The sequence below is a fragment of the Wolffia australiana genome, chromosome 13 (genome assembly GCF_029677425.1).
Source record: "Wolffia australiana isolate 7733 chromosome 13, ASM2967742v1".
NCBI lineage: Eukaryota > Viridiplantae > Streptophyta > Magnoliopsida > Alismatales > Araceae > Wolffia > Wolffia australiana.
In genome coordinates, this window is record NC_135847.1 from 13,181,584 (window position 1) to 13,251,877 (window position 70,294).

The following is a 70,294-nucleotide window of genomic DNA, read 5'->3' on the forward strand; positions in this document are numbered from 1 at the left end:
ATATATGTTGATGATATTTTGATTATGTCTCCTGATATTAACAATATTATTGATATTGTGTATAAATTGCATAAAGAATTTTCAATACATGACTTAGGACCAGCAAAACATTTTCTTGGAATAGATTTAGTCCAACATCCGTATGGTTTTCTCCTTACTCAATCTAGATATCTTTTGTCTATAATCAAAAATCAAATATGGAAAATTCCAACCCAATGTCAGCACCTATTCCTCTGACTTTGACAACTAGGGTCGAAGACAAACAAAGAGATCCATCATGAGATACTTTATGCAGACAAATAATTGGAGGTCTCCAGTATCTTACACTTACAAGAACAGATATCACCTTTGTTGTAAACAAAGCATGCCAAAAGATGCATTTACCTGATTCTAGTGACTGGGGCTTTCTTAAACATTTACTTTGATATCTAAAAGGCAGTATTCTCCATGGATTACTTATTCATAAAAATTCTGATTTTAACATCAATGCATTTATTGATTCTGATTGGGCAGGTGATAGAGAAGATCGATGATCCACCAGAGGCTATCTGATTTATATTGGAAAGAACTTAGTTTCATGAAGCTCAAAGAAACAGTCTACTGTGGCCAGATCAAGTACCGAAGCAGAGTACAAATTAGTTGCAAATGCAACTGCTGAAATTTTATGGATTCAGTCGCTTCTTAAAGAACTCAAAATCAATTCTGAATCCGTACCGACATTGTGGTGTGACAATGTTGGTGCGGCATATCTGGCTTTCAATCCTGTGTTTCATGCTAGGATGAAACACATAGAAATTGATTATCACTTCGTTCGTGAACAAGTGGCAGCCAAAATCTCTAAGAGTTTAATTTGTAAATAGTTAGCTGACAACACTACCACGTGTTACAACATGGAGGGAGCAAAAACCAACACTACGCATGATTGCCCCACTTTGGGAATAAGACACAAGATATGCAGCAGGTTTTCTATGGAAGTTGTTACCCTACATGCAAAGGATATCATTCTTAAACATGGGGAAATCTATGTTGACCTCAGCGAACATTATGACTGACCTGACAGCAAACGCAGTCCTACCAATCAAGGACAAAGCTGAGACGGACACAATCATCGGAGAATGCTACACCAGCCATTGCATAAAGATTGGAGTCTTCAATTTCAAATTGACCAGCGTAGCTGTAACTCATGCTTCGAATGTGACCACCCATGAAGCAGATCAAACAATGTACTATAACTTTCACATCAATGAGCTTTTTATATAAAAAAAAATTAAGATAATTAGATGAATTGATAGATACATAGATAGTTAGTTTGTTTGATAGATAGATCCAGAGATAGAGAGAGATATGGACAGATAGATGGATGGATGGATAGATATGGATGGCTGGATGGACCGATGGACGCATGGATGGATATCGATGTAATTAGATAGATAGATAGATGGACAGATTTGAGGGGTTAATCTCAACAGGACTAATGGAACACCCTATCCTTAACACCCTCGCTTTTAGGCAGTCCGCTGACAATGTATATGTATCTCCTCAAGCCTCCTGCCCAGGTCACAACAATGTACGCCAACTTTAACATCAATAAAATACTTTTTTTCCCAAAAGAAGGATAGAAAGATTAATGGATAAATGGATTGATCACGTGATCCTTGCTATATATTATTAAGATGGGTTTAATAATGATCCGGATAATAATATAAAAGTCAACGGAGAGCTCTCAACTCCGCCCATGCCGTCGATCCTACCAAGACCCGTCTCTTTCCTGGCAGGAAGCCATTAAATGACCTCTTACAACATTCACCCAACCCGATCCCTCTTCTAGAATTCTACCTCTATTTTTTTACTTCTCACCCCCAAAATAATCTTTAAACCTTCATAAAACCAGTCGATAAATAAGATGAGAAGGTTTCTTCAATTAACATAGTTCATTCTCCATTCGCCGGCGGTCAACAAAAAGGGCCGGAGAATGCACGGCTTGGGGGATTCAACGCGCGGGGATCACATGAGAAACTCCGCAAAGCTAAACCAGGTCAGATGAGAAGAGTTGACCCGGCTTCCCCTCGTTCCTCATAAGATAAAGAGATGTAGAGAAATATTGCTGGAGAGAGAGATAGAGAGAGCAGATGAAGGCTGTTCTCCTGTTATGTTTCTGGATTGCTCTCCTACCTGTGCTTATCGCTGAAGCTGCACAATGTGAGAGTGAGAAAGATGGGCGAAGTATGAGCGAGAAGTTTAACTCGTTTGATTAATCTTTCTTGGTGTAGGTGAGAGTGGCCCCGCTAGGATCGATCCCTTGAATGGCTTCAACAAGTACAGAGGAGGATACAACCTCACTAACCTCCATTACTGGAGCGTAAGCCTCTCCTTCATCCCAGCTCTTCATTATCATCTTCTTTTTCTTCTTATTCTTATTCATCTTCTTCGTCTTGCTCAAGTCCGCAGCTTTCACCGGCGTGCATGGCTACGTACTCGCGGCAGTCTGGTTCATCGTCGGCCTCCTTCTTTCTTCTATTTTCCTCTGTTATGGGGAGAAGTTCCGGCGAGGGCGGTGGCGCGTTCTTTGGCTCCTCCCCCTCGCTGTCCTGCTCGTCCTCTTCGCCATGTAAGTGCTGTTAGAATTTGAGCGCTTCCCACGTCGCTAAAACCTACAGCTCACAGCAAGACCACTTCATATCTTCGTATCATTTACTCTGGATGTTGTTCTCCAACATTCAACCTCAATACTTCCCTCTGGCTAATACATGACCCATACACTGTGTGTTGTTTTTGGGATTCTAATCAGCAAGTATTTCTCTTCACGAGTTTTTCAAAACCTTTAAAAGCCTGGATAATCACGAGTCTCTAAGAACCTTCTTTCCAAACCTTTCAGAGCATGGATAATCATGAGACTTTAAGAACCTTGGCTCTAATACCAAATTTAAGATAATAGCAAGGAGGCTATTTCTCTTCTTAAAATTTAGACTCTTTATGGGATTAGAACTTGCAACCTTGGGCTCTGAGAACTTATCACAGTGATAAAAGCTATAGCTCATACAGCGAGGGGGTTATTTCTCGTCTTAACATTGATGGGTGTTCAGAGCTGCTTCGGGGTTGGCTATGGCGGGCAGCGCGGGGTTTCGGGCCAGCGCCGGCGCCGTGGAGGACAAGATCGGAGGCACAGCGAGGGACGCTTCGGGAACAATTTACAACGTGACGACGTCGGTGACGGCAATCCAAGGAGAAAGATACATCTCTGAAAGACTCGTGAACGCTTCTGCGAAGCTGGGCATCGACGCTTCTGCGCTTCAGAGAAAAGCCGAGAGGAATCTCCGGATGATCTCCCGTGGCCTTAAAATTCTGTGCGTGTATTCAATTATCTTCCTTCTGCAAGCTCACAAACTCTGCCGTGGACGATGTTTTGAGCTTCTGCTGATGTTTCAGGCACGCGAGTACCGTCACTCTCGCTTCTGTATGCCTTGTTTCAGCTCTCGGCCTTCTGGGTAGGTCAAAGAAACAAACTTTTTTTCAAGATTTTCATTGCTGGGATAATCTGACGGGGTTTTCTGGTTCAGGATCACGAGTCCTCGGTCTTCGACGGACGTTTATCCTGTAAGTCCCCAAAAAACTTGATCATAACATTAAGCTTTTGTGATTGGCTCTTAGACTGACTGTAGAGAGAAAGAGAAAGAGAGTTAGATAACCTGATGGTTAGATCAATGGGTAATCCTCACACAGTGTGATGGAGAGATAGGTAGATTGACATAGAGAGAGAATAAATTTTCTTATTTCGATTGATCATGACAGCCAGATCGTGATCTGATAGACACTATCAAACGACCCAACAGCGTTAGATCGTGATCCGATCGTTTGGCAGATCTGATTGATCAGATTGAGATTTCCCTCGATTGTGATTGATTGCGGAGCCCCAATGTTGATAGATTTGTAAAGATAGATAACGAGATAGAGATTCATTAAAAAGGTAGATCACACAGAATGCTACAGAAAGAGATAAAAAGTTATCCAGCAATCCAGCTCGATCATAATTCAAGTATTTCACAGAAAGACAGATTGTTACATCGTTAAAGAAAGGTAGATCACACTGAGTATTGTAGAAAGAGATCAAAATTTATCCGGTACTCCAGCCCGTCGAAAACTCGATCATAATTCAAGAATTTTACGTTTGCAGGCTCGTGTGCTTGAGCTGGGTGCTGATCTCCCTCTGCTGGGCAACTTCAGGACTCTACTTCTTCGTCGACAGGTAAGGCGCTACTCTCTGAATAGTCTCACTCTCAGCACAGAAAGATATGAAATTTGGTGGGGTTTGGTAGGTTCGCGGGGGATACGTGTCAAGCTCTGGAGGAGTATCAGAGAGACGCGCGGAACAGTAGTCTCGGAGAGCTTATTCCCTGCGAAGAGGAGCTTCCGGGGAGAGGGGCGCTGCGAGATGTCAGATCGGAGATTAGCGGTATCATCGACAAGGTTAATAAGAATATTTCTGTGTCGTTTGGAGCGGTTGGCGCCGTCTGCAACCCTTTCTCTCCACCGCCGGAGTTCATGTACCAGCCCCAGAGCTGCGCTTCCGGCGAGATCCGAGTCGGCGACATCCCCAAGGTTTGTGAAAGAGAGAGAGAGACAGAGAGAGAGCGAAGATGGTGGTGCATGCATGCGTAGATAGCAAGAGAGAGAAAGATAGATAAGGGGAGATTAGAGGGATAGATAGAAACGGGAAAAGATAATTCATAGATACAGAGATTATACAGTCATAAATCGCTAGATAGATGGATCGGTTGATAGAGCCAGCGAGAGATGTGTTATCGAAACGCACTTCCAGGAGCGTCAAGAAGAAAATAGATGAATAGATTGATAAATAGATAGAAACATATGAAGATAGATAGATATAGTAGATCTAGATTCATAGATAGAGAGATCGAGATAGATAGATATCCAAAATACATCGATAGAGAGATAGATAGATAGATAGATAGATAGATAGATAGATAGATAGATAGATATAGATAGATATAGATAGATAGATAGATAGATAGAGAGATCGATAGATAGATAGATAGATAGATACAATGGAAAGTTGACAGAAATCTGTCAGTATATTGGTTCATAGAGGGTTAGAGAGAGGCTACACAAACGAACCTGAAGACACGTGGATAGATGAATAGAAAGATAGGTAGGTCGGTCGGTCAATCTACAAAAAAAAAATGTCTATCTAAATATATTTCTTGATAGACAATAAATAAATAAAGATGGATGGATGGATGGATCGATAATGGGTATAGATAGATGGACGGAAGGATGGATGATACATGGATATTAGAAAAATGGATGGATTTATGGATAGCTGGATATATAGGCATGTAGATCTATGAATGGATAGATAATGGGTAGATAGATTGACACATGGATTTAGAGAGACGGGGAAAGAAATATCTGTAGAAAGGTAGATAGGTAAATATAAGGAAAAGCAGCGCCCGTGGATCTTTAAACGGTTTCGGATAGTCATGTGATGCTCAGAAATAAAGATCGATTGATTGCTAGAGAGTGTTGAGAGATTTATGGATTAGATGGATAATGAGCCTCGAGAAAGATTTTAGCTAGAGATCTAGAGACAGATAGATAGATAGTCAGAGAGATAGAAAGAGAGATAGAGATAAATAAACAGAGAGATATATATAGATAGAGAGAGCGAGAGAGCTCCGGACTTCCCACTTACGATCTGATGAACATCTAAAAAAACGACTGGTGCAGATTCTGGAGACGTACGCTTGCTCGGAAGGAGAAGCAGGGAATCGTTGCGAACAAGGAAAATTTATCTCCGCCTCGGACTTCCGTAGCACGCTGATCTTTACATCCTCGCTTCAGAACATCCTAAACTCTTTCCAGGCAGTGGAAAACCTCGCGAACTGCAGAATGATAAAGGAGGCCTTCTCTGATATTCTTAACGAGGAGTGCGGTCCGATGAAGAAGTGGGCTAGAACAGCGTGGGCCGCCATGACAGCGCTTGCGGTGGCTGCTTCGCTGCTTCTGTTTTCGCTGGCGCCCCTCTCCAACAATGATCGCCAGCGATCGTCTGCAGTGGACCCTCTATTCGCAGAGGAAGAAGGACAAGGCAAGGCGAAGATGGACGTGGATTGCTAACTCATTTTTTTTCTCTCACAGTTTTACAGCATTCTTGTTGATATTCTTTTTCACAGATAGAAATCAGGCCACGAATTCAGTGTGGCTAAAATTTTGATGTATACGGTGAAGCATAATGTTAATACTTAATTCATTTATCTAGTTGTTTCCAAGCAAAAAATTGGCTTCTCTTTCGAAATTATCAAGAGTTAAGAAAACTGCCAAAATAAATTACGGAAAACTCGGAAAAATACATTCCTAAATAGAGAGAGTTATTCCTAAATTACATTCCTAAATGCAATTTATTTTCTTTTCTTGAGCGCTTGTGGAACAAGGGATCTTGGTTTTTTTGTTTTAAGTATTTATTCAGAGAGAGGACAAAGAGAAGAGCAAGAAAGAAGTTAAATTGCATAGCATTAATTTTCAAAGGGTCAAAACAGTTGTACGAAAGAGAGTCTTGGACTCTCTTCTGCATGTTCGCATTGCATGGGAAGTTACTTTCTCATTTTAAGCCCTTCTCTTCTATTTCATCTGAAGATACAATAAGTGCCTCATCAAAAGTTAATTATCCCAATATGATCATTTGATGACCAAAGCCATCTAGCGGAGACCCGCGGGAGTGCGTTCTAGAGCTGAAGGATGGATGATGGCTCGTCATCCATTCGTTCAAAAAAACTGTGGGGTTTGACCTTGAAGGGGTCCCACATAATTTTAGTTCCCGCTAAATGGTTTTTCATCTCCCACTCATGTTCCTTGTTAAAAAGAACACTTTGAACACTATTTTTCTTAGAACGAGGGTTTCTTCTTTTGGGTTTTTCTTCCTTCTTCTTCATTGTTCTCTCCCACGAAGACCTGTGCTGCCAAGGAATGGCAGCAGGGATTCTATCCCAACATTTGGTATGAGAGCTTGAAGTCTTGTCCAAGGAGGAAGCAGGAGCAGATCCATGCCACGACGGGCTGGTGAATCTGTCTCGCAAGCTGGCGGGATGTCTTCAGCAGAAGGTGAGTCTGTTGGAACCTCTGTCGTGATGCCCAAGTCTCTGGTCGAGACTGGAGATGGTTTCCCCGTTCTCTCCAAGCAGAATTATTCTCTATGGGCTATGAGAATGCAAGTTCTGTTGGAGGCGAATGGCTTATGGGAAGCTATTGAGGCAGAGACGGTGACGAAGAAGAAGGATTGGCAACCATTGTCAGTTATCTATGTCACAATATCTGATGAGATATTGGCTCAGCTGGATAGCAAGCTGACGGCCAAGGAGACGCGGATGATGTTGAAGACAAAGAACTTGGGTGCTGCTCGTGTTCAGAAGGCTAGAGTGCATGCCTTCAAACGCAAGTTCTAGCTGCTCATCATGGGAGAAGATGAGCTTGTGTCTGTTTTTTTAGGGAATGTTATCCAAGTTTGTCACTCAACTAAGGACCATGGGAGAGAAGTTAGAAGAAGGAGACTTGGTGGCCAAGCTACTTCGAGCTACTCCGGCGAAATTCGACTCTATTACATCCTCTATTGAGCAATTTGGGGAGATGGAGTCAATGACATTGGAAGAAGCCGTGGGATCCCTCAAGATACATGAAGACAAAATGAAGGATTGTCAATCAAGAAGAGAGGAGCAAGTTCTGTTAGCCAGCGCTATCAGAAAGGGCAAGAAGAAAGACAAAGACGAAAACTCTCGTGGCCGTGGAAGTGGACGCGACAAAGGAAGAGGCCGTGGCCAAAGCAGCGACGGTAAAGGATGGAGCAAAGACGAGGACTACAGACCTCGAGATAATTCAAAAATTAAATGTTACAATTGTCAAAAATTTGGGCATTTTTCTTCTAAATGCAGCAGCGAGAAGAAAGAGGAGAAGGCAATTTGGCCAACGTCGAGGAGAAGGGCGAGTCGGCCTTGCTGATGACGCTGACAGAGCCTCCGGATCATGCACTACTCCAGGGGAGCGAGGGAGATCCTTTGATTCCTGATATGTGGTACCTCGATACAAGGGCCAGAAACCATATGACGGGCATGAGAAGTTTGGTTTATCAGCTAGAAGAAGCTCACCTTGGCAGTGTTCGCTTTGGCGATGGGTCGAAGGTGGATATTCAAGGCAAGGGAAGCATCACACTACAGTGTCAGAGTGGAGGAGAAATGACGCAGAGTAATGTTCTCTTTGTCCCTAAATTATGCTCTAACATTTTGAGTATTAGGCAGCTTGATGAACAAGGCTGCAAGACTGTGATGGAGCGTGGTCATTTTATCATATACGATCACCAGGGGAGAGCGTTGGCTCGTGTAAAGAAGACCAATGGTCATTTGTATATGTTGATGTTAAACACTATCAGAAGGTGTTTGGTTTTGGTTGATGATTATGCTCGAGTATGGCATGAACGCTATGGGCATCTCAACCACCAAGCATTGAAGTTGTTGGCTGATCGAGAGATGGTCGAAGGATTACCCTTTCTACTATCTCCAGACCAGTTATGTCGAAGTTGCATAGCATTTGAGAGCTCCATTTCCATCTTCATCAACATATAGAGCAAAAGCACCACTTGAGTTGTTGCACGTTGACTCATGTGGTCCAATCACTCCGTCGACATGGGGTGGTAATTCTTATTTTATGTTGATTGTTGATGATTATAGTCAACTCACTTATGTTTCCTTATTGAAGAAGAAGTCTGAAGCTCTTGGTGCTTTCACAAATTTTAAGGAGATCGCAGAAGGCGAGAAGAATGCGACGGTCAAAGTTCTCAGGACTGATCGAGGAGGAGAGTTTGCTTTAGCAAAGTTTTCAGCTTATTGTGATAAGCATGGGATAAAGAGACACTTGACGGCGCTATATTCTCCGCAGCAGAATGGTGTCATTGAGAGAAGGAATCAGACAATTATGTCCATGGTGCGATCTATATTGAATGGGAGAAGCCTTCCCAAGGAGCTATGGGGAGAGGCAGTGAGCACGGCCGCATACCTCATGAACCCCCGCTCCGACTAGAAGCCTAGAAGGAGCTACATCTTATGAAGCTTGGACGGGGTCAAAGCCTAAGGTTGCACACCTTAGAGTTTTTGGCTACCTAGCTCATGTGAAGTGCTAGGAGGGCACTTGAACAAGTTGGATGACCAAAGCAAGCCTATGGTCTTAATCGGTTATGAAATTGGATCTAAAGCTTAACTATGACCCTAACAGTGGAAATGTGCATTTGAGCAGAGACATCATCTTTGAAGAAGATGCAAAGTGGGACTGGATGTTCCTAAAGTGAAGAAGAGGCAATGTACCTCGCTCTCTCATGATTTTTTAATGTTAATTGACGATTGTGATGGTCAGGTGAATGAGACACCGATGTAGGAAGCTGATGTTGCATCACCTCCGCCTGAAGTAATCCCTGAACCATGGGAAGGAGATCATCTTCTCATTACTAAAGAGAGCTCGCCCAGGAGGTTCAGAGTTTTACGACGAGTTTATGAAGACACGGAGCAAGTACTCCTGGACCAAGAAGAGTGTTTGGTGATCGAGGGGGAGCCAAAAAATCTCCTAGAAGCTTCCAAGGAGGAGGTTTGGAGACCTGGCATGACGGAGGAGATGAACTCCATTAAGAAGAAACAGACATGGGAGGTGTGAATCCACCTAAAGGCTGCAAGATGATCGGCCTTAGGTGGATTTTCAAGCTCAAGAAGAACTCACAAGGAGAAGTGGTGAGACACAAGGCTAGAATGGTCGTGAAGTGCTACATCTAGAAGCTTGGAGTTGACTTCGAGGAGGCATTTGCTCTAGTGGCGAGAATTGACAGCATCCGAGTCTCGGTGGCTCTAGCAGCACAAGGAGGATGGGACTTGCATCACCTTGATGTCAAGTCAGCTTTTCTCAATGGAGAGATAAAGGAAGAAGTGTATGTGAAGCAACACAAGGGGTTCATAAAGAGGACAAAGAGCATATGGTTCTGAAGCTGAAGAAGGCCTTGTATGGCCTAAAACAAGCACCGCGAACGTGGTATACCAAGTTGGATAACTTCCTTATTTCTATTGGTTTTACCAGGAATGTCCAGGAGCACGTAGTCTACATGAAGATTGCAAATGATGTGTACTTGCTCGTGGGAATGTACATTCATGACTTGATCGTGACCGAGGCAGAGAGCTATCACATTGCGGCGTTCAAGGGCGAGATGATGGACATGTTCGAGATGAGCAACTTGGGATTTCTTAACTCTTACTTGGGCATAGAAGTTATTCAGTTAGATGGGCAGATCAAACTGAGCCAGAGAGGTTATGCAATGAAGATTCTAGAGCAGAGTGGGATGATGAATTGCAACCCAGTCCATGCGCCGCTTGAAGCATTACATAAATTTACAGTTGAAGGCTTGTAAGCTCTCGTTGACTCTACGGAGTACCAGAGTCTAATCGGTAGCCTAAGGTATTTAACTCATACCAGGCCTGACTTACATTATTCTGTGGGAATTCTAAGCAGGTATATGGAGACACTGATGGCTGAAGACATGAAGGCGGTGAAAGGCTCTTGAGGTATATCAAGGGAGCGTTAGACCTTGATTTATGTTATGAGAAAGCAGTTGGAGAAAAAGAGCTGGTTTGCAAATGGCTATTGTGATAGTGACCACGCTGGAGACCTTGATCATCATTAGAGCACCACTGGTATGACATTCTTCCTCGGGCCAAACCTGATAAGTCGGGCCTCACAAAAGCAAAAGATTGTGGCTCTCTCTTCTTGTGAAGCCAAGTATATATCCATGACTGTCGTGGCGTGTCAGGGAATTTGGTTGGCCCGGTTGATTGCAGAATTGAAAGGAGAAAGTCCAAAGCATGTGAGACAGATGGTCGACAACAAATCTGACAATGCCCTTGGCAATAATCTTGTCTAACATAATCGCTCGAAGCACATCGACACAAGGTTTCATTTTATCATGGAGTACATTGAAGAAGGTAAAGTTAATGTGCATCATGTCAGTTTAGAAGATCAGTTAGCTGACATATTCACGAAAGCTCTTGGACGGCTGAAGTTCGGGGAGCTATGGGTGAAGTTGGGAGTTTGAAGCATCTATGGAGAACAACGTCAAGATCAAGGGGGAGATTGTGGGGTTTGACCTTGAAGGGGTCCCACATGATTTTAGTTCCCGCTAAATGGTTTTTCATCTCCCACTCATGTTCCTTGTTAAAAGGAACACTTTGAACACTATTTTTATTAGAACGAGGGTTTCTTCTTCTGGGTTTTCTTCCTTCTTCTTCCTTTCTCTCTCCCACCAAGACCTGTGCTGCCAAGGAGTGGCATCAAGGATTCTATCCCAACAAAAATGCCATCCGTCATTGTCCAGAGCAAGGGACGGATGAGTGAACGGAGACCTGCAGCCAAGAAGGCTGCCAACGGCAGCAATCAACGGTGCGGGAAGGGCTGTGTCAGCAAGAGTGTGCCGTGGAGAAAGACTCTGAAGACCCTTTCATCAACTTTCAAGATTCCATGTTGCAGATGATAATGGAGAAGGAGATCTTTGCTTGGGACAACTTGCAAGATCTTCCTCAGAGGTTTTTCACTCTGAACGACCCATAAAAGCTTCTCGATTGTTCGAACGTGCAATTTTTATTGCTAGTACAAAGGCTTTTCTTGATACAGGTTTTCTTCAGAACTGGTTGAGCTCCATTTGGAAGAACCGCTGCTTCACATTCTTTTCATCCCTGGAAATTGAGGCTCAATGAACAATTTGGTGGTTATTTTATTTACAACTTTCTTTGCCATTGAGAGGTCCTGCGTATGACAACAGTGAGATAGATTTATAGAAGAAAGGTAGATGAGCAGTCAAAGAATGAAGAGGTAGAGAGAAAAAGAGTAGGAGCAGAGAGAATGATTGTATAAAGATTTATCTATAGGTGATCATTCATTCGTTAAGTAGTGTAAGTTAGACAAAGAGTTTAAATGGAGAGGGAGAGAAAAAGAGAAATGGGAATGAGAGAGATGGGAGACACCAAAGAAATAGAAAAGAGAGAAAAAGAGTAGAAGAGTGATATAAGAAAAATATCGTTAGGTAGAAAAAGATAAGGAGAAAAAACAATTGGAGAAAAGAGAAAAGCAAAAATAAGAGAGAGAAAAGAGAAAGATAAAGTGAGGTACAATCTGGCAAGGAAGATTTGGGTGCAGGAAATAGAAACAAAGAGAGGAAAAGAAATAAAACGCCAAAGGAGAGAAATAACCATGCAGGGGAGGGAGAAAAAATACGGAAGAGAGGAGTAAAGAAAGCATGTGAAAGTAAACTCAGTTGGGCATCTTCGAGGGGTTGTTTACGATGAAAGTAGTCAACAGAAGATAGATGATAGGGAAGGATAACATTCAATATGGAAAGCACGACAGAAACCGCAGAGAAAACTTATCGTTCGCAAAAATCAATGACTTACTCGCTCACTCATCACGGAAGAGGCTAATAGAAACCTCTTAAATAATTCTTGAGAAGAAGGTAAAAGTGAGTAGATAAATGGCTGTGGATTCTCTTTTTGTCCATCAATTCAGAGATAGAGAGGGAGAGAGAGAATCATTTTCAAATCCTAGCAAAGTGAAATCCCTGTAGAAAAGGACATAAATAATTTCTCGAAGACGCTTGATGTTCAGGCCTCACTTGTAGAAGGACGCTCCAATAACGGAAGTAAGTAGAGTTATATTTCAATTAAAAATATTGAAATTTTATCAAAAGATTAATTACTTTGTTCATATTTTCAGATGTAGATACATTGTTTTCATCACCGAGTGGGATTGTCGGGGTGTATCTAATAGTCTAACGCACACAACACCTCAATACTCTCTACGTCTAGACTCGCTCTTTGGATGTCACAAGCTTACCATGCATCTCGAATGGATTCCCTCTGTGACCTTGGTAACGTATCCATCACCGCAAAAATACCATCCATGTTGAATCGTCCACGACATCATTTAGGTGATCCGATATAGTCTTGATCACGACAAGCACCACAGTTGTGGTGACAACCTTTGAACTACTTATGAAGTTAATTGCCTTGAGAAATACCAATAATATATTGCAAAAATCCTCCAACATCATCCCCTCAAACTCTACGCTGTAATTATTTGCATTCATGGAGATGAGCACACGCGTCATGTGATCAAGGACGTCTCACTTATCTATGACACTACAAAGCATAGTGTAGGTTGAGTTCTGCCTTGTTGGACAATCTAGCAGTAGTTTGTTGTCGTTTGGCTTTGCAAGAAGCTTTCATATCTGCTTGTAGTTTGCCCTCTTTTGAGGAGAACGAGAGATAGCCTTTACCACTATACGAACTCAGGCCACTGCCTTCCCAAGAGATGTATTGCTACATCCATATGATGTGTCAATTCGATCTCTGACTTCATCAAACACAAATGAATCTACCTCCTTCGGGGTTGTACAAAGGATTTTTAAACCAGCCTGCATGATCAGGTTCAAGGCATGTGCCACACATGGCAAATGTTGATCACTACTAATTGTTCGATTCATAAATTTCAATCTTCTTGCCAAAAAGTGCATCATTGTGTTGTTGTTTGCAGCGTTGTCGGTGGTGACAATAGAGAGTTGCATGTTAGTGGAAATTTAGATTTTGATGGTCAAGAAATTATCGGTAGTGACAAGTTTATATTGAAATGAAAGTTTTTATCACACCTTCGATTGAAGATTGAAATTTTCTACAACCTCAGCAATGAAACCTCACATCGCGTTCCCATCATGCCTGTCTTGGATATGACGTAGGCCAAGCATCAGTTCTTGAAGCTTCCATTCTGCATCAAACCAATGGCCGGTCACACCTAAGAGGTAATAACCGTTTGGAGTAGTCCAAGCATCCACTGTGAGGGACACACACAGTATACATCATTGAACCTATTTGCAATAGCTGCCTTTAGTTGGGTGTATAATGTCCTACCGGTCTCCTTAATTGCCCACCGTCCATACATCATTATGTTGGATTTTGCTCTGAATCATCACGCTCATTGGAATTCCTCTATATCAACAAATGTCCATGGAAACGCACTACGAATGATAAGCTGTAGAATTTCTTACTTCTCCACCTCCGGAGTGACCCTTGCGAAGTATTGTTTCAACAAGGACAAGTTGGAAATCACTTCTGCAACAGAACATTGTGAAGTTGCTATACCTTTGAGTTCATCATGTACCTTTCAATGATCCGTTGGTAAATATCCCCAAAAAAATTTTGTGCTCCCATCTTTAAGCCATTTTAAGTGGTGTTTATTTTCAGAGTTAATACCACGGCACAATTCACATATGTACTTCGAGTCGTCCATTACTGTGAAGTACCCTAAGATTTTTTGTCTATATGTCTTCCTTGAATTTTGACTCCAACCTTGAGGGTAGTTCCTACTATCACTCTCTATTCTCACAGCCTGCTCACCGCGATTGCAATGGGGTGGCACATTGCCCGCACTGGACTCCATAATAATCTTAAATTACTTCAGAAATAATTTTTTCCTGTAAAAATAGACTGCTTACTCTAAGTTCAAAAAATGCTGAATAGTAACACATTTTATAAAGAGTAACTCAAGCATAACCCATTACTAGATCCGGACGCGTGGGAATTCAAATTTGAAACTTTATGAACAGGAAATGAGACGTAATTCATCTATGATCAAATGCATGTATCAAATCCATAAATTTAAAATTATATATCGACCTATATGCAGAACATTGCCATGTGTGCAGAATGGTTCAAAGTGAACCATAACAACATCCACAAAAAATTGTTACATTTTTCATTGTAAATAATTTGTACCTCCAAAAAATGCTCAAAATAATTATAATGGCACAAAGAATGTACATGACAGTTGTATAAAAATGCCTTACTGAAGTAAGATTCTCTTCGAAATCGGATCGTAATAGCTCCAATTTTTCATATTTCTTCTACAAACTCAGATCTTTCTTTCCTTGTAACTGTCAAACGCCATGAGAATGACTTGTATTTATACCAGGTATAATCTAAAGGAGATAATGCCAAGTAAATTTTTCAAAAGAGAAATTTTCCACAATAGTACTTTAACGTAAGCTAACACCATCGCATACGACAAGAAGTGATAATATAATTAAATAAGGAAAATAAATAAAATGATGTTCAAAAATAAAAAATTTAAGAAGACTAAATTGAGAGAGAGAGAGAGGAGAACTGTAAGAGATAAAGAGAAAGAGAGAACTGTGCACTAGAGATAACACCAGGCCACGTTCTTTTATTATTCATGGATAGGACACCAACTGAATTATGAGAGGGCTTAATAATACTTTAAGTTATATGTATGATAAGTTCTTAAATATTTAAGATAGTTGATACATTAATGTACTTTGCCATGATTGAATAAGTCCAAGTCCTCATTGTACTGATTAATACTCCTGTTCCACAAATGTGTCATACTAAAAACACTGAATGAAAAACTTTTAAGTCAACAGAACTTTTTTTTTTAGAAAACATAATATATTTCACGCTGAATTATGTTTGAATTTTTCAAATCAATATGATGATAAAACAATTATTCGTCATACCTGATTTTTACCGCGAGAAATGAATTTTAAAAAATAATCACATTAACAACAGAGAAAACAAAAGGAAAATACATTAAATAATCTAATGTCTGCCGAGTAAGACCAAAAGTAAAGCCCAAAAATATTCAGAGAACAAGAGAAAGAGAGAGAGAGAGAGAGAGAGAGAGAGAGATTACCAGGAAGACTTTGTCACCTTCAATGTACTTGTGGGCATAAGCAGGAGACGGCACTTGGCGGTAGAACTGGAAGAGGGTAGACGGATTTCAATTTTCAAATGGAGATGAGGATTTAGAATTTAGCCTAAATCCAAAATTTCTAGTAATATTTTTATTAAAAAGACCCCCGATCCGTCATCCATACGTCCATTATCCGTTTTGTTTTCTAACGGACGAATGACGGAACAGGACTGATGACGGACTTGTGTTGATGACAAAACTCAAATGAATGATGAATTGGACAAACCAAAATTCTCTAAAAGGATAAATGAATGGAAGTCTATTCAGTCCCGTTCCATCCTTCCAAGACCGCCATCTGTTTGCGTCCAACAGCTCTGGTGCATTATGTTTCTTAATTTTTCCCATTATTAATGTCCCATCAATAAAAAAATGTGAAAGTTAATACCACGGTCATTAAAATATAAGTAGAGGTTAATGCCAAGATGGAAGAGTTGTAAAATAATCTCAAGATATTTGAGAAATTGCACAATAAATGAAGAGAATATCCATGATGTAGTTTGAACTACCTCTACCCACCTGTTATCTTCTTCAAAAGAGCCATTTTGAAAGATCTTAAATTACCAGGAAATACTGAAGAAAGGGCGCTCCAGTTAGAGAGAGAGATGGAATGACAGAGAGGATAGAGAAAGAGAGAGAGAGAGAGAGAGAGAGATGGAGAGTAGAAACCACTTATTGTCAAAAGAAAGCTGCAACTATCCAAACAATCTCACCAGAAAATAAAAGAGAAATTTTCCCCAAATGGTCCTAAGAACATGAATATATAATGAGCAGTTACGTGTTATTTAGATCATCATTTAATGTGTTTAATTGACCAAAAGTGCATGGTATCAGTTATTTTACTCATGTTTACAATATTAATACAGAAACATGTTGTTTATTATTTTATATTATTTTTATGTAAATGTATAAAAAAATTCACCAAAATAAATTATAAATAGAAATTATGTGATTTTCTTTGCGCCATTATGTTTTTTGTAGACTTTCATAAATTTTCTACAATTTTCCAGCACTTTATTCATAAATAAATGATGGAACAATTTTAAATTTTGTATTTATTGCATTAACTTTCAGGTTATTTTATGTGTGTATCTATTTTAGAGTTGTACTTAGCTGGTTAGGAGGTCACAGGAGCTGGACAATGCATTGGGAAATTGAGCTAAGAATCCAACGGGTGAAATTGCTTCAGGTCAGGTTTGGCACGGAAGATCAATATTCAAAGAAAGACCTTATTCGACAAGGTAAAATCTGTCTGAAAGACCTTATTCAAAAATCAATACTGCTCCATTATCATATATATCAGTAATTATAAACGGTCCATCCCATCTTGATTTTAACTTCCCTGAAAAAAGTTTCAACTTAGAATTAAAGCCATAAATTTTGATGTTTCTGAAATGTTTGCGGTTAATGTTCTTGTCATGAAAATGCTTCATCTGGGCTTTATAAATTCTTGAGTTTTCATAAGCTTCATTCCTCAGCTCCTGGAGTTCGTGCATCTGCAATAAACGTTGTTTTCCTACTGCATCTAAAGAGATATTAAGTTTTTTAATAGCCCCATAAACTCTATGTTCTATTTCCACCAGAAGATGACATGCCTTACCAAAAATAATCCTATAAGGAGACAACTCTAAGGGTGTTTTGTAAGCAGTTCTATATGCCCAAAGAGCATCATATAACTTACTTGACCAATCTTTCCCATCAAGCCGAATAATCTTTTTAATAATTTTCTTAATCTCTCTATTTGAATTCTCAATTTGACCATTGGCTTGTGGATGATATGGGGTAGTGATTCTATGTTGAATCCCATATTTCTTTAACATGGTCCTGAATTGAGAATTATTGAAATGACTTCCTCCATCATTAATAATTGCTCTAGGACAACCAAACCTGCAAAATATATGTTGTTGAATGAATTTAAGGACTACTTTATGATCATTTGACCTAGTGGGGATTGCTTCAACCCATTTGGAGAGATAATCTACTCCCATCAAGATGTACTCATGTCCATCAAAATTTGGGAATGGTCCCATAAAGTCAATCCCCCGTAGGTCAAAGATTTCCACTTCAATTATGAGCTATAGTGCCATTCTATCTTTATTTTTGATATTTACCACAGCTTGACACTTTAAACAACTAGAGCAGAACTTAAAAGCATCAGAGAATAAGCTTGGCCAAAAAAATCCATAATTTAGAACTTTAAATGCAGTTAATTTTGGGGCATAATGTCCACCACACAAAGAAGAATGGCAAGCATCTAGTATACTCCATTGTTCTTCCTCGGGTACACATCTTTTAAACACATGGTCAACACCTAATTTAAAAAGTTCAGGTTCATCATAATAATAGTATTTTTTATATCATTAACATCCCAATCATTAGGTAATAACCCTGTGACAAAAAAATTTACAATATGAGTATACCATGGAAGCTTTTACCTTGAATTTCTAAAATATATTCATCAGGAAATTCATCATGGATAAGCATGGATAACTCTGTAGATAATCTAGAAAGATTATCTGCTACTGTATTGTCTATTCCACCCTTATCCTTGATTTCTAAATCAAATTCTTGTAAAAGAAAATTCCACCGTATTAATCTAAGCTCGGTTTCGTTTTTATTTAATAAAAACTTAAAAGCTGCATGATCTGAAAAAACAATTATTTTTCTACCTAACAGATAAGAACGAAATTTTTCAAAAGCAAAAATAATAGCAAGAAATTCTTTTTCAGTTGTTGAGTAGTTTACCTGTGCTCCTCCTAAATTTTTGCTTGCGTAGTACATGGAAACTGGCTTCTTGTCGATTCTTTGACCTAAAATAGCTCCCACTGCACTTTCAAAGGCATCACACATGATTTCAAAAGGTTTACTCTAATTTGGAGCTTGTAAGATTGGTGCTTGAATTAAAGCCTCTTTAATCTGCAAGAAAGATGCTTTAGCATTTTCATTAAAAATAAACAATGTATCTTTAGAAATTAAATTAGTTAAAGGTTTAAATATTTTAGCAAAATCTTTAATAAATCTTCTATAGAAGCCAGCATGCCCTAGAAATCCCCTTAGTTGTTTTAGGGTTGTGGGCAGGGGGAGGTTCGTGATGACCTCGACCTTGGCCCTGTCCACCCTTAGTCCATCCGTACTGATATGGTGCCCTAGGACAATTCCTGCCTCCACCATGAAGTGGGACTTCTCCCAACTTAACACCAGATTGTTCTGTACACATATCTGCAACACCTTGGTTAAATTAGATAAACAACTATCAAATGATGGACCAAAGACTGAAAAATCATCCATGAAAATTTCTATGCAATCCCCTATAAATCAGAAAACATAGCATTCATACATCTATGAAAAGTATCTGGCGCATTGCATAACCTAAAAGGCATCCTTTTAAATGCAAAAGTACCTACTGGACATGTAAATGTTGTTTTTTCTTATCACTTTTGTTAATTTCAATTTGGTTATACCCTGAATATCCATCTAGAAAAAACTAAAAATTTTGTCTTGAAAGTCTTTCGAGAATCTGATCAATGAATGGTAATGGATAATGACCTTTCTTTGTTACCAAGTTAAGCTTCCTATAATCTATGCATACTCTCCAACTAGATGCCACTCTAGTTTGAACTTCGTTTCCATTTTCATCCTTAGTCACTGTTATTCCTGTTTTCTTAGGTACTACATGTATAGGACTTACCCATGGGCTATCTGAAATGGCATATATGAAATCATCTTTTAGCCATTTCATGATTTCTTTCTTGACAACCTCTAACATGTGCGGGTTGAGTCGCCGTTGTGGTTGTCTTGTTGCTTTAGAATTTTCTTCTAAGAAAATTCTATGCTCACAAATTTTTGGACTAATGCCCTTAATATCATCTATTGACCATCCTATAGCATATTTGTAAGTAGATAAAACATCTAATAATTTGAATTATTGTTTAGAGGATAACAATGATGATATAATTATGGAAAAATAATTACATGGTCCTAAATAAGCGTACTTTAATGACGAAGGTAAAGGTTTAAGCTCAATTTCAGAATGCAAAGAAATATTTGCTGGCATAGATGATTTTTCATTCAAGCACTTATTAGATACACAAGAAAACAAATCATAAGAGCACGGATCAAAATCAAAATCATCATCTTCTACCAACCCAAGAAAACAAACATCCTCACTAGTGTCTTTTGGATATCTTATTAATTTTGAGATTGATAATTAAATATTTTCATCTCCTACTTTAAGTTCCATTGTACCCTTATCCCAATCCGTCGTGGCTTTCGCCGTAGCTAGAAGGGGAAGTCAAGAGAGAACCATCAGTCCAAGTCTAAGAGAGGAGAATGATGCGTAATTACACAGCATTTTTTAGGCAGAGGGAGAAGGGGGAGTCAAGAGACAAGAACCATCAGTCCAAGTCTAAGGCCTATTGATTGAAAAATATGACCTGTCATAAATATCATGAGAGAGGGAATTTAAGAAGAGATTGTTCGAAGCAGAAAAATGTGAAGGTGGTTGTTGGCGAGACGAGCATTGGTAATGTTGTGAGGGTTGAGGAGATATTGATGGAAAAGTTTACTCAGCCTTTGTTGAGTCTGTTGAATCAGTAGACCCATGGATTATTGATTCTGGTTGCTCTTATTATCTATGTCCTCACGCTGACTCATTTCACCACTATTTGAGTGCTTAGGGAGTGGTTTCTATGGGGAATAATCCTACTTGGGGGCTTATCGGCATTAGAATGCTGAAGATGCATATGTTTGATGGAGCAATCAGACTCCTAAGAAATGTGCAGCTTTGTGCCAGAGCTATGGTAAATTTTGATTTCTACCAACTATTTAGAAGTGAATGATTGTGGTGTCAAGCCAACGAACTGAGTTGCACAAGTGTGTAAGGGAGCTTTCGTGGCGATGAAGGGGACGTGTATGTGAGAAGATATTTACAATGTTGAAGGGATCAACGTGATTGGTATAACTGCATTGTCTACACCACGTGAGTCGATGATGGATGATACACTATTGTAGCACTAGCATTTGGGATATATGAGTGAGACGGTTATGTAGAAACTACATGCTTAAGGACTACTACCAAGGGCGAGATCTTGAAAATTGGATTTTTGAAGTATGTGTCTTGGGCAAAAAATGTGGGGTGATGTTCAAGGCAGCAAAGCATGACACTAGATGTCCCATGAAATATATTCATGTTGATGTATGGGGGCATGATAATGTGATGAGTTGTGGAGGTGATCGGTATTTAATGACCTTTTTATGATCTTTCCAGTAAATTTTGGATTTATTTCTTGAGGATGCCAACATGAGTAGCTCTACACAACTCACTCGAGGATCGATAGAATCATAGATGCAATCTATGCCCAAATGATTCATTTCATGGTTTTAATGATGGTTTTACGATTCCGCTCAAAGTTTTCCACTATGAATCATTTCAGGTTGTCATCCAAATCAAGGCACTTAAAATCCAACATGGAGGAGATGGAGATGGTGGTGGAAGAAGAGATGGTGGAGTAGGTAGAGATGGCAGTGTTGGAGTAGACGGTGGAGGATATGGTGGAGGTGGAGGGGGACAACCTTTAAGTTTACTAGAGGCCTTTGGATTTGCGACTAGCACAATCATAAAGACCAGGCTATGGAAGAGAGCAAAGGTAATCCAATGTAGTATGGTGGCCATACAACAGCGTTATTGGGGACTTACTCCCATGACTGTATATATTGAGTCATGGCCAAAAGATAATCCACAAATGCTACACCAACTTTCCTAATTGTAAAATTAAACTATGATGATGAGTTTCTTCGGAGGCGATTGGTGTCACATTAAAATTTATGAGATGAGGACTCTACAAGGAGTCTAGATCTAGTGTATGTCAATGAGAACATGCAAATTATTGTAGAAATACCATGCATAATCATAAAGGTATCAATTAAATGTCCATACTTGGATAATTGATTTCTTTAAACTGATTAAAATCGGTTATTTAGAATTTTGAGTTTATGATTTTCTAAGATTTTTTGAATTTTTTACAGAATTTTTCGACTTTAGATTCATGAAGAAACTAATTCAAGGAAAATACTAGTTATTTAGAATTTCTAATGGTGTTTCCTTATTTTTCAAGAATGTTTTCCACATTTTCTCACACTTTCCCACCAAACTTGAAGAGACATTACTTTATTTACATGGAAGGCAAGATGAGCTAGTGACAATTGGAGGAGAGAGAAAATGAAGAAGTCGGATGGCCATTATTCACGAAATTTCAAACGTTGATATCTTGAGATCCAACAGTTGGATTGACCTGAAATTTTGAGGATAGTTTTTATTTTCCTGTTCTTTCCATCCACTGGAGGGATTTTTAAGATAATGTTGGGAAGGGGAAAAATCTACTTCAAACTTGCCCAAACCCTAGTTGACCAGGATGGAGACAACAAGCTTTTGAAGTCAAATTCTTCTGCAGTTCATCATATAATCTGGTGAGTTTATTCTTCCCCTCTTGATATTCTTCTTGTATGTTGTCAAAATTCCAAGAATGGGTGAAACATTCATGCTCTAGGAGTAATTGAGGGTAGAGTATCACCTTAGTTTAAGAATGAAATCTAAAATAATAATAAAAATAGATAGGTCATCTACCATTGTTAGGAGCACATCTAGATTTATTCTATTTTTACCTACATCATATTCAACTCTTCTATTCAGCTTCCCTTCAAGATCTTGCTTCCCCCAAGGGACAATCAAGACAAAGAAGGGGTAGGATTTCTTTCCCTCCATTTCTTTGCTTCTGTTTTAACCATTTCAAGAGGATCAAGCCCTAATCACAATAATCATTCTCATCATTTGTTCAGGTGATCTGAATCTTCAGGAGAAGGTTCAGATCGCTTGAACCCCTTCTCTCATTTTACATCCTCTCTCTATTATTAGGTATCCCATTTCTTTGTGCTTTATTCATATTTACTAGAACCATAAAATAGATTCATATTTTGAGGACAGTTGCCTCCCTATGGATGACCCCTTTCTTATTCTATACTTTCTATATTTTGAAAAAGTAAAATTTTTAAATTTTATTGCATAAGCTTAAATCCAATGACACTATAAACTTGCATTTAATCTCACCATTTTTAGGCTGATCAGTCAACAGTTGGAGAGTTGATATTAGTGGGGTTAACACATATTACAATTAAATACACTTATTTTACTCTAAACAGATTTAGATGATTTATTTCAATGAATGCATTATTTTGTATATATGAAATAGTTCAATGGGTTAGAAATTTAAATATTAAGAGACAAATTAGTTTGGGAATACCATTTACTATTTGACCTTAGTTCACTTGGGATATATGCTATCAACATACCATTCCTTTTTTATTCTAAGGCGTGTTGATCTGGTGTAGGACTTCAGAAAAGTGGGTCTAATGTAAGACAACGATGAGGGAGTGGGTCCTGCGTGACTTGCTTCTACAAGGACATCGATTCACAATGCCATAAAGATCCTATCATTGGTGTGTTTTATTTATTCATGGCATAAGTTATTATCTTTTTTTTAAATGAATATTGCAACTGGATGATTTATTTAATCCGTAAGGACGTGGATCATTAAAACTATTCCAATTTGTTTACAAAAAATGTAAATAAAGTGAAATAGAGCCTTTTGGCCATAATTGTGCATATTTTTTAAGTAATTTTTAAATCTTCAAGCACACATGGAATGATGTTGTTTGTTTAAATGTTACGCTTACATTGATCCCAACTGCTTTGATATACTTTGAGCATGTATGGAACTTTTAGGTGCATGTACAAATAATGTTATTTGGGGGGGAGAAGGGAAGGAAATCCTATGTGGCATCTTGCCATAATGTGTCAATCAGTGCTCATTTTTTGTTTACTTTCTTGTATTTCCATTTGCAAGGCATTGATCAGAACAGGACAAGGAGAAGGGTGATAGCTAGTGAAATTTCATATATGGACCCAATGGTGATGCATGAGGGAGATATAAAATCATCTAGTATCTGAGATTAAGCCATTTTTAAATCACACAATCTACAGATCTAGTCGTTTGATCGTGCCCATATTTTGAGGCTAAAAAGTCACATTGGCCCAAACGTTATGATCTAGAAAGAGGGTATATAATGAAAATGAATGGGGGTACATATGTATTCATAAAACACATTCATTGAGCTTAAATTGGGCATTTTAGGATGTTCATTCATCTTTTGATTTTTCCACCCTTTACTTTCATTTATAGACCTCAAGAAGCCCTTCATGTTGTACCTGAATTGAGGCCTCAGGGCCATTTTTTCACTTATCGAGTTTTATAATTTACTTGGGTTAGTCAGGATTAGCTAATTAAGAGGGAATTAATTCATGACCTTATTTTATCATGATGGAGTTTTGGCTAATTCTTATACAAGTCTAGAAATCATTTTCCCATTCTTAAACTAGACAGAGATTTGGTGAGATAATTAGATATGTAGGGTACTAAGTGAGGTTCACAAGGGCTGACATGTGGATGATAGATGACAAGGGTAAAAGACCCATCTGATGCTCCTAATGCATGGGGATCCACCCAAAAAATTCTGCAAGGTATCCAATGCTACTTTAAGGGAAGCATAGAGAGAGAGGATCAAACTAGAGATGCAATGTGCAGTTAACTTAGGTAAATTCAAATAATGTTCATGGGCAAGGGACGGAGGAACCACTCCAAGGTATTTCTCCCTCAACAATCTTGGAAAGGCTTCTGGCTTCCTCTGTTCTAATTAGCACCACCAAAGTTACCTTAATTGTTCCAACTCCCTTGAGTCTCATCGGGTAGTTTGAAGGCATTTACTTTCTCCATGAGACAGGCTTCATTGTAATGATTGTTAGTGGAAAAAATGAGCAAAGAGATAGAGAAACATTCTTAACCTCATAGTTAGGAGCTTGAAATTGAGGTCCCTGCATCAATGGTTTCACATGACATGTTAAGTCCTCAAGGGTCTTACCCAATTCACTGATGTCTCACTTCATTTCACAAGGCTGGATCTCTGTTTCGACCACCTTAATGTCAATTGAGTCCTCATTCTGACTCTATGTTCCTGCCATTGGGATTTAATCTAATCATAACACAATTCCAATTTTATGTAATACTACTTATATTTTACCCTTAATTCACTAAAGACAAGTGTATAGAATGTGTAAGGGTCAAACCACATAGAGGATATGTAATTAGCTGGCTTTTAATTTTATTAAGGATAATAAAGAAGAAGATGAGAAGAGATGGTGAAAATTAATAAGAGAATGGAATTTAATTAACTAGAAGGAAGAGGCTAATGTGTAGACGCCCTTAAATCCTCTTCTGAAGACTTAATAACTTATAGCAGAAGGTTAGACATGATCGAGCGTTATGAAATGAAGAAAGGATGATATAAAAGATAAGAGACTTGATAGAACCCCTAATTCTAATCTCCAAGTGCTTACCTCCTTCAATGGTGGTACTCCCAACACCTTTTCTCTCTCCATGAGCGCATATATTTCACTCAGGTCATGGCATGTTCTAATTGATATGAGGAATGAAGAGGAGAAGGAAGAAAATCACTTTTTGATAAATAAAACACCTTTCAGTTATCACTCCGATGTCTTGTTTCATCACAAGGCTTGCTCCATGGCAAAGAGACAAGAAAAACAGCAAATTTTCTAACCTTATGATGTCTTTTAGGCATAACCAAGTGGATGGAAGAGCGGTAACAGATGTAACTGCCAAAAAAAACTGGTTTAATGGGAGACTGATATCAAAAGTTATGGGTATTTTCAATGCCCATTTTTCAATTTTTGGCATTTTTGGGCATTTTTTTCTGATTCTCCATCATGAACTTGAGATACTTTCAAGTTTCCAAAACATTTTATATATGTGAGTTGATCACTTTTTAGAATAATTCAACCATGCACTCAATGATTCAGAAGGGTTTATCCATTTTGATCCTTATAGATATTTGATATCAATAGATGCATTATCATCCGCCCTTAAAGTCAAAACAATATCAATGATATCCAGTATTAAAACACAATGTTTGATAAAAAATAGTGAAACACTAGTGGTTAAAGAATGATATTGAATATTGAAAATGACAATGAAATGCTACAAGTATCCCATAGAGTTAGGCCCCTAACTAGGCGGCATTCCTTTTCATAGGCCTGCGTGCTGATTGGGAAGGCGTGTTCGCGTTTGGACTCATGATATTTAATTACCAAGTTATATTTCATGTGATTCTGCAACGCACTAAGGGCGACGACGGCCAACCCTTATATTTCAGGTCATCGCCCCTGTGGGGGTAACACATTGCAGATGGTGCACGTGCCTGTTGGCGCTTAGGCGCGATGGATCAGAGAGTGTGTGCTGGGATGCACGAGCTGATGAGAGTGTGCGTGTGGGTGCCAAGCGTTGCGCGCGTGCGTGGGACGCGCAAGCTGGGCCGCAATGTTGTGGCGCACAGGGTTGTGTGGGTGAACTGCGTAGTTGCGCACGCGCCACGTGCATCGCCTGTGTAGGCCACGGGCCAGGAGACATTCCCCAGGAGACTAAGCATTGGCGCACAAAGGAGCGCCTAGATGCCACTGGCGCATGGTGCCCCTATGGATAGTGTTGGGCGTGCTACCAAATGCGGCGGTGTAGCGCGGATCAGTGCGCGATCAGTGTCGTTGCGGTTGCTGGCGTGTGTGATCGGTAACGCTGGGGTGGAATGTGTGATCACCACGCCCACGGGCGCACAGCGCGAGGCCTAGAGGCACTGGTGTAGCGGTGGAGTCGGCAGGCATGCGCAAGCAGAGTGGCAGGCCTCAAGGCATGAGAGCAAAACTTCCAAGGTACATGGTGCCTCATCTCGTTACTTCGATATCATCCCTCGTCTTCCCCCCATGTAGTGTTCAGGACTACGACGTAACCTCTTGTTCATGATATTGATGCAATGACCCTATTCCCCAATGAGGCTACATCCCCACCATCTCCTCTAACCCCTTCTATGCAAATGTAAGGTATTGCAAAAATTTCCGCTGCAAGAGATTAAGGATGGTCAGTGTTCTGCTCCAAGTACTGAGGTCGGTTGCACGTCAGATTTGAGCACTATTCCTAGCTCGGGATTTGACCGTGTGACACATAGTGATAGGTGTTGTATGACAATAAAATCTAATGCCGTTAGTTCCTTTTTCTCATCCTTAACATCCTGTTCAACCCTGTATTTAGAGTTTATAGTCTTAGATTTGATCACAGAGGAAATTAAAATTCAAACAAAGCAATTTTATATTATCTAGTTTGACTCACGAAACCCCAAAATAAGATAGCATTGCCAAATTACGTTACGTAAGACATTTATTCCAAAAGGCTGCTGAATGAATTATTAATGGTGATAAGGGTACCATATATCATCCTCTGAACAACTATGTTATTATAACAACGAAAACACTCATGAAATCCCATTTTTTATGGATAATGATAATAATGATGATGGTTACCATATAGATCATACTCCAAAGTACTTTGTTATTATAACAACGAAAATACTCATGAAATCCCATTTTTATGGATAATGACAATAATGATGATGGGTATCATATATCATACTCTCGAGTACTATGTTATTATAACAACGAAAATACTCATGAAATCCCAATTTTTATGCTTAATGGCAATAATGATGATGGGTATCATATATCATACTCTCGAGTACTATGTTATTATAACAACGAAAACACTCCTGAAATCCCATTTTTCATAGATAATGACAATAATGATGATGGGTACCACATAGATCATACTCCAAAGTACTTTGTTATTATAACAGGTAAATACTCATGAAATGCCATTTTTAATGGATAATGACAATAATGGTGATGGGTACCATACATCATACTCCAAAGTATTAAGTTATTATAACAGGTAAATACGCATGAAATCCCATTTTTTGAGGTAAATAACAACAGCACTTATGTCACAACTCATTCTCGAAGCTGTTCACAAACTGTGCATGTATAATCTATCCACAACGGGAGTCAACCATCCGAGCACGAGGCCAGACCAATCCCATCCATCCTAGTCTGATCCAAATAGATATTGTCGAACTCATTGATCCATAATTGTATGCTTCTTAGTTTCTTCATAGTTCCTTTAACCGTAACTCAATGGGGTATCTTACCATATATCAGACTACAAAGTGCTATGTTATTATCATAGCAGGTAAATGCTCATGAAATGAATTTTTTTCATGTAAATACACCTATTTTCATGCCTTAATAGTTTCAAGCCATTATTTAATCTCTCTTTTCTACTACTTGTAAGTTGTTACTGGTAAGCTTCTAAACTGAGTACCTGCCATGGATAGCCTCGCGAGGATAAGCTATGGCGGCCCCGGCGGCGCCGCCGCCGCTTGCCATGCCATCTCCTCCGGCAGACTCGTTTCCCTCTCTTGCGAGATTACCCAGAAGAGGAAGACGAGGCCTCTTTCTTCTCCTTCTCTCATCTTCCTCAGTCGCCAGCTCAATCCCTCTCAATTCCATCGACCCGGTAAGATTTTCCCTGTTCGATAATGGGTTTTGCTCGAAACCCGATTATATTTGTTTTTACCTTTCGTAATTGGCGAAAGTGATACGGAAGATGAATGTTTGATGCTTATTTGCGACTTGGAGCAAGATTTATGTCTTCAGTTACTTGTTCCGGTGTTGCATGGGGGGGTTTTGCTCGAAACCCGATTATATATGTTCTTACCTTTCATAATTGGCGAAATTGATGCGGAAGATGACTGTTTGATGCTTATTTGCGACTTGGAGCAAGATTTCTGTCTTCAGTTCCTTGTTCCGATGTTGCATGGGGGAGATTCAATCGTGGAGAGAGAGAATGGGTTTTGCTCGAAACCCGATTATATATGTTCTTACCTTTCATAATTGGCGAAATTGATGCGGAAGATGACTGTTTGATGTTTATTTGCGACTTGGAGCAAGATTTCTGTCTTCAGTTCCTTGTTCCGGTGTTGCATGGGGGTGATTCAATCGTGGGGAAAGAGATAATTAGCGGATGAGATGATAAAATTGTGGGGAATTTTGATCCCCTCGTATGAGAAAATTAGTAGGACGTCGAATTTCAGCTTAATTCCGTGTTTTCCAGAGTGTTATGGGTTTTTCATGCTATTGAGTTAACTTCTCCTGTTTCAAAAATTAAGTTAAGCAGTTGAATTTGTGACAGTTATGGATCTATTTTTCTGGATTACTTGGTTTCTGCGGATTTCTAAAGTATCCTTGTTTCTTTAACTTCTACGCATTTTGACCCGGATTTCTTCATTTACAGTTCATGTTTCAGCATCTGAGAGCCAATCGAGCACTGGGATTGATGAAACTCTGGAATGGGCAATACAAGGTATCTGCGTCTGGGAACATTTTTCCTTTGCCCTATCTTACTTTGGATCGATGACGTCAACAGAAATGTATATTAACTTTGTTTTATTTTTTTTACATCTATGAAATAGATTTTTATGCACTGAGAAAAGATGTGGAAACTGCTATAGAACGTGTAGAAGAGATCAGAACATCTGCTGGTCTAGAGCGGCTACAAGCTGAACTTTCAGATTTAGAGGAGAAGGCTGCCGAAAGTTCCTTGTGGGATGATCCTCGTGGGGCACAAGAAACACTTCAAAGATTAACTGATGTTAAAGAGAAGATCAAACAGCTCGCCGAGTTCAAGTCTCAGGTGTCAAATTTGAGATCCATTACCATGTAAAAACGTTATATTGATTCATAATATTATTTTGAAGACTCTGAAATCTGCTCCCACCATGTTCATTTTTTTGGGGGATTTCCATTGGACCCTCCCTTCACAAGTGTTTGATCTCCCTTTAGGATTGCAGCCAAGAAGTGTGAGAGAAGTTTTTGACGGTCTTGGGATCTCTTTCTCTCCTCCCTGCCCACACGATCATCTTCTCTACCTCACAGGATCTTCAGCGGACTCATCCTCTCTAACAATTATCCATTTCCTCTTCTCGGAAATTCCTCTTTCTGCTCATACAAACATTTGGCTTCATATCAAGAGCATTACATCTACGCATTCTTTAAAAAATTTGTTTTTCTATTTTCAATTTTCTGTAGTGGGATTTATTCTGCAGAGTTCATCATATACAAAGAAGTGTATTCTGATTGTGCTTGCCTAATAATTTAGGTAGAGGAGGCAGATACCATCATCAAGTTGACTGAAGAGATGGAATCTGTAGATGCCAGTCTTCTGGAAGAAGCATCCAGGATACTTGGGGGATTGAACAAAGCAATGGACCGTTATGAGCTAACGCAGCTCCTGTCTGGCCCATATGACAAAGAAGGTGTCGTGGTAACCATTACTGCTGGTGCAGGAGGCACTGATGCTCAGGTAGGTGCCTGTCATATTAAGTGTAAATAGGATTTTTCACTTCTCTTAATAATCCTGGAGATGAGAGATAGTATTCACAGCCATCAATGATGATGACTAGAGGACAATGATGATTAATCATTGTCCCTTTCATTGATACTGACCAGGATGACGATCATGATGATGAAATCATCATATTCATCACTATTGTTCTCAAGTAAGATGACAATGATGAAGACAATGGCAATTTTGCCCATTCATTGCCTCATTGCTCTCCCTCTGTTTACCTCACTCGGTGACAAGAGCAATGGCAAAATTTTCATTGTCATATGATTATTCTGCAACCAGGATGATGACTACGATGAAATTGGCAATGGCACTCAAGCCGAGGACGATCAGGATAATGATGACAAGTTTTGGTTGAGAACGATTTTTTTTTTCATGGTCTGCAAACACTAGATCAAACCATGGTGTAGGTGTGTATTGAGGAAATATGTTGGGAGACTAAAGAAAAGATAGAGAAATAACTGTAGTTACAGCCTTGACCACTCCTGTGCCCCCTTGGAGAACCTCCTTACCAATCAGCCAGTTCAACTTCTTGATTATCTTTTCTTTCTACTGTTATTGTTGGAAATTGACATCCCGCCGAAGTTCATATGTGAAGTAGCTCTCTTGCTCAGAGCTATAGCTTTTACTGCCTTGGTAGAAGCTTGAATATTAACAGTTATCTTTTTATTTTCTTTATATTGGTTAGTGTAGCCTCATTTTTACTGTATTGCATCTTTAGTTTTCCACTAATTGGTGCTCTCTATCTTCAATCCAGTGCAGGATTGGGCTGACATGCTTCTTCGTATGTATGTGAGATGGGGGGAGAAACAACGTTATAAGACGAAAGTAGTTGAAAAATCTATGGGAGAAGAGGCAGGGATCAAATCAGCTAGCATAGAAGTTGAAGGACGCTTTGCTTACGGCTATCTGTCTGGGGAGAAAGGCACTCACCGCATAGTTCGGCAGTCGCCATTCAATGCCAAAGGGCTCCGCCAGGTTACATAGCTCTGAAACTCAATAAGAACCTGCCTTGTTATTTCTCTCATTTATTTCGTGAAATCTTTCCATCTGAGCTTTGACAAATATACAAGGAAAGCTTTTAGTTTCTGTTTATTAATTATAATATTGGAAGAAAATGTAACTGTTGTGCCGGTTCAGTCTAAGCCATTGAAATACTTGTGGTTAAGTTTCTTTGGCGTTCGATTAATGGATTATGTCCGCTTGAACCTTGATGAAAATCACTGGGTTTTATCTTTTCATTTCTTACGAATGAAACATAATTTATTTGTTATGGATATATATTTTCCCGATTCATGTGATGCATGGATTTTAAATGTTTCAGAATATTTTGTTGATATACTTGTAATTTCTTGGAAAGAAGAAACGACTGGAATGTAGAAATCTTGCCGAAGTTGTTGTGACGATTCATATTTCTGACTGCTTTTCAAACATCAACGTGGATATACGAAGTTTCCCTTTTTCTCTTCATGTAAATACTCTTGCTGTTGCCTCTTTCGAGTCCTTCAGACAAAGTGAAAATGATAACCTCCCAGGGGAGAAAATGCTTTTGTATGAATGCACTATGGACAACATTATCTCTTTGATTTTTTTCAATTGTTTTGGACAAAAAATTGAACTGTGGCCAGTCCTGCATCTAACATTTGTTCATCTGTGTTGCCGATGGATATGCTCATTTTATTCTTTATACTTTTAATAAACAACATAGATTAATCTAACCCGACTGGTAAGTAAATGATCTAATTCATCTTCCCTGGAAAGTCAATTTTTTTCACCGTGACAAAAATAATGTAGTTTCACTCCTGATTACAATCCTCACGGATCATAATTGTCTTCGTCATGCAAGCGGCAGGTGAATGATGAGGGTGATGGATGACTCATATCACCCTTTCATCTTCTTTGAAAGTTAAGATAGAGAGAATCACCGTTAGAAAAGTAACTGAATTACATGAGTTATATTGTCATCCTTGCAGCAGACGAATGACAAACCCTAATTTCCACAGTGGAAGTAACCCACTCTCATGCTATTCTGTCAAAATAAACGCAGACGAGTTTTGCTGGAGTTGAGGTGATGCCTCTTCTCCCAGAGGAGTCTCTTGCAGTGGAGATTCCAGATGAAGACCTCGAGATTAGCTTCACAAAGGCTGGTGGCAAAGGAGGCCAGAATGTGAATAAGGTGGAAACCGCAGTTCGAATTGTCCACATCCCCACTGGGGTTGCCGTTCGCTGTTCAGGTAAGCTCTTTCTCTCTCTTTCTCTCTATCTTTCCATCCATGAGTGAACCCAAAAATCTTATCCTTCATCATAACCTTAAGTTTCTCTTTGTTCAAAAAAAAAAATAACCTTAAGTTTCTCTCTCTCTTCGTTTTTCTGTCTTTCCAAAACCTTAATCCTTCATCTCAATCTTCACGTTCTCTCTCCGTTTCTACATTGTTCCATGCCTGGCTGAACCCAAAAATCCTAATCATAACTCAATCACTTGATGAACCCGAAAATGTTAATCCTTCATCTCAATCTTCATATTCTCTCTCTTCGTTTCTTCATCGTTCCATGCCTGTCTGAACCCAAAACTCCAAATCCTTCGTCTTAATCTTAACTCAATCACTTGATGAACCTGAAGATGTCAATCCTTCATCATAATCTTCAAGTTCTCTCTCTTCGTTTCTGTCTCTTTCCATGCCTGACTGAACCTAAGAATCCTAATCCTTCGTCTTAATCTTAACTTTCTCTCATTTTTTCTCTCTTCCCAGCATTTACTGGAAAGAAAGATCTAATTTTTAGAAAAAAGGCTCACTGCTCTCTTCCCAAAGCTCTCTCCCCCATTATTGGGAAAAAAATTATTCCCTTCTTTCAAGAAAATGAATGACAGCAAAAATTCTGATTTAGTCAGAGAAAATAACCAAGGCCCATTATCTTGAAAAGAGATTCTCTTTCAATGCCCCTTGCAGAGGAACGGACCCAGCTGGCAAACAAGACCAAGGCAATGAGTAGGTTGAAGGCAAAGCTGTTAGTGATTGCAGAGGAGCAGAGGGCATCTGAAATTAAGCAGATCCGTGGTGACGTTGTTAAGGCGGAGTGGGGGCAGCAGATACGAAACTATGTCTTCCACCCCTACAAGCTCGTCAAAGACGTTCGAACTGGCCACGAGACGTCTGATATCACCTCTGTGATGGATGGTGACCTGGACCCCTTCATCAAGACCTTCCTCAAGTACAAGTACTCCCTCTCTTTCAGCTCCACTGCCCGCTGACTGGTGATCACCTCTCCTTTCTGATCTAATTATTGGTTTTTAAAGTTTGTCAACTATGCTACATCCAAAGCCCAATTGATTTTGGGCTTATAGTGGGCCTTCTGTTGACTTCGGGCCCCCAGGCCCATGGTCAAACCATAGATGAGATGTGGTAGAAACCAATGTACTCGTTCCACCAGAATGATAATGGTTACTTCCATTACAAGCCCAGTTCAACACTCAGAAGGTGGAGAGAAGTGAGAGCAGAATTGAGAGAGTTAGAAGGATAGGACGGGAAGAGAGTGGCTCAGTTGAGTGGACGACACTGAGTGGTAGTGATGTTCGCTCCTCAGGTGCAGGAGTGGTCTTCTGCAAGAGGGGGCGTTGAGTTCGAGAGTAAGGTAATGGGAAGTGAAGGGCATTCACCTGGAAAACAAAGGTCCCTTTCTCTTTGGCATTGGAGAGCTTAAGAGCTACTGAGGTCTGGCCCAGCGTGGGCCAAGCCGCTCGTTCCCTGTTTGGGCCGAGGGCGACGTTTATATATATGCCTCCAAATTGCATCAAGATGTGCATTTAAGGCTCTCAAGCAATCTTAGTTCAGCCAAACTCAGGGAATGTCCAGAATTATGGGTTGCCAACCGGATCAGAGCCCGATTGGAAATTAGTATCAATTGATGGTCTAGATAGTGATATGATCAGTTGCACTCACAGATCTTATCCATCTGATCATTATGGCTGTGACCGATCTGATCCGATCATGAGGACAGACTGTGATCAGATGGGTTTGATAGGATAAAACAATCGATCACTGTTCAATGGATCATGATGAATCATAAAGGGGATCAGATTGTACAAGGATCAATCATCCAATCGTATCAGTCATACTTTATGGTGATCCTGATCTCCATCCTTGAGCGATCATTATAGGGGTAATTTTGGTATGATTGAACCCGGATCCAATCCGATTGGAACGGTATTTCCAATTGATCCCCATCCCCTATCCAGAATTCAAGGCCAACCTTGGTTCTGCAAATTATTGTGTCATGGGGGCCCTCTTATCTTGCTCAACTCTTGTTGGGTCAACAGTGATCATTCTTGTTATAATTAAGTATAATCAGTGGCAGAATCATTCATCAGCTTTCTCATGTGTATCTTGTTTTGAATTGTTTAGCATGTGAACTTCACACCTGAATGGGCTGTTTGCAAGGAGCTGACTTTGTTTAACATAAGACCCACTTAAAGGTATTTTTCCTTTTAAGTTTACATTCTCAGAGAACATAATGCATTTATGCTATCAAAGAAAGTTTTAGGAACTCATTTTGTTTAAGAGAAATTTAATCTGTAGGTACCTACCTGGTTCAATTCAATGGATTGCAACTATCAATAAATATGATTGCAGACTTTGATACCAAATATGGCAGAAGGGCATGTCCTGAACACAAACTAATTTATGTGAAATGATGTTTTCTCTCTTTATATCTCGGAGCCATGAGAGAATAGAACACTAAAACCCCAGAATTCTTTTCATTTAACTGGGTCGGGAGTGCAGGTCATGGAACAGTTGTTATTATGGTTAAAATAAAGGTGAAAATGAAAAAAAACTTATGCATCTTTGGACTTGATGAATATTTACTTTATTTGCATTGATCAAGTTAAATGTGTAATTATGCTTGAATTAATTTTATAGAAAATGTTTTAAAAAAAACTAGGTTAATCTCACACTACTGATCTACCCATCATGTTTGACTTCAGTACTGTAACGCCACGTTCTCAAAATCATAAATGGTAAAAAAAATTAGGATTAAGACTTTGTGTATCCTTCTGAATAACATCAATGTCTCCCAATAATAAATTTCACTCATACAAGTATTACATTAATTCACATAAATATCATACTTATAACAAACTAAGGAACATTATTTGGCCAGGAACAAAGCCACTGCCGAAAAATTAAGGCTCAATCCTTGTTTTCCACATGAGCCTGGCTCACATATTTGGATTTGGAAGATTATATAATTTTTTTGAGAAAACCATAGATGTTAGAGGTTAGAAATGTTGACAATAAGGATCATTGTATATATTAATAGGATGAATAGACTAAATAGGGTAATCAGATATTATAACAAGTAAAAATAAAAGAGGGGTGGGATGAGAGGATCGAGAATTATAGTTATTATATTATATCATAGATAATAAATATTTATAGGTAAAGAGTGTGAATAATGACAGATAAAACTAATGTCGATAAGATGGAGAATATATAAAACCTATACATGTATATGATACGGCGGAGTGGACATGGATGTTACAGTTGGATGTGGAGATAATCTGGGAGAAATGGATATGTCGAAAGGGAAATAGGTTTGGTGTGTTTTTTAGAAGATAAATACAATACTCAAAATTTTCATTCCAATCTTTGTATTATCATGGTGATGCCTTCCAAAATATTGAAAAAACTTACACTCTTAAACAACAATCAAATTTTCAAGGTGATACTGTTTCACAAGGCTTTCCAATAGTAGATACCCGATAAGGTAAAAAACACAATGAAAGAGGAGGTTTATTTATGAGCTAAAGGGCCTCCCTATTTGATCGCCCTTTCTTTTAATACTAATTTCATTTGTTTTATTGGTTTTATTTTCATTTGAATGATCACTAAATGAATTTTATTTACGCTTAAAATATGTTATTACATTTTTATGAAGTTCTCATTTTTTTAATTTTCAGGTATTTTTATATAATTGTCTGACATTAATTTGTGGGTTTACTTAAATACTTTAGGGTGTTATTATATTTTAAGAATGATATTATGGCTTTCCCAATTTTCTAGTACTTTTAGAAGGGGATAAAGCCACTATCTCCTAGTGGGGATCAGAATTTTAAAAACTCATATCAAAATCTTTTGGTAGCCTAACAAATTATAGTACAGTAACTGAGTACCTATCTCATGGGACTTGCAACAGCTTGAGGTATTATATCTTACTTTGGTCCACAAAGCTCTAGTGGCCTTGTGGTGGCACAATAAGCCAATAAGTTTGGTCTAAGCATTTCCCTTGTTACTAGATGGGTGTATACTTGTATGCATCCCTCGTGTCAGCAAAACTAAACTAAAATTGTCTTATATCTCATCTTGTGCATCTCATGAACTACCCTTAGTTCCTCCTCTCAAATGAGTGGGCCATAATATATGTTACTAATTACGATTACAACAGACTTAAGTGTTGAATTTTCTGCCAACGTGCTACAGCTCAGGTTTTACTTGAGGGTTTTGATGTATTTTTATTATATTTAATTTGTTGTTGGTCTTATGTAACATCCTGTACTGACATATGTTTAAACCCAAGAAATATAAATTTGATGCATCTTGTGAGTGGTTTGTGGATGTGAATATGGCTTGACTACAGCTCGGAGACGGATATGAGTCGATATTGGTAGACCACGCAATTGGATCTTGGTGCTCGTACACTAGTTCCATCTAGGTTTTTCTGGACCTTTCACTCAATCTAACATCCCACAGACTATTACAGATTGTACAACAAATAAAAAAATTATAATATGAACATAATTTTGTATCACATTAAAACACTACTAATTGCAAATCAAATAAACAAAGGAAATGTGAAAATAATTTTAATGAAATTAAAACATTTGCTACAAATGAACATGTCTATCATGCTGCAATATCAAAGAATAATTAAGTTTTATTTTGTAGTCTTAAGGATTCAATTGAGATATAAATGATTCAACTTCCAAATCATTTCATTCAAAAATCCAAGATATATAAATATTAATGAAATTGTTAAGGATTTAAATGAGATTCAAATAATTCGATGTAAAATCATTTAGCTAAGTCGATCGAAACAGTAGAATCATGATTTAAGCGATTTAAATAGGATTTAAAGTAATTTAAAGTTAGTTAATTATTTAAATCCCACTTTGAACCTGGGCAGACTGGCCAAGCACCACCCAGCCCATTGCACAAGGCGCGAACAATGTAAATATTTTCAGACTGGGCAGACTGGGAGAACCGCGAGGCAACCAATGCAAGTCGCCGCCAGCCCAGCACACCAGCTGCTAAAAACTCCAAATCCAAAAACATAAACAATCTTCCCAGTGACTTAAATATTTTGTCAATGATTGCCTAATAACAGAATAGTTATGTGGGACCATTTTCCAGGTCTCTGAAAACGATTGTTTTTCTGGTTCCCTTCATATGAGTTGATAGTTTTTTAGGCCGGTGGAGACTCATTGAAACCTGATTGTATAGACGTTGATCCAGTAGTCCCAATCAATTACCGGATCAGATGGTTGATTTGATTGATCTCTAAATCTTGATCACAATTTACCCCGGCCTAACTCATTTCCAATAAATTTAGCTCACATCCGATCTTGGTAATGTTGAATTCACAGCGCACAGCCTGAACCTGTCTTTTTTTCATTATTTTTTGCACATACGCGTACAAAAAACACATCATAACAATAAATTAAAGCTGAAAATCATCGTATTTATCTATGAAGGGTCAAACTAGTATACTTGTTCTCAATTGAGTTGGGAAGAACGAAAATTACCCGTCATGTAATCACTAATTATCTATGAAGAGTCAAAAATCATAACTACAAGAGCTCAAGAAAAGAAAGCCAGGGCTACAATCTACCATTATGCTCAGAAAATATAATTAAACGAAGGAGAAAAAAGGCCCGGCAAATTGTTTTGGTCAGAACCTTGTAAGTTAAAGATCTCATGGCCTTCACCCCGAATCCCATCTCATCATCTCAGTACCGCTCCCGGCGCCTGCAAGGTCAGGAAGGGGATTAGAAGGAAAACTTGGTTCGTCACGTGCCGATCACGTCGACGAATGGTCTAAAATTGGTACGTCACATAGTCAACATCACGGGACAACAGTATTGTAGTCAAAGAAATAGAATTCTACTTAAGACAAATGCCAACATCATTAACATCAACTAGGCTGGTTGATGTTGCCTTGAACAATGACATTGACAGGGTTAACAATTTCCTAATCCAGAATTATAATCTACTTGACCGATGACGTGAACCACCCTTGATATGCCCGTTGCCGTCAACATCAATTGTCAAAAGTAACCTAGTCAATGCCATTGTCATTGTAAAACACTCTAATATTCGTCAAAGTCAATGAAGTCAATGAAGTCAATGACAACGACGAGCAATTAGCCCTACTTGGGAGTCATTTGACAGGGAGAAGAAAGAGACCTGTGCCGGTCGTAGTCCCTGTCACGATCCCTGGAACGAGATCGGGAGCGGTGGCGGCTCCGAGAGTCGTAATTCTTTGATCTATCAGTGTCGCGGTCATATCCTCGGTCACGGTGGCGATCGTAATCTCTGCTCCTCCGGTCGTAATCTCGGTCCCTATCCCTGCTGTGCGCTCTTTCGAAATCCTTCTCTCTGTCTCGGCTTGAAGCCCTCTCCGGCTCCCGTTCCCTAGACCTGATCCACCATTGTTATTTAATGTCACATGTTAGCAAGAAAAATAAAGAGAAAGATAAAAATAGAGAAAGGAAAGAGCAAAAAAAGATGGATTGTAAGTAGATAAAGAGTATAAAGCGCAACAGGGAGTGGGATTGGTGGGGGTAGCAAAGAGATATGGATAATTATAGATTGAAAAACGGAGAAAGAGTAAGAGAATAGGAAAAAGGGTTGATTGGTAGATAAGACAGAAAGTACCTTCTATCATCGGGTTTGCGAGGCCTTTTCCTTTCGTCCTGACAATTTCGAAACAGCTCATGAACATTAACTTGCAGGCTAATGCATGTTCGAATCTCAATCAACCAAATGAAGAGGTCCAACTCGTAGATAGAACATTTGATTAATTTCAGACAAGGTTTTTACAAAATCAGTTTTAAGAAGATAACATAAACAAGGAGAACATCTGAAAGGTTGAAAATTTTTAATTTGTACATAGGAAAGATATAGTACAGAATTGTCTACTTCGACCTATAAATCCTTGATAACGTACTCACGCATTGGACTCGGATTTGAATTGATTAACGAATTCCATAAGTGACTTTCAGAGAGATAAGAATGACTCACAGCTCGAAAAACCTTTACAGGAGAATGCGACACAATATAACCAGCACCTGACCAACATGTTCATAATAGACTGGTTTTAAGAACCGTTCCAAAAAGAAGAAATAGGGAAACATCAAACGGGAAAATTTTTAAGACGAAGTTATTTTAAAAATAAGTACATATTTTCCTCAATAATGACTTAAAACCCTCATCTTCTGGTATTTTAAATGTTCCCCTTAGACGATCCTCTAAATGACTCTGATTGGTTAACGCCAAATCGCTTGCAACTTGTATTTACACAGGTATTCGCCATTTAATTAATGATTTTTGGCTTTCTCAACCCCTAATCACATTGGTGGCTGGTGGCTGGCGGCCAACAGGGTCCCAGAGAGGTCTGACATATACTGACGTACACTTACTTTCATTAAAAACATGTTTTAACTTCTTCCGTAAGGGAAGAGAGGAGATTCTTATCTTAATATAATACTCAAAATGTTACACTTACTGGTCGAGTCGAACTTAATTTACCTAAAATTTCAATTGAAACTAAATCATTCGTGATGAAAACAGAAAAAAAACTAACCTGAAGCTCCGACAATTTCTCGCGGATTTGCATGTACCCAAGGTGAAGTTTGCCACCGAAATGGTCTGCCAGACGGCGATCACTGCAAAAAGTCAAGGTCGCCAGCTCGTGCTCAGTACCCAATTAGTTTCTAAAAAATAAATAAAACTTAATAAGAAACACCCGCCTAAGTTGTGAGACAAGAGTAATAGCCGAAAAGCATTAAAAAGAAAACGCACATTCTTTAGCTGCAAAAGTTTTCCGCGTAAAATGGGCAGAAGAGCCTGCTGTTAAGGAGGGGTAATTTGCTCGTCAAATGAATGAATTTCTACAACTAATCATGCCCTAGAAGAGAATCCGGAAAGATCATAGTTGAGGATCAGTTAAAGAGTTTACTTGTCGTAGACACTCAAGAATGCCCCACAAATGTCGCATAGCCGCAACTTCTGGTCTGTCTGCAGAAAAGAATGAAAATTCAATCATCAAATTAAAAAGAAGGCATCAATCTTCTGTCACAAAACCGTGTTACCCTCACAAATGAAATTCTGAAAGGCATGGTTTAAAATTTCTGAGAAGAACGATTAGTTAAAAAACAAGTATGTAATTTAGAAATGTCCACCAAGAAACTATTGGTCCGACCTTTAATGACAGTAACATCTTGATGACAAACTCAGGAAGTTCTTGACCAACAGAGATGACAAATTTATTTTGGATATAAACGAAGATCATGGGAAAATTGAAAATTATTCTAAGAAATATATCCACACCTGACAATCAATATAACTGAACACTCGATCTTAGTCTATATTGGGAACAGAATACAATGAGCAATTTGACTAATTTAGTAAAAAAATATCAAGAAACGAGCTCAACGTATAAAAAGAAAGACATCCTCTATCTGAACAAAGCGTTCTCACCGCATACAAAGTCATTGCAGAGAAGGAAAAGAAAAACAAGAAGTTGAGATGTAACTCACAATCCGCACATCAGCAGCCGTGTATTTCGACGAGTCAGTAGGCTCCGGTCTTGAGGCTAACTGTTATGAAGAGAAAAATATGAAGGGGAAACTTCAAAAATCAGATTCCTATCAAATGGATACAGATACAAAAAATGAATAAAATTCGTGAGTATTCTGATTCATAAATCTAACCCTTCTTAAAGCCTCTGCTTCTTCCAATACTCTTTGAGCTTCATCTACCATCCCTTGTTCTCCTGGATATAACAAAATATGGAAATTTTAATTAAAATTTAAGCACTGGCAACTGATGAACCATCCTAAGTTATTGAAAATATTCCTGATGAATAAATTTATTACCAAGAGCCTCTGCCCTTCTAAGTTTCTCGTTTATCATTTCTTGAGTGTGAGGATCCGGCGGAGGCAGAGGAACAGAAGCTACGCCAGGTGGATTCTGAAGTGGTTGCGGTAAAGACGCTCTGTCTTTGTTGAATGCATCCAATAGCAGTAACGACTACAGGATTAAGAGAATCAACAAAGAAATTAGATGGCAGAGACAAATACTGAAAATATTCTGAAGATGTTACAGTAAAAATAAATATATTCTCTTTTTTTGTCCTTAGACATTTAGTTTCTGCTGAAAAAATGACTGCTTCCAGAAAGAAACTTTACTTGCTTGTCAGCCCTTTTGATTCTGAGTTCATCCACAACTTCCAGTATTCGTATTTTGTCATCACTTCTGCCCTCTAGATCTGAAAATTGACAATACTGAAAACAGATTATTCCGGATGAATTTCTCCGAAGATGGATTGCATATACAAATTCTCCTTCGACTGAAGAAATAATTCGCTAGGTCAAAGCTCAAATTTCCTGATACAAGAGCAAATAACTAGAAAAACGAAGTAAAAATAAAATAAAAGGAAAGGGACCTCAAAAAATTACCGAGAGCATCGACTTCTTTAAGCTTGTCCTTTAATTGCTTGGACAGTTCCGAAACCTCCGATGACTACAACGTAAAAAGATGTTGTATTCATAAGCATAGTTCATCAAGTGAAATGAAAATTACATGACAGGTCAGTGTATACCTGGGTAACCTCAGAAACCGATATCGCAACTGCAGCCTTGGCATCTTCCTCAGACAAACGCTTGAGTGCTCTTTGAATTTTTCTTTCGCACTCGACGATCAACTTTTCAATCAAGTCCTCCAATTCTCGGTCAAAATTATGAACTCCTTTCCGTTTCGCTTCCTCATACCTTTGCTGATTAAGGAAAAAACAAAACCCAAAAGATACCCAGGAGGTAGTGTATTCATTCAACATTGCAACAAACAAAAAATTTCAATTTCGAAGAGAAACCAAGCAGAAACCCATTAATCAAACTAGCAATAGAGAAGGAAATGCAATGAGACAACAGAGAAAAACGAGTAGAAAGGATACTCTTTCCTCAGAGGAAGCGAGTGCACCTTCGGGCAAGGACCCAGATCCATTTTCTGCACCAAATCAACCGGGTAAAGAGAGAAAATTTCTCAAAAAATTCACTAAAGACGAATCACAAACAGAGAATAAAAAGGGTATTTCGGAAAACTGAAATCAAATCCTATGATACACAGAAAAGACAGAACCCTGACCGTCAGCTGGAATAGATCATGCGGGCAGAGACCCGCCAAATACAGCCGGCAGACATCCCGATCGTAGTACTTCCTGTTTACCTCTCTCACATCACCGTTCCTGTTCGCTCCCATTAGAGCATCGAGCTGCTTCCGAATCGCATCCATTCCAGATGATTGAATCAGAACCCACTTCCAGAATTTCAGAGCAGAAGAAGAATTTCAAGATTGAAAAGGAAGGGCTCGCGATCAGCCCTAGCTGCCCAACTGAGACTCCATGAAAACCTTCTCCGGCCTCTTCTAGAGAACAAGTCCACTCCTGACCGTCCGATCAATGAACCCTCAGCCGATCCTCACCGCAGGATTTCCAGCCCCAATTATTGAACTATTTATGTAATGGGCTTGTCAATAATGGGCCAGCGCAGTAAGTGTAACTATGATAATTATTATTAGGCTGAACAAAAATCTCAGTATCTCGCTTTAAAGCAGTACTGGCGCTATAAAAATAGTTTTTGAGACAAATTCATCTTCGTCATCATCATCGTCATCCGTGTTGATTGTCCAGCAACAATTCTCGGCTTCATTTTTTGGGATTATACATGTGTTTGTAGATAGTTCGATTATGTAGTGGGTTGATGTGCCGGCAATAACTATTGGGCTTAGCAAAAATCTCAGAATTCCACTTTGAGCAGTATTGGCACTATAAAAATAGTGTTTGAGACAAATTCATCTTCGTCATCATCATCGTAATTCGTGTTGATTGTCCAGCAACAATTCTCGGCTTCATTTTTTGGGATTATACAAGTGTTTGTAGATAGTTCGATTATGTAGTGGGTTGATGTGCCGGCAATAACTATTGGGCTTAGCAAAAATCTCAGAATCCCACTTTGAGCAGTATTGGCACTATAAAATGGTGTTTGAGACAAAATTCATCCTCGTCATCATCATCTATGCTGTTCGTTCCAGAAAAATTATTAGCTCTTCTTGTGGGACTATCTAGATAAAATACATAATTAGTGAATTTATGTAGTGGGTCAATTATCTTAATCGGGAGCTTCGAAGGCAACGCAAGCAAGCCGCGGCGGCGTTCATGAACGGTTTGCAAACTGGTGAAAAATTCGTGAAACATTGTTTGAGTCGGCTTTTCTGCATTCGTGTTCGTGTTCATTCGCGAATGATCAAAATTTTCAAGTTCCCTATCAGTTAGAGACAATAATGGATGTTTTGAAATATAAACAATACAGATAAGTATGATGATGAAATGAGAAGGTTATAAATAATAATAGGTATTGTGAGATATATATATATGAAAATATTTGGGTTATATAGACAGTAGAGAGAGTCAGGTTAAATTTAAGAAATGTGGAAATTTAAGAAAAGTCAGGGATACGGTTGATGTGCATCTAAATATAAGTTATTTGTGAATAGGGAGCATGGTTGATAGATGATGATGAAATTTTTGGGATGTTGATGAGATAGATAGAAGAGATGGGTGTTGAGAATTAGTCGACAATGTAAGTGTAAGGAACTCACCTTGGATCCTTGTCCCCTATAATCAAGATGATAAGCAGCTGCAAGAGATCCCATCTTCTTCTATTTTCTCTTTTAACTTTAATCAGTGGTTTGCACCGTGACATTTGATGATACACAAACTCACTTTCTTTTGCTAGACCAATGTAGGATTGAATTCAATATGGTTCTACATAGAATACAGTGATATGTATAGGAGAATTCAATGGTTTTACACAGTATGGATGTGCCAAGGAGAGAAAACAGGTTATCGATAAAAGTGCAGGCCAAAACTCATTTTGCGTCATTAGATATCGCAATATACAATTGGATGATTCTATGTCATTTATTTTTTTCTATCCTCGGGAATCCACTTATTGAATCACCAGTGTGTCAATGGAATTCTCATATTTGACAAATATCCCACAATGAATTTCTGCATTTTGAAATTGGAAATTACCCTTGATTAATGTGGATGAAACACGTGTCCTCAGATTTACTAAAATATACCCTTTGTTAATTAAAATAATCCTTATTTTGTGCATCAAATAACTTTCACTCCACTGCCTCCACAAGTTTCCAGTAATTCTCACTGTATTTATAGATATTTTACTCACTATAATTATGCAGTGTCACCACGTATCCTCGCTTTCAATCACATTAGTTGTAAATTAAATTAAATATTTTTATCATGATGTATTATGTTTTTTTGCACATTGGTGATTATGGCATCATGATTTGAGATGCCATAATATAACTTTTTTTGAAATGTTGGAAAGATCCCATCATTGTCGCATGCATATATATGATGCATCCGATAATTAGCAGCATATTGATGTGATCATTGTAATATATGATTATATGATCATTTTAAATTTATTTTTGAAGAAAATAAGGAAGATCGCACAGAGTGGTGGTCAACCTGATGCTATTAAAATATGAACATGTGTACAATCCATATACAAACTGACCAAAATGGTCTGCCCTTCACCTCCCTCCAGACCAAAAAAATATTAGCGCCTTAACGTCCTGAATGACATTCTCCATGGAAGCCTTCTTCCCCTTGAATACCACTTCATTACGGTGCAGCCATGTCGCCCAGAGCACCGCGAGGAGTCTCCCCCAATCCAGCTTTCTCCTGTATCTACCATCACCAACTGAGGCCCAAAATGCCTCATCGGAGGACGCATCCACCCCCGACAACTGCTGTGATGCCCATATTCCACACGGGAAGGGACATGTGAAGAATAAGTGGGATCGGTCATCATCGTCTCTGGCTCTATATGATCATTTTAATGCAAGTGGTAGACCCCTCGTTCCCCCAGTTCGGGCCAGGGGGGGCTGAGACATTCCGATTGGTATTCCCAGTCCCCTTCTAAACCCATTTGTAAAATCATATTTAAGTGGGATAATTCCCATTTTTCAGTCTTCCCAACGAGTTATTATATTTGATAAGCTAACCCACAATAACAATCCAACTTGAAACCATTGAGCTCAGAAAAAATCCCGTTGACATGTCATCAACTATTCATCCATATTACCATAGTCATTATCTAAGTAGATTTCCAGTGCTATTCTAGATCAACTATGATGAAGACTATGACAATAATGATGGGAATGATGACTAATGATGGCGGGACAATGAGCCACAACAACTGGGCAACCACTGCCAAGGACATTGGGAAAACCACAGCCGCTGATGATGAGGACGACGATCGCCGACGAGGGGGATGATAACCGACCAAAGCAGCGAGGAAAACCGTGGACCATGTGTAACGCACTCTCCCTCTCTTTCCGTCTCACATTGTGCTCTTCTCATTCACTCTCTCTTTATCTCTCTCTGTCTAGATCACTCACTCTCCCCCTCTCTTTCGTACTCTCTCTCATTTTCTGTCTCTTGCTTACTCCCCTCATTGGCTCTCTCTCTCTTTTCTTGCTCTCTCTCTCTCTCTCTCTCTCTCTCTCTCTTTCTCTCTCTCTTCGTGTCTTGTGCACTCTCTCCCAGTCACTCTTTCTCTCTCTATCTTTATATGTCACTTGTTCTCTTTCTCTTTTTCTCTGGATCTCTCACACACTCTCTCTTTCCCTTGATCGGTCACCCGCGCTCTTCTTACATAGTCTATTTTGTCATCCGTCCGTAGTTAGATCCTATCATGGACAAATGACAGGACAGACTGATGATGGAGTTGTGAATATGATGAGACATGGATGGATGACAACCCTGAGGAAAGGAAATACCATGGACGGATGACTGAACAGACGTCCACTCAGTCCCGTTCCGTTCGTCCAAAGCGTCATCCGTCCTTCATCCAACAATCCTAACTATAGTTCCAGATAGTCCGGGACGTGGAGGATGGACGGGACGGGACAAAGATCCTCCCGTTCGACGTCGGGAATCAGTGCAGGGACGCAAACGGGATGGTTTTTTCATTCAAGACCTCCGAACGACATGAATTTTCGTCTCGGTTTTCGTCCAACCTCGCGGACAAGACAATTTTTTCGTCCCAGGACAAAAATTATCCTCTCCGCATCCCTGCATTAGTATAGTTTCGGATAGTCCCGGACGTGGACGTCTGGAATCAGTGCAAGGATGCGGACGGGACGGTTTTTTGTCGTGGTGGACGACAACCTTCCCGTCCATTCGGCTGGGGATGAATTTCCGTCCTTGTTTTTGTCCAACCTTGTGGACGGGACGATATTTTCGTCCTGGGACGAAAAAACTGTCCCGTCCCTGTCCCTACACTAGTATAGTTCTGGATCGTCCTGGACGTGGACGTCCGGAATCAGTGCAAGGACGCGAACGGGACGGTTTTTTGTCCGATTGGACGAAAACTGTCCCGTTCGTTCGGTTGGGGATAGACATGGTCGTTCTGTTCTTTTCGTGCGAATTTGTGCAAATTGTTCGTTTTGTTCGGTTTTCCAAACATAACAAAAATGAATTCGAACAGAACATCAAACAGAGCCGTGTTCTGTTCTTTTGTTCGCTTTGTGTGAACTTTAGTCTAATTTTGTGCGAATGTGAGAATTTGTGCGAATGTGCGAATTTTGTTCGTTTTTGAAAAAGAAAAAGAACAGAAGAAAGAACAAGAGCCTGTGCGGTTCTTTTGTGCGAATTTTGTGTTTGTTTTAAACATACAGAACAAAATGACAATGCCTAGTTGGGGACGAATTTCCGTCGCGGTTTTCGTCCAACCTAGAACACGGGACGATTTTTTCGTCATGAGACGGAAAACCGTCCCGTCCGCGTCCCCACACTATAAAATAGCGAGACATTCGTCAATCTCTCTCTAGATCGGGGTTCTATGCAAGTAGAGAGGGGAAGCAGGTGGCCAACAGCGATGGGTCGTTCTTTGATTCGTCTGCTGGTGCTCTTCACGCTCGTAATGACCTCTTCCGCGTTCCAATCTGATGAGCTAATCTTGGAGGACGAAGAATTCGGATTAGAAGGGATACCCACTTCCAATCGCGAAATTTCTACCCCAGTTCGTACTGCCCATGAATCGACGGACTCAAAATCCGTGCAGATCGCCCTGGAGCATGCCATCGGCGACTCGGATTTCTCCCAAGCTGGGATTTTTACTGCTCGGCTCAAGACTTTGAGCCACGGCGGACAGGTGTAATACGCCGGTTGAAAATTATCGTTTTCTGTGCATTGATTTACCTTCAAGTTCCATTTTTAATCTCTTAGAACCCGGAGTTCTTTCAGTGCAACGATTTCTTTCTCCTGTTTCAGGGCTATAATTTTTAGCCCAGATAGATTTAAATTTACTTGCCTTTGATCTTATGTGGTTTTTATCATCTATCGTGCTGTTTTGCTGGTGAAGTTAAAGATTATGAAGGTCCTTTTCTCTCTCAGACTCTGACTAAGCTGCGATTCAAGAGGAACGTTTTGACGGACTCAGACAAGGACGCTTTCAAAGTAACATCTTCTGTTCGGATGCGGCATAAATTTTGATGTCTCGTTTTCATTATGTAAGATAAATCAAATTTGAATTAATCTTGTATTTGCAGAAAAATTTGCGAGATGACGATTTCTACAGGATTAGATTGCCCTCCAATGTGTTATTTCCTGGGAAAGAGTATGTCGTTTCTTCTGTCAGAGTTGTAAGCACTCGCATCTTTTTTATGCATTTTGATGTTTCCAAATTTTTTCCTGTAATTAAATTGTGTTTTTAATTAAACGTTGTTTTACTTTTATGAGTCATTTAGCAAAGTGAAGCTTAATATTCTGATGAGCTCATTGTTTCGTTCATATGATTTTTTTTCGTTTTACATCTGACAGCGCTCTGTTCATTTCAGAGGTGTCTTGCAAGGGAGAGTCTTGATGAACATTTTGTGATTAATATGGTAATTTCTATCAAGCTTTTCCATCGCTTAGAAAAAATTGCATATCTTGGCCTGCAATATTAGTAACGTTTTAAAAGGATTTGTTACTTTGCATAAAAAATTTAACCTTGCTTTTTCTCAAGCTTAATTATCTGCCTCTTCGGTCAACTATAGCTATGTCTAATATGGAAACTATTTGGTGCAATGATTCAGTAATCTCTTCAATCTCTCATATACTTGTAGGACGGTGTCAATATTTTGTCTGTGACCTACGGTTCCTCCCGGACATGCCAATATCCCAGGTCCTTGGTGTATGTAAGTTGCTTTATGAATATCTCTTCCATCAGATTATGCTTTTCGTTTGATTAGTATGATTTCTTAACCCTGATAGAAATATATTTTACTCTCAACTGAAGCTTTCACATTTTTACTAATGTTATTATGATAAAATTATTGAATACTGGCCTTTCTTTTGGTTTCAGCCCAAAAAGTGGTCTTTCAACTCTTACACAGTCCTGAAGAGCGGTGATGTTGTGCAAAGGTGAACTTTTGGTGCATTTCTTGGTCATTTTTCTCCTATTTATTTTTTTGGTGGATTATTTCGCAGTTATCGAGTAAGGCTATTTCCCTCTTGAGAAATGGGTGATTTGGATTGTGATTGTACCCCATCCCAGATTTATTGGTCGAAATACCCTTTTTTAGTTTCCTTGCTAGGCTCTTCTCCTTCTTGAAAGACATTGGGTTCTCCGTCTCCATGGTCGAGAAGACAATTATGACTCATCATCGTCCTCATCATTCGTTTTCATTGAGATAACAATGATCATGACGAGGTCATCATCGTTGTTTGTCCTTAATTTGTCGATTGATGAGTATGATGGCTCGTCATCGTCTGCTCGTCACTTTCTCTATTTTTTCTCTATCAGATGATGAGGATGATGATGGAGTGGTCATCATCCTTGTGGGCCTGTCTGTGGTTAGGATGCCAATGACATTTTTGATTTTGTCCTCGTCATTCTGGACAAAGACTTGGCCGATTAGAAGGACTATTCATTATCGTCCCTCACAGATGACGAACGTGTCATCCTGGTGAACTCTATTCTTCTGTGGCAGATAATAAATTCCTCTTTTGTTAAGCAGAAGACCAGCCTTTGCTGAAGAGGCGCTCGCCGCTGAGAGTGCAGAAGGTGAAGGTGTCAAGCCACCGGAGAAATCGTTCTGGGCGAAATATGTGAGTAATTTTTCATAAATTGCAAATTATCTCTAACAAAAAAATTGGGTCTTTGCTAAAAACCATATCGTTAGAGAATTTTAACTTGTCTTTCTTATTTATGAACTTTCATACGATTTATTGAACTGAATTTTTATTGGCACGACAGAGAATCTTAATTCTTCTTTAAGTCAATATTCTCTCATATGATAAATAAAAATATCTCAATATATGTCTCTTGTTTTGATTTTTCCAGTGGATGTATTTAATACCTCTCGGACTCATTGTCATGAACGCTATCACGCAAGTCATGAATCTGCCAGACGAGCCACCAGCAGGGCAGGGAGCTTCTCAGGGCCAACAGCAGGCTAGGGCACCAAGCGCCGCAGTGCGAAGAAGATGAACCAGTCGGATTCGTTGGATTAATATTGTTCTTGTTTAATTTCCAATTTGAGTTACTGATTTAAATCTTAACGTTTCTACGAGATGTAAACTTGGAAGCTCTTAATTTTTTTAAGATTTCAGAAAGGTTAGAAACTTATGCTGCATTCCTGGACAATAATAAGGTCTAAATTAACTGCCCTGAGATTAAACTAAGTAAGCTGACCATCCGAGGAGCGAGATAAGAGAGAGAGAGAACTATAGAAAGAGAGAGCCAGAGAGAGAGAGATGAAGCTGTATAAGTGTGCGTGAGAGAGAGATTGGGAGGTTTCCATGATATGTCCACATAGGTGAGTAGAGAGAGATATAGATGCACGTAGTTCATGATATATATTTGCAAGTGGTTGGCAGTTGATTCCTACTCTACATAAGGGTTCCAGATAGGGATCGGCACGCATCATCCATCACGTTACCGTGACGGAAACGTGATGGTAACGGTGACGGATGACGATGTGGTTGTGACGGGGACGTGACAGTGACGGGATGCCCAGGATGCGTGACGTGACAGGATGGCCGTCACAGATGACGGCCGCGCCACGTGACGTGGCCATTTCGATCTCCTGGCATTTTGCTCAGAAGTCCCCGTTTTTTTTGCGCGCGCAACCCGACGCGGCCTATAAATGATTGGAGATATACCCCTCCGTTCAAGTAGGGTTTTATTCACGTCACCAGTGACGGGGATGTGACGGGACACCCTATGGAGGGCCAGTGACGAGAACGTGATGGTTTTTTGCATATGCTGGGATGCATGACAGGACGGTGATGAGAACATGACGGTTTTTTGTATGCTGGGATGCATGACAGGACGGTGACATGACAAAAGTTTCGTCACGTCACCGTCTGTCACGTTTCATCATCCGTTCCGTTATGTCCCGGACGTGGTATTCCCTAGTTCCAGATCGGCATTTCTTCAAGAAATTCTGACCAAACATAGTGAGTCTTTCGTCTAGCATCCTCACTCTCTATTTGCTCTCTCTCATATTGACAGCAAAATCTTCAACCTTCCTTCCATTTGAAATTAGCCAATCATAAATTAGTTTAAATGTCAAGCCATCAGTTTAAGATAGAACTTAATGTTGAAACATGTATATTTAGAGAGAGAGCTGATAGTTCTCCAACCCGGATGAAAACTATTGGAAAGTTCATGTATATCGGAAAATTTTTTTATACTCTCACCTACACCCATCAAAGACCATGTATATCATAAAAAATGGAAATAATACCCCATGCTTTCCTAAGTTTAGATGGCTATGCCAGACCGTTGACCATAGAACACACTCCAACGTCAAATCCAAAGTCAACGCACGCACGAAGGAGAGGACGAATATCTACTGATGGGGAGTTGCTTGCTTCTGCTGCTGCTGAATCTGCAACAGAAGGTTCGCCGCCAGCTGCAACGTCGACTGATAGCGCTGGTTCTTATCGGCCTCGCCCTCCGCCGGCAACTGGGAGAAGCCCTGCGCCTGTTCCGGGGCCCCCCGTTGACCGCCGACGTTCTGCTGACTCATCTGAGTCAACCCCGTTGACTCACCCGTCCACGGCATCCCATAGCCGTAGTCAACGCCAACCTGGGGAACCATATAACTGCTAGCAGCTGGGTAGGGACGGATCTGGGCGGCCGCTTGAGGCTCGTGGATCAACGGAGGAGCAACACCCGTCGACGGCGCAGCCGGCCGCGCGCCGGGGCCCGTCAGCGCAGCCGACGGGATGACGGCCGCCAGCGTGGCAATCAGCTCCGGCGTGAGGGAGACCTCCATTGGGGCGCTTGCGTAGCCGACGTTGGGAGGCGCGCGGCTCTGCTGGGCGTGGCGGAAATCGACGCGTGGGACGAGGTCTGGGGGCGTCTGTTGTCTTTTGACGGCACTGACCGGCGGCTGGATCTTGAGAACGACGCCGTAGAGGCGCTCCGGGCCGGAGACCTTAAGAACGTGGGATAGAAAGTCAGAAGGGGGGACCAAGAAGAGCGTGGTTCCGTCATCCAGCTTGGCCACGCCGGCTCTGTTCTTCAGGCGCAAGTATTGAAGAAACTCGGTATACGACGCAAAGTCCTCCTCGCTGTCGGGGAGGAAGAAGACGATGTCAAAGCCGTCTGCCTCTTCGTAGTGCTTTGCCAGCAACTCCAGCCCCGTCCTCGCAGAGCAATTCACCACCTCAGGCCTGCTCAAAACTAGCAATTGAGCATGCAACCCAAGTATAGTGCAGGGACAAAAATTTTGGGGCGAAAATTCATCCCGGGGACCACGGGACGGGACGGTTTTTGTCCCGTGGGACGAAAAAAACCGTCCGTCCGGAGGTCTCGGACGATGGACGGACGAATCTGGACGGAAAACCGCCGGATTCACGTCCGACAGTTGAGATGTTGCCACGTGGCCTTGCAATGACAATTAGCATCAAAGTCCCCGTATTTTTAGGTGCGTGCAAATGGACGAAACTCAGAAATAATTGTACATATGTCCCTTTGAGTTCTATATCCTCAGTAATTCCCTAAAAAACTTGAAAAAAATACATATTAATATATTAAAAATATAAAATGGGTTTTTTCGTCCAGGACGAAAAACCTTCCCGATATGACTGGACAGGACGGTTTTTTTATCGTTGGACAAAAAACCGTCCCATCCTTCGTCCCTGAACTTACTCTGGACGTCGGACAGGACAAAATTCGTCCTGTCCCGTCCATCGTCCACGTCCGGGACAATCCGGAACTATAAACTCAAGCACTAGAGACTTAAAAAAGCTTACTTCACTTACAGTGGAGACTCCATGCCTTTGCCGACGGGGACGCACCGGGCGTGGCAGACGGGGTTCCCCCCTTTGGCGATAATTCCTCGCCAGCAGTGGTCTCTGGGCCTCCGCGGGCCAGCCGGGCTGCCAGGGCCAGGCCCATACAGGTGTTGGCCCCTCATCATCGAGCCGTCCATCCGTCTCGGGGGCAAGGAAGCTTCATCGAATGGCGATCCCTCGGTCCTGGATCGCTTCGGGTCCCTGCCGTCGAACCCGCCGTCCCAGCCGGGGGCTGGTCCGGGAGACAACCTCGAGAAGCTGGCTCGGTTGTAGGCTTGGTCGTCGACGAATTCAGACCTGGGGTGAAAAGGCCGGCCCATCAGCTGGCCACGGTGGGAGTACTTGGTGCGGCCAAAAGGGTGGTCTCCGAAGAATGCATCTTGTCGTGGGCCCGGGCCATACTGGAATCCTTCTTTGGGCTGGCCCAGCTCGCCGTCTGAGTACAGAATTTGGATCCTTGGGTCGTTGAAGAGGCGTCCCTGTAAGCCCTCTTTCGCCCGCCGAGCTTCTTCCAAGGTTCTGAACTCGACCAATGCGGTGCACCGCGAGGGAAATGTTCTAACGTGGTCCACCTCGCCGAAGAGGACCATCGCGTTGAGGAGCATCTGCTCGTCGATTCGGACTGATGGCGGGTGACGTATTAGTAAAACTCTGCTTACCGGACCATCCTGAAACCATTTTAAAAGTGAGAACCAGATAAAAATTAAGGATATTTCAGAGGTTTGTTTACATGACGAGAAGGTTCGGGGGGGAATCTCGAATGCGAGTCCGAAGAGAATCCTCTCTTCGGGTCATGATAATCAGATTGGTCCTGAAAAGAGGAAATTCGAAATTGATTTTTTCTGAAAGAAGGGGCCTTTGTTTGAGAATAAAAATCACTAACCCTTCTCGAGGGTGGGGGACTGGTGCGAAGATAATCGACTCGTAGTTTCTCGCCACCTAACTCCTTGCCATCCATGTTCTTCAAAGCGGCGGCGGCGTCATCGACTTTGAAAAAGTCAATCAATGCGGAGTTCCTCTCTCTGTTGAACTTGTGATCCTCGATTTTTCCGAATTTGGAAACTTCTCCTTCTAGTTGCTCCTTGGTGACTGACGGGCTTATTCCGCCAATCCATAGCAGCTTACATGGTTTGGCCTGCAAATGGAAGTAGACATTATGCTTACATGGTTTGGTCAACAAAAATAAATTTGAAACAAGAATTAAATCTTAAAACAAGAATGTTTGTCAGTAGAGGGAAACAGAATAACCGAATCTGATAGTTAAACCAAATTGAAAATTACAATAAATAAATAGGCTTTCTACATAGGCATCGTTGAAAGCAACGATTTCGGGAGAAAAACGTAAATACCAACGGAACATGAGGCCTATATACTCTTCCCACGGTTAAATGTTCAATTCATTGAAGAAACTCCAAACAGATTTCAGATAACAATAAAAACTGTTTTTTTATGAACCCAAAACCCCATATGAACGAAAATCTAAACAAATTACTCAAAAAACCGGGTTTTACATCCAAAATCATTTTGTCTCTGGATATTGACGTACCGCCGGGATGACTCCCTTTTATGTCGATGGCCGTCCTTGATACAAAATGGGTTCACAAATAATAAAAATAAAAATGAAGGTTTTTGCTTCTGTAGAGACTCTGAATACAAAAAGGCAAGTAACTCGAGATGCGACTAAGGGGTTTAGAACATTGTTTACATACAATTTGTGACGTAATGTCTCAATTACAACTCAAAAGTTAGTGTGAATATACAAAGGAAAAAAAATGTCCATACTTTTCGCCCATCGTCATGAGGTAAGCAATATATTTTAGAACCAAACGCTCGAGGAATACGAGCATAATAAGAGCACACGATTATGTAGACTTTGATCATTGGACCTTTGCAAGGCCCTTCGCCTGAAGCATCAAAAAGCAGAAACTAGAAAGCGAATACTTCGCCTAATTCTCACACTTTCCAATGGTCGCTACGTAGTAATGAACAATCGTTCGAAGATAAAGAGAAAAACGCTCGATTTGATCTAAATGTGTGATCGTATCCAACAGCATATTGAAATCCAGCTGAGATTTCCAAACGAGAATATCATTGAACGTCGTTCGTTTACGAAATTTCTAAAGATCAGCGTCCTCTACGATCAGCGATAGTCTTTCTTCAGCTCCTAATCGTCTTCCTACATGTTCATCGAAACGTAAATATAGCCACGCCCACGTTCGGGAATCGAGATCTTCGAAGAAACAACGATTTCGCAAAGCCCCATCCCAAGTTTCTATCGGTTCGTAGTCTAGCGAATATCGAATGGAATTATCACAAAGGATCAGATCGTGTAGCGAATGCAGCCGATTAAGACCTAGTTTTCAAAATACCCAATTAGAGAATTGACGTTGGGGACTCGAGATCTTCGAGGAAATAGCGATTCAGCAAAGCTTATCCCGAGTTTCACTCGATTTGCAGTGTCGCAATCGGAAATGGAATTCTAAAATGATCAGATTGCGGCCAAATTCTGTCGAATGCGGGGGGGATTAAGACCTAATTTCTGAAATGCCCAATTAAGGCATTCAACGGAACACGCAACGCGAAAGCATCGGACGCAAAGAGTAGCTCGAGCACTTTCCTAGCAATCGCGAGAACTTCAATCGTACAGATGTTACAAAAACATAACCGAAACACACCGCACGTGAAGGGAAAACGAACCGGGCGAGCGAACTCAATTCTGATGGAATTCCCGCGGACGAGCGCGCCCTGCAGATCTTCCTTGGCAGCCCTTGCGTCGTCCGAGTGCTTGAAGTACAGAAAAGCGAAATTTCTAGAAGAAAACGTCATCATGCAGTCCAGAACGGCGTGCTTGCCAAAGAGCGACATCAGATCGAAATCCAGAGTGTCCACGGAGAGATTTCCCACCCAGAGAACAGGATACGCCGCCTCATCGCTTCCTGAATCCCTCGCTGACTGCCGATTGTCTCTGGAATCGCCATCTCTCGTCTCCTTGGTCGGCGACGGCATCGCGAACAATCGTTTTCTCGATAACGAAAGGAAATCACGCGCAAAAACGTAGACGAGATTACCTAGAACCGATTCTACGGATCGGAGAAGAAGAAATCTGGAGAAATCGGGAGAAACCTGGAGCAATTCGCCTAGGGTTTGAAGGAGATAGATTTGGGGGCGGATTTTGAAAGAACTAGGCTAATTTAAATCCTCTTTTTTTCAAATTTTTAGATTTAATCTCCACCGTCCATTACCGTATCCAGTCTTTCGCATAGACGAACCGTCCGATCGGTGCTCCCCTTTTTGTGAGGGCAAGTTAGGCAACGGTAATCCCCACCGTCCGTACCGAATCTAATCACCTTCAGACACTATCTGGATCGTCCGATCGGTGGACCTGATCGAGGGACCAGTGTAACTTCCTTTTTTAACAAATACCCTATATCGTTAGGAGTTTCATATGATAGATTATACATACACTAATAAATATTAATGGTAAATGTTCAATGAGAGAGTTGACATGCTATTTTTATCTTCTAGAGCACAAGGTGTAGCTATAGTTCCAGATCGTCCGGGACGTCGACGATGGACGAGACTGGATGAAGATCGTCCCGTCCGACGTTCTGAATCAGTGCAGGGACACGGACGGGATGGTTTTTTCCTCCGAGACCTCCAGACGAGACGATTTTTTCGTCCGAGTGGAGAAAAAATGTCCCATTCGTTCGTCCCGGGACGAATTTCTGTCCCGGTTTTTTGTCCAACCTTGCTGACGTGACAATTTTTTCATCCTAGGACAAAAAACCGTCCAGTCCGCGTCCCTGTACTATAGGTGTAGCTAGCACCCTGTTAGCTGGCAACTCGACCAAAAGATTGGGTCAAATCAATCCTTGATCAATGAACATGCATATGTGATATAGTTAATTTAATGTCAATATATGAAAGCTTATTGCGCCATTTAAGTTATTAACTAGATTAATACATGGTCCTTGAGGGTCACACGTACATGGGCTTTGGACGTTGAAGGATACACTCAAAATTTAAGGACTTTTGTTACTTCTCCCGATGACGCGGATTTGTATGAAAATTTTCTAGGGACTTTATTAAAAATTCTCTACACAATATAAATAGAGGGGGCCACCCTCATTTGATACCTACGTGTGTCAATAATCTAAGTGACTCCTCATTCATATCTTACTATTCTTTCAATGTTGTTTCTGGTGGAGATTAGATGCGAAGGAAATCAGATTTCTATTAATATAGTTCATGGAAAAATGAGGAGATCTAGTGCTCTAAAGATCATGTGGATCCGTTTAGAGGCTGAACGTATGAACAACTTGAAGATGCTCACTTGAGGAACAGATAAATCATGATTTTATCCATGCAAATGTGATTTTTGGGTTTGTAATGCTTTGGGTTTTCAGATCTGCCTTCGGTTCGATATTCCACTTCACATTCGAGCTTGAATCCATATTAGTCGAATCCCCAAAATTCCCAACAATTGGCCCTCCAATTTCTCAATTCACGATGACTCTGTCTTTTTTGCTCTATTATAGATTCTTGTATGGCTTTTTTCCCACCTCTAAAGACAAAACTCAAGTCGGTTACTGTTATTATGAACATTTCATCTCATCTATGCATCTGTTTTGACTACCTTTAAGACATCTCCCTGCATCATTTAGTCCATATCCGTGTTGTTCTACAACACACTACTATCAATCAGAAAGTGATGCCATGACCCTATACCAATATGATACCCATGTCATGCTTGAGCTCATGATAATCAAACTAAGGTTTCTCCATGATACTTCGTCATGGGAACTCTTGAGATCTCATCTCCTCTGTCTGAGATTCTTAAAAAGTCTACATTACTATCCAAGTAGTGGACTTTGGCCTAGATTCAAACCCCATCAAAGCTTATCTTCCTTTCTCTTCATCGAGATCTTGGCCACCAAGGTAGGTTATGTAAATGAAATATTAATAAAAAAATATATTTAAGTTTTTGTTGACCATTCAAACATACAATAACTCAGCCATCAATAAGCGAACAAGTTAAGTGCACAGAGTCTTCATGTTAATATCTATCACATCTCGCTCTCAAGATTGAATCTAGTTGCTATGATCACAAATAGCATTATAGAAAAATATGCACAAATCCTACGTAGTATGAAAAAACAGGAGTTACAATGGTAAAGTATAATGGTCATGTATTTATATCAACACATTGCAACCAATTTATATCAATAAGCTCATCCCAAAAAAATTAGTGCCTCAACTGCTTCTCTTCCTATCACACTGAACCTTTTTAAAGATAACCAAGAGAAGAAGGGATCATACCAGGCAGATCCGAGATTCGTTCAGTCATAGGTCATATGGTCTACATTTTATTTGTTGGGTGTTAAATAGTTAACATAATGCACATGAGTCTAGAGTAGATGAGTGGACGTCGGATGATGATCTGAAGATTATAATATCATTTTCTCAAGTGTGGTCTAGTATGATAATCCAAAGATGATTATATTGTATCTCAAGCTTGGTCTTGTGTGTAAGTCTGAATACCTTGGATGGCCTATTTCTGACTATCACATGGTGATCCAAAGAAGGTTATATCGTCTTCACAAGTGTGACCTTGTGTGATAGTTTGAATAGATAAGATGTCCTATTTCTATCTGTCAGATGAAGACCCATAGACGGCTGTATCATCTTCTGAACATTGGTCTTGTATGAATGTCTGAATAGCTTGGATGTCCTATTACTGACTGTTAGATGATGATCCAGAGATGGTTCTATCATGTTCTCAAGTGTGGTTATGGGTTTCTAACCTATTAGACGACGATATCAGATATTGGTTGCTAGTAGCAATATCCCATATTAATATGCGCTCTAAGACCTGCATCAGCCTTCATCTGATGGCAGTATTGGAGGTTTCAGTTTTTCTGACTAAATATTTGAAATATATTTCAAATAATTTTTGTAATAATATATTTAGTATGAGGCCCATAGACAAAGGGCATGGAAAATCGGATGACTTTGATCACCCAAACTAGTGTTAAGAGCGTGCAAACAATAGTCTCTGGGATACCATGCATGAGTTACCATTGGTTTCAAACAAAATATTATAAAATGGTGGTTTTTTATCTCTTTCCATATGAGATAAAGTTTATTTACAAAAAACTCCAAAATCTGGTTATTGATCTTCGGTATGGATGTCCAACTTTGATATCCGTTTCTGTAATCCTCCACCGTCCCGAAACCTTTGGCATCTGTCCTCATTAGGGAACGACACATCCAGGATGTGATGGGACTGATGAAGATCCGGGACGTCAGAGGATTTCGGAAAAATCCGTCACGTTCGCGTCACTGTCATGGTTTGCGGCATCCCGTCATGTCCCCCTCACTGGACGGCGTCACCGTCGTGTGTGATAGGAAAAACAACCATGCGGAGGAGAGAGAATTGGAGGGACGCATCTCCAATTATATTTGGACGGCATCATTTTGCATGCACGAATTACTACAGGGACTTTTCTGCAAAATGCCAAGAAATCTAGTTAGTGACACCACGTGGCGAAATCTCGGCCGTCGAAAAGCTTAAATCTAACAGTTTTTTAGTTTTTTGGTCATTTTTAAAAATCCGTCACGGCCGTCATCCATGACGGCCGTCCCGTCACGTCACCATCACGTCACTCGTCCGAGGCCCTCCGTCACCGTCGAGCCACCGTCACACCCAGTTCGTCATCTGTCACCGTCACGGGCTCCTAATTGCGTCACCGTCACCCTCACGTCATCCGTCACATTCCCGTCACCATGACGTGTGACGTGACGGATGACAGCTACCGTTCCCTAGTCCTGATGTTTGATATCAGTCTCAATTCTGCCCCGATATAGTATATCGGATTGTCTGATATAGGATATTTGATGGATATCATACTGGATATCTGATGGATATTATAAGGGCAAACTCTAGTTTCTATGGAAGTCTAAATAATTTCTATGGTTGATTATGATCTAAAGATCAAACATCAGATTATGATCTAAAGATAGTTATATCGTCGTCCAAAAAAATGGGTTATTTTGATTTCTATGGAAGTCTAGCTGGCTTGGATTGATGGTTAGTGACCGTCTAATGATGATCCAAGGATGTTTACATCATCTTCTCAATAATGGTTTATTTTGATTTCTATGGAAATCTGAATGGCTTGCATGGCCAAGTACTGACCGTGGGATGACGATCCAAAGATAGTATTACATCGTCAACTCAAGAATAGTTTATTTTTTCTTTCTATTGAATCTGAAATGGCCTGCATGCATGGCCGATCACTGATAGTCGGATGATCATCCAAGGATAGTCGCATCGTCTTCTCAAGAATAGTTTATTCTTCTTTCTATTGAAGTTATAATGGCATACCTGGCCAATTACTGGCCGTCGGATGATGATCCAAGGATATTTACAACGTCATCTCAACAATGGTCTATTTTGATTTCTATGGAAGTCTAAATTGGCTTGCATCGCTGATTACTGACCGTCGGATGACGATCCAAGAATGGTTAGATCGTCTTCTCAACAATGGTCTATTTTGATTTCTTTGGAAGTCTAATTGGCTTGCATGACCGATTACTGGCCGTCAGATGATGATCCAAGGATAGTTACATCGTTTTTTCAATCATAGTTTATTTTGATTTCTATGGAAGCTTGAGGGACTTGCATCGCCGATTCCTGACCGTCGGATGATGATCCAAGGATGGTTAGATCGTCTTCTAAAAAATGGTTTATTTTTATTTCCATTGAAGTTATAATAGCCTGAATGGCCGATTCCTGACCGTCGGATGATGATCCAAGGATGGTTACATAATCTTCTCTACAATGGTCGATTTTGATTTCTCTTGAAGTCCAAATTGGCTTGCATGGCTGATTACTGACTGTCGGATGATGATCCAAGAATGGTTTCATCGTCTTCTCAAGAATGATTTATTTTGATTTCTATGGAAGTTTGAGTGACTTGCATGCGATTTCTGACCGTCGGATGATGATCCAAGGATAGTTACATCGTCTTCTCAACAATGGTTTATTTTGATTTCTATGGAAGTTTGAGTGACTTGATTGCCGATTACTGACCGTCGGATGATGATCCAAGGATGGCCATATCGTCATCTCAAGAAAGATTTATTTTGATTTCCATGGAAGGTGACTTGCATGGCCGATTACTGACCGTCGGATGATGATCCAAGGATGATTACATCGTCTTCTCAAGAATGGCTTAATTTGATTTCTACAGTAAGTTTGAGTGACTTGCATGGACGATTTCTGACCGTCGGATGATGATCCAAGGATGGTCATATCGTCTTCTCAACAATGGTTTATTCTGGTTTCTATGGAAGTTTGAATGACTTGCATGGCCGATTACTGACCGTTGGATGATGATCCAAGGATGGTCACAACGTCTTCTCAACAGTGGTCTATTTAAATTTCTATGGAAGTCAAAATGGGCTTGCATGGCCGATTACTGTCCGTCGGATGAAGATCCAAGGATGGTTAGATCGTCTTCTCAACAATGGTCTATTTTGATTTCTTTGGAAGTCTAAATTGGCTTGCACGGCGGATTACTAGCCGTCGGATGATGATCCAAGGATGATTACATCGTCTTCTCAAGAATGGTTTTATTTTGATTTCTTTACAAGTTTGAGTGACTTGCATGGCCGATTCGTGACCATCGGATGATGATCCAAGGATGATTACATTGTCTTCTCAAGAATGATTTATTTTGACTTCTTTAGAAGTTTGAGTGGCTTGCATGGACGATTTCTGACCGTCGGATGATGATCCAAGGATGATTACATCGTCTTCCCAAGAACGGTTTTATTTTGATTTCTACAGAATCTTGAGTGACTTGCATGGACGATTCCTGACCGTCGGATGACGATCCAAGGATGATTACATCGTCTTCTCAACAATGGTTTAATTTGATTTCCACGGGAGTTTGAGAGACTTGCATGGACGATTCCTGACCGTCGGATGACGATCCAAGGATGATTACATCGTCTTCTCAAGAAATGGTTTTATTTTGATTTCTACAGAACTTTGAGTGACTTGCGTGGACGATTCCTGACCGTCGGATGACGATCCAAGGATGGTCATACCGTCTTCTTCAGCGTAGCGTGCCAGTAAAGTACTGGGAAGAGCGGTCTTGAGAGGGGAGTTTGACAGTAGAGCTTTCTTGCTCCCATGGTCGTCGGTGAAAGCAGTTGAACATGCCAAGCGGCAGAGAAGGGGGCCGGGGAAAGGAGCCCAGCGAGGGGATCGATCGATCTCCTTCTACCAACACCAGCCTGAATCTCGAATGGCGATTGAATCAGACGCTTAGAAACGTCCAGGGGTACTCTCTCCAATCACTTAAGCTGCGGCGATGCCGAATCTCGGATCTGATTTGATTTTCTGCCTTAATTGGTTGCTGGAATGGTTCCATCGTCTGGCCTACTTTTTTTATTCTGCTGATGCTACAGTTTCTGTTTTTCTGTGAAATTTTGTGTCTAATTGGCTTTTGGTTTATGGGAAATCAATGGTTCGAAATTTTGTTTTTTGAAATTGAGGTGTTTTATGTTACTTGAGCATGCAACAATCCTTTGGTTTTTCCTACAATTTCGGGCGCTGATCTCGTGCATTTTTCTTTTGACACAATTAGTTTTCATGACTTCGGTCGCCGGATATCATGTAAAGTACCATCTTTTTTTACTTTTAGTTTCTATACGTTTACGGACTCTTGATTCTTTGTAATATAATCAGGGGGATATCAATGAATTCATTGATTCATTAATCTAGTTCACACGCTTAGAACTATTTTAAAATTGATCCGGCTTTCTCAACGTTGTTTAATATTGAAGAAATCGATAGTTTTAATATCTGATACTTGTGGCAATGGTGGATTGACAGACGGGGTGCGACAGTGCTTTATTACTTTAATTTCAGTGAGAAAAATCGAAGAGTTCTTTAGTAGCTCAATATACAGATGAGAGAACTGAAAATTGGACAGAGGAGTCTGGCTTTACATGTCTTCAGCTCTTTATATTAGAATTTAGATATTATATCTTCAGCTCTGTTTGGTCGTTGAGAAATCTATTACGCCTATGAAACTCTTGTGAATATACGGCAGTCAACTTTCTGAAACGTATTTGAGATCGTTTTTCTTTTATTGGAACACAATAACTTGAAGCTAAAGGATAGATACTTTTTTGAGATATTTTGACGAAGAAACTAAAATTTTTTAAGCACCTACATTTTGTTTTGTAGCCAGGTTACTCAAAGGTCGAACGTTTCCTGGAAGGATTTTGTTGACGCGGAAATCTGAGCCCCTCCATGATTCTGCTTCTCTTCAACCATCTAAAGATCAAACGAGAACGTACTCAGAAAACCATCTAGGGATGGACGAGTCTGCTGAAAATAATGCAGAGGTAGCCCATGCATTGGATCTTTATTTAATCTGATTTCACAATTAATTGAATTATTTTTGTACAAATTTTTGTACAGGTGTCTGGTGATGTGATAAACAACTCAAAGATTCAGAAGATCAAGTCTTCAACAGTTTCATCTGATGGTTCGCCGTCAGATATGCAAAGATCTTTATCTGAGAGCAGGTCAACAGATTCAGCAAGACTCGGAAGATTTAGGAAAGAACTTTCGGGCCAGAATGTTGTCCTAGGTATGCCACTCACCATCTTGATTTGTATCCTTTCTCTCTTTTTTTCCCCTTTGAAACAGATTATTAGATACTTTCTTTTGATTTCTAATCGTCCTGTGATTCATCTAATTTGGCCGACTAACTTTGATCTTAAGAGAATAATTTCATCTCTTTTTCTATTTTGCATCACGAGAGCACTTTCCTACAAACACGTTGTAGCTTTAAGTGCACAGAGAATAGCACTAGTATGGGTACTCGGCCAAGTATTTGACGTACTATTAAAAATTGTCGTTGTACCTGACTTATTTTCTCCACGGCCAATGGTTGCCATGGGGGATGTCTAGAAGCATGTCATTTCTGGGCTTCTTGGAGGAAATATATCACTGTATTACCTATTTTAATAAATTACAATAAACTAAACTGTCCGAGCCTCGGAACTAACTAGATGACTCGCGAAGACTCCTTGTTCAAAAGTGTTTCAACTTCTCTTCGGGTACTGGCTGACCCAAGTTTAAACTCGGGGATTCTATCAGATAGAATATTGAGGGACTGATTATTGAAGAACCGTTATTCCATTGCTAGAGATATTTTATATAATTCCTTTCTTTTCTTAAAAAAATTATGGGTGAAAGGTATTTTTGGAATCTTAGTTATTAGGTGACAAAAATATACCTGAGCACAAAGTTGGTGACATGACTTCAAACCTTTATCTGCTGTAGCTGTTGTAGCTTGTGATTAGTTTGATGAAAACTATCTTAAAAGCCATCCTTTCTTATGAGAGATTTTGGCTGTTGTATTCCTGAAACCCCTTTTTATCATTTCAATATGGCAAGCACCCACCTTTACTGTACATATTATGTTCGGATCTTGTGATCCAAATCTGAGTTATTTCAACGGTCATAATACTAGACGTCACATGCGTATTCTATAAAAAACGAGAAAGCCAGGGTAATAAAACAAGGAGGGTCTTAGTATCATATTCTAAGAGGATCTCAATCATTTTTTTGTTCATCGGGATGTTCAGAAGGGAAGACTTCTGATGCAATATTCGCAAAAAAAGAAATGTCTCCATCAACAAGGACGCACCTCTCCGACGTGGTCTGAAACCACCGCTGTTCTGGAATAGAAATGTGTAGATCCTGGTCGTAACCACCTCGCAGGGAACTTCAAGATTTGAGGCTCCGCCGCTCCCCTCCCTCTGGTCGAATGCAACCCGGAGCCCAGGGAGCCAAGCTTCACAACGACTTCTTGACTTCTTGCTTCGGGGTACCCCCCTGGTCGCCCCCCTCTTCTCCTTTTACACTTCTCTTTCCCGCCTTTATTCAATAGTGGGCCTGATTTATTTCTTCTACTAATGGGCCTGATCTAGCCCGTTTATTAAAAGATCGTCATGTGCCATACCATTATGCAGTTGACTCCGGGTCAGCCCTTGGTTGACCCTTCTCTCTCTGTTCCTTCTTGTGTCTTCTCTTATAAGATATGTATAGTACCTTATCAACTTGTTATGACTTTTGGTGATGCATAGCTTTGCCTGTATTTTTATCTTGCCTTTTCATCTGTATATTGAGTGATTTCTTGTTCATCTCTGTAGAAAATTTACGCGAGTTATCTTGGAGCGGAATTCCTCCCTATATGCGACCAATTGTGTGGAGACTTCTTCTTGTATGATCCTTTCTCACTATTAATTTGAATATTATTCTGTGAAAGATTTTTACTCAAATATAACATCGATACATTTGTGAATAACCTCCTCTTCGTCCACATTTTTTTATTGAGATACATATGAGATTTATTGTTATTTGGACTAGGGAATCAAATCATCACTGTCTCAGACAAAATTAATATAGAGGCAGTAGATTTATCATTCATGTCAATTAATGGAGAACATGTGACTTCCTGAGTGTAATGTTCAGAACGCTTTTCTGCTTCCTAGTAATGTGTCTATGTTGTTGTCTTGACTACATGGCTTGTTTTTGAGCATTACCACTGTATCCAAGAGCCTCATTATTTGTTTCATCCCAATATTTGTTTTGACAATTCTGTATCGATGTTATTTAGTTACCTGGCAGCACAGATACTAAAATCATCAAAGAGATTCCGTATGTCCTTCCATCTGGTGTGTCAGACATGAGTCTGATTTGATGAACACATACATTAAAAAGAAGAATCAAATAACTATAATATCAGAATTTTCTATGTACACAGCTCTCAAGATGGATGGATGTTGTCAGGCAAACCCTTCTCTGCCAGGGGTGCATGTGTACAGATCAGACAAAGACAAGTAGAGGAGGAGCCATTGATCATCAATGCAAGCCGAGTCGTATGGAAGCTAAAGATCCCCCTAAAAGTGCATGATCTGTACGGAGGATGAAGAGGATTGTTGGGACGAAGGTCGTCAGGAAGAGGTGGCTCCCAAAAGCTTCGGCTGAATGTGTTATGTTTGCAAGCGGCGAAGAACACTGGGCCCATCTCTTCTTCAAATGCTCGTTTTCCCAAGCAGTGTGGACACACCAGCCAACCACAGGGGTGATGTCCTGTCGGAGGAGACCTTCTAGAACTCTACTGTGTGATGCTCTCAGGGGGCGAGAGGGGCATGGGCGACCCTTCGCGTTGCTCTGGGAAATCTAGATGCATAGGAACGAAGACATATTCGTTGGACACTGTTGTAAGAGCAGTGGCGAGCCTTGTCTCTGCATGGTTTAAATTACCGCGGGCAGCCTTGTCTCTGCATGGTTTAAAGGACCGCGGGCAGGGTGTGGGATGGCCCTTTAAGCCTAATATTACTTAATAATCATTAAGTAATATTATTAAGTAATATTTTTTCTTCAAAAAATATTACTTAATAATCATATAATTTATCACATCAAAAGGGTCACCAATTTTATGCGATCTCCGTTATTTTTTTTAATGAGCCTCTTTACAAAGTAACACTAGTCTCTTCAAAGTTGACTGAATCTCCTTTTACAAGCTTTGTATACCCTGTGGCATACTTCTTTTGTCATCAGGATAACTTGTTTCAATCTTTCTAGTCTGCTATCTGCGATACTTTCACGTTCAGTTTTTTAAATATCAACTGACAACAGGGGTATGCGCCGCCTAATTCAGATCGAAGGGAGGGAGTTTTGGCCAGAAAACGAAGTGAATACTTTGAATGTGTTTCCTTATATTATGATATTCCTGATTCTGAGCGATCTGACGATGAGATCACCATGCTTCGCCAGGTAGGTTTATCGTTTCAAGTTTTCCTTTTTTTAATGTTGATCTTCTTCTCCATGCTGCTGGCTTGTGATCAGCTCTACTAAATCTATTTCATCTTCGACTTGTAGATTGCTGTTGACTGCCCAAGAACGGTGCCTGACGTCACTTTCTTTCAGCATCCATTGGTTCAAAAATCTTTGGAACGCATCCTTTATACCTGGTATGATACTCTTGCTCATTTTAGCTTTCATTTTGTGTGTCTTAGGCAATCACTTGAAGAAAATTTGCTTCCGTTCATTTTATACATGAGGGTGACAATGCTTTTCCTTCTGTTTTGAAATGATTTCCTTTAAAGTTACACTAACCACACTAACCACAAAACTTTTGCCCTGAATGAACACATTTAGTATGATATTGATTTCTACCACACTGATCCTAAATCACTGTTTGAATCCCCAAAACTACCAGTTCTTTGGTCTAAACTGAATCACGATGAACAGAAAACGTGAAGGAGAACCCAGGGAGATAGATGAAGACATGTTCAGAGAAAGAAGAGTGGGAACTGTAGATAGGGGTTTAGGGGTGTTCTCAGTCTACCTCTCCATAGACCACTACCACCGGGTTGACAATAGCCAATCTCTCCACTGTTCCTTTGATGTCCCCTTCGTTTTGCCTCCCCTTTCACTGTACAGGATTTCGCCTGGGTTGAGGGTCACCAGGTTGAGATGGTCCGGTTTAGGCTGAACCGGTCTGGCTTGGTTGTCTTTCTCGTCTCCCAGTGTGTGGGAACCTGCTAGAACGCGGGATTGCCATCGTCCCTGACAGTAGTAGCACACTGTAGGCCCATCAGATATTTAATTCATAAAAGAATGGGAAATCAAGAGAAAGAGACTGGCATACTTTGAAAGGGACTATACAAGGAAATGTGGACTGAACTCTTGAGGGCATGCAAGGGGCTGTTTTATTGCCTATGTTAGGGATAGTGTTCGTTGACGACAACGATTAGTTATCACCCCAGTCATTCATCCTTGCAAGGATGTCGTCATCATCATCTCTTGTCTACGGTTGGATGTCAATGACACTGATGAAAATAGTCTTGTCGTCTCCTCTCTTCATGCTTCCTCTGTTAACCCCACTCAGATGATGAGAGATGATGCAGTTGTCATTCACTTTCAGCCAGGATGACGATATTGGTGATATACTTGTCGTTGTCACTCGTGCTGCAGACAAGGATGATTACCCCTTTCGGATGATAATGATGATGATTTTTATCATTGTCAGAAAACACTGGTTAAGGAGCTTAAATGCCTCTGATATGTCCCCGTGGGATATTCAATGCTTCTTAATGTAAATTGATTCTAACAATGCAAAGAGAGATAAAGAGAGAGGGAAGGAGATTGGCATGGATAAAAGATATCGGTCAGAATGTGCTAAAAAGAAAGAACTACCCTTAGATATGATCTCCACTTTTCTCCTCTAAAGGATGTTGCCAAGTTTTTGACAAAATAATGGCATCCCCCACAGTGTGTACAGAAGTTCACTTTTCTGTTTCCCATTTAATTGGTTTTTTAACGATTCCATTCCTGAGCTTATTTTGTCTTGAACTAAGTTGTCCTTGGTTCGTTTTCAGGGCTATTCGCCATCCTGCAAGTGGATATGTTCAGGGGATCAATGATCTTGTGACACCATTTCTTATAGTTTTCTTGTCAGAACATCTCAGTGGCAACATAGGGGATTGGTCAATGTCTGATCTTTCTCCGGAGAAGGTATCTAATGTGGAAGCTGACTGTTATTGGTGTCTCTCTAAGCTTCTCGATGGAATGCAAGATCACTACACTTTTGCTCAACCAGGAATTCAGCGTCTTGTTTTCAAGTTGAAAGAGCTTGTTCGAAGAATAGATGGTATATCTCCCATTACCTTGTTGAATTTATTCGGATGCAAGTCTTTAAAAAAGCATAAGTTTTTTCCGAGTACTCTATTATGCATTTCTGAAATTAAGTTCCTGTTGCAAGGATTGGGGTTTTCTCGAAAAAGTTCTCTTTTTTGTACCTCCATATTTGTCGGGATTTTTGGTTCCTGATTTTTGTCGATATCTTTGAATAAAACCAATGAATTTGACATCTGATCGAAATGGAAAGTTAATGTGCTCAAATAGACTATTAAATCCAAACCTATTTTTTAAAAGAAGAGAATCCTTTTCTCTGGTCAGTCTTACTGCCAAAGGCAAAGAAAATGTTGAAGACCAAAATCTTGCTTAAGAAAAAAAGTAGCACCCTTTCTATCAGCCACAGCTTTTAGCACAGTGGGGAAACTCTTGATTCTTTAACAGTAATATTTGGGATACGATCCCCAACCCCTATCAGGATCATTTCCATCATTTTTCCTTAGAGTAGGTCATTTCTATTACATGTTGCCCTCCCAAGGAGGGTGGTTAAGAAAGTTGTTGAATTGGCATAGAAAGTTGTCAAGAAAGGTTCAGTTAGGACTGAGGACGTTCTAGACAAATTCTAGAAGTGTCGAGGATTCTATGACAACTAAGAATGAGTGAGTTGAGGATAATCACTATCATCAAGCTTCTTCACTGGTTGACTGCAGCCCTAGCTGCAGTCATGAACATAAGAAAAACCGTAATGCTGGCGACAAGGGTTTCTCTGGTCTAAAAACCAATGAGAGACATCATGGGCTCGGCCATGTGAGCCTGACCTAACGAGTCTGGTGTGCTATCTGATAAATGGGCCTCTTGTGTATGGGACTCACGTTTACATTTAAAGAAATGAGAGATAGAAAAAGGACAGAGATAGAAATGTACCGTAGGTCTCTCTACACCTCCTAGATCATTCGCCGATAGAAATGTACCGTAGGTCTCTATCAGTATACATGGACTCGGAAGTGAGAAGGAAATTCTTGAGAGTTGTGATGGAGACGTAGATTTTCATCTATATAGATTTTGAAAGAAATAAAGCATACTATAGACGATTTATTGAGAAAATGGAAGGGTACATTCAAGCGGTTGTAGTACATACCTGGATTGGTCCCTCAACACCTTCTAGGAAGGATCTTCTTGCCAAATTCAAGCGATGGTAGTTCCTCTCTTCTTGCCAAATTGGCCTGGCAGCCACATCTTGCCTATTTCTCATTCTGGGGGTAACATCTTCTTGCCTGTTGAAGAACAAAAGACAGAAATGGCGGGAAGGGGGACCAGAATCGTATCAAGCTGCTTGTTCATTTAATTAACTCATATCTCAATCTCTTGCAACACGTAGTATAGTTGACTTAATCTCCCTCCCTTTTATATCAGAACCAGTTTCAAGACATATGGAAGAACAAGGGCTGGAGTTTCTCCAGTTTGCATTCAGGTGGTTCAACTGCTTGCTTATCCGTGAGGTGACCATCAACATGCTTTTATTTTTTTCAAAAGAATTTGGTATTCTTTATTGTTCCGATTTATTGATAAAATGTCGTTGATATTTGAATCAGGTACCCTTTCATCTTGTCACTCGTCTATGGGACACATATTTAGCCGAAGG

At 40.1% G+C, this 70,294-nt stretch overlaps 6 protein-coding genes across 8 annotated transcripts in view; 4 read left to right on the plus strand and 2 right to left on the minus strand.

Moving 5' to 3' along the window:
- The first annotated feature begins 2,061 nt into the window (after window positions 1–2,061).
- Window positions 2,062–6,272, plus strand: LOC144711210 (uncharacterized). Its single transcript, XM_078585143.1, has 9 exons — window positions 2,062–2,199; window positions 2,271–2,359; window positions 2,442–2,608; window positions 3,084–3,344; window positions 3,427–3,485; window positions 3,558–3,594; window positions 4,172–4,243; window positions 4,314–4,596; window positions 5,746–6,272. Exons 1-9 carry the CDS (start codon window positions 2,130–2,132, stop codon window positions 6,133–6,135), a joined length of 1,428 nt encoding a protein of 475 aa, XP_078441269.1. The 5' UTR covers window positions 2,062–2,129; the 3' UTR covers window positions 6,136–6,272.
- A 21,870-nt stretch (window positions 6,273–28,142) lies between these two features.
- On the plus strand, window positions 28,143–35,092 carry HCF109 (high chlorophyll fluorescent 109). 2 transcript variants are annotated; one of them, XR_013583471.1, is made up of 9 exons: window positions 28,143–28,364; window positions 29,142–29,210; window positions 29,320–29,540; window positions 30,006–30,209; window positions 31,017–31,232; window positions 32,302–32,488; window positions 33,203–33,507; window positions 34,655–34,725; window positions 34,829–35,092. XR_013583471.1 is itself a non-coding variant. In XM_078585037.1 (8 exons), exons 1-7 carry the CDS (start codon window positions 28,175–28,177, stop codon window positions 33,502–33,504), a joined length of 1,389 nt encoding a protein of 462 aa, XP_078441163.1. In that variant the 5' UTR covers window positions 28,143–28,174; the 3' UTR covers window positions 33,505–33,507; window positions 34,655–34,798. The 2 variants fall into 2 exon arrangements, 1 of the variants encoding a protein (XP_078441163.1); XM_078585037.1 differs by lacking the exon at window positions 34,829–35,092 and having other exon boundaries at window positions 34,655–34,798.
- A 2,940-nt stretch (window positions 35,093–38,032) lies between these two features.
- LOC144711150 (U1 snRNP-associated protein usp106-like) lies at window positions 38,033–42,933 on the minus strand. Of its 2 annotated transcripts, none has more exons than XM_078585074.1 (13): window positions 42,674–42,932; window positions 42,483–42,535; window positions 42,132–42,300; window positions 41,989–42,052; window positions 41,719–41,798; window positions 41,407–41,560; window positions 41,242–41,303; window positions 41,068–41,127; window positions 40,488–40,546; window positions 40,113–40,194; window positions 39,185–39,222; window positions 38,714–38,947; window positions 38,033–38,275 (listed from the first exon to the last, which is right to left on the minus strand). In XM_078585074.1, exons 1-13 carry the CDS (start codon window positions 42,818–42,820, stop codon window positions 38,257–38,259), a joined length of 1,221 nt encoding a protein of 406 aa, XP_078441200.1. In that variant the 5' UTR covers window positions 42,821–42,932; the 3' UTR covers window positions 38,033–38,256. The 2 variants fall into 2 exon arrangements, 1 of the variants encoding a protein (XP_078441200.1); XR_013583478.1 differs by lacking the exon at window positions 38,033–38,275 and adding an exon at window positions 39,551–39,597 and having other exon boundaries at window positions 38,845–38,947; window positions 42,674–42,933.
- A 4,507-nt stretch (window positions 42,934–47,440) lies between these two features.
- LOC144711371 (ER membrane protein complex subunit-like protein) lies at window positions 47,441–50,233 on the plus strand. Its single transcript, XM_078585360.1, has 8 exons — window positions 47,441–47,775; window positions 48,018–48,080; window positions 48,173–48,265; window positions 48,461–48,508; window positions 48,731–48,802; window positions 48,970–49,028; window positions 49,625–49,715; window positions 49,951–50,233. The coding sequence occupies exons 1-8, from the start codon at window positions 47,464–47,466 to the stop codon at window positions 50,095–50,097; spliced, it is 885 nt and encodes a 294-aa protein (XP_078441486.1). The 5' UTR covers window positions 47,441–47,463; the 3' UTR covers window positions 50,098–50,233.
- Window positions 50,234–51,334: 1,101 nt separating this feature from the next.
- On the minus strand, window positions 51,335–56,074 carry LOC144711033 (flowering time control protein FPA-like). Its single transcript, XM_078584943.1, has 5 exons — window positions 55,614–56,074; window positions 53,800–54,051; window positions 53,647–53,727; window positions 52,884–53,584; window positions 51,335–52,292 (listed from the first exon to the last, which is right to left on the minus strand). The coding sequence occupies exons 1-5, from the start codon at window positions 55,920–55,922 to the stop codon at window positions 51,464–51,466; spliced, it is 2,172 nt and encodes a 723-aa protein (XP_078441069.1). The 5' UTR covers window positions 55,923–56,074; the 3' UTR covers window positions 51,335–51,463.
- Window positions 56,075–62,059: 5,985 nt separating this feature from the next.
- Window positions 62,060–70,294, plus strand: part of LOC144710938 (Ypt/Rab-GAP domain of gyp1p superfamily protein) — a 10,786-nt gene continuing 2,551 nt past the window's right edge. The window contains exons 1-9 of the mRNA XM_078584788.1: window positions 62,060–62,269; window positions 63,185–63,341; window positions 63,418–63,589; window positions 65,160–65,230; window positions 66,652–66,789; window positions 66,895–66,986; window positions 68,397–68,668; window positions 70,066–70,151; window positions 70,245–70,294. The exon at window positions 70,245–70,294 is cut by the window's right edge and continues 52 nt beyond it. Coding sequence (XP_078440914.1) covers window positions 62,145–62,269; window positions 63,185–63,341; window positions 63,418–63,589; window positions 65,160–65,230; window positions 66,652–66,789; window positions 66,895–66,986; window positions 68,397–68,668; window positions 70,066–70,151; window positions 70,245–70,294 — 1,163 coding nt within the window. The 5' untranslated portion in view covers window positions 62,060–62,144. The remainder of the gene's footprint in view (window positions 62,270–63,184; window positions 63,342–63,417; window positions 63,590–65,159; window positions 65,231–66,651; window positions 66,790–66,894; window positions 66,987–68,396; window positions 68,669–70,065; window positions 70,152–70,244) is intronic.

Excerpts from the sequence above, each read along its gene's own strand:
- HCF109 (XM_078585037.1), top strand. The coding sequence starts at position 28,175 with ATGGATAGCCTCGCGAGGATAAGCTATGGCGGCCCCGGCGGCGCCGCC. Across the intron at positions 30,210-31,016 it reads CAGGAGGCACTGATGCTCAG|GATTGGGCTGACATGCTTCT; the intron begins GTAGGTGCCTGT and ends AATCCAGTGCAG. Across the intron at positions 32,489-33,202 it reads GGTTGCCGTTCGCTGTTCAG|AGGAACGGACCCAGCTGGCA; the intron begins GTAAGCTCTTTC and ends TGCCCCTTGCAG.
- LOC144711371 (XM_078585360.1), top strand. The coding sequence starts at position 47,464 with ATGCAAGTAGAGAGGGGAAGCAGGTGGCCAACAGCGATGGGTCGTTCT. Across the intron at positions 47,776-48,017 it reads CTTTGAGCCACGGCGGACAG|ACTCTGACTAAGCTGCGATT; the intron begins GTGTAATACGCC and ends TTTCTCTCTCAG. Across the intron at positions 48,081-48,172 it reads CAGACAAGGACGCTTTCAAA|AAAAATTTGCGAGATGACGA; the intron begins GTAACATCTTCT and ends TTGTATTTGCAG.
- LOC144711033 (XM_078584943.1), bottom strand. The coding sequence starts at position 55,922 with ATGCCGTCGCCGACCAAGGAGACGAGAGATGGCGATTCCAGAGACAAT. Across the intron at positions 54,052-55,613 it reads GAATTGAGTTCGCTCGCCCG|GCCAAACCATGTAAGCTGCT; the intron begins GTTCGTTTTCCC and ends TTCCATTTGCAG. Across the intron at positions 53,585-53,646 it reads CCCCCGAACCTTCTCGTCAT|GATGGTCCGGTAAGCAGAGT; the intron begins GTAAACAAACCT and ends AAATGGTTTCAG.
- LOC144711150 (XM_078585074.1), bottom strand. The coding sequence starts at position 42,820 with ATGGATGCGATTCGGAAGCAGCTCGATGCTCTAATGGGAGCGAACAGG. Across the intron at positions 41,128-41,241 it reads AAGCAGAGGCTTTAAGAAGG|TTAGCCTCAAGACCGGAGCC; the intron begins GTTAGATTTATG and ends TCTTCATAACAG. Across the intron at positions 39,223-40,112 it reads AGAAATTGTCGGAGCTTCAG|GACGAAAGGAAAAGGCCTCG; the intron begins GTTAGTTTTTTT and ends CGAAATTGTCAG.
- LOC144711210 (XM_078585143.1), top strand. The coding sequence starts at position 2,130 with ATGAAGGCTGTTCTCCTGTTATGTTTCTGGATTGCTCTCCTACCTGTG. Across the intron at positions 4,244-4,313 it reads CTCTACTTCTTCGTCGACAG|GTTCGCGGGGGATACGTGTC; the intron begins GTAAGGCGCTAC and ends GGGGTTTGGTAG. Across the intron at positions 4,597-5,745 it reads GAGTCGGCGACATCCCCAAG|ATTCTGGAGACGTACGCTTG; the intron begins GTTTGTGAAAGA and ends CGACTGGTGCAG.